At 46.2% G+C, this 72089-nt stretch overlaps 1 protein-coding gene across 1 annotated transcript; it reads right to left on the bottom strand.

Moving 5' to 3' along the window:
- Positions 1 to 43844: 43844 nt before the first annotated feature.
- LOC145356602 (E3 ubiquitin/ISG15 ligase TRIM25-like) lies at positions 43845 to 63392 on the bottom strand. Its single transcript, XM_080209410.1, has 7 exons — positions 62814 to 63392; positions 59707 to 59802; positions 57487 to 57720; positions 53360 to 53528; positions 51843 to 51881; positions 47923 to 47976; positions 43845 to 44933 (listed from the first exon to the last, which is right to left on the bottom strand). The coding sequence occupies exons 1-7, from the start codon at positions 63390 to 63392 to the stop codon at positions 44386 to 44388; spliced, it is 1719 nt and encodes a 572-aa protein (XP_080065536.1). The 3' UTR covers positions 43845 to 44385.
- Positions 63393 to 72089: the final 8697 nt, after the last annotated feature.

The raw sequence follows: 72089 nt of genomic DNA, 5'->3' as shown, positions 1-72089 counted from the left end.
AGGGGGCCCTTACACGCTGCACTGCCCAGGAAGTACAGGCAGCGGGGCTGGAAGGGTTAAAACACACCTGTGGGAAATGTTTGTGACTCCTCCCACAAGGTGTGACAGCTCCGCCAACGTTCCAGTGACTACATTCACCAGCCTCTATCCGAGAGATTGTGTAGCAAGCTGGACCCGACGACCCGAAGCTAACTTCCGACAAGCTTCTGTCTCGTCGCTGGCAAACGGCAAAGCAAGTCCCTTCTCTCCGACTCTGAGCTCCAGCATCTCTTTTGAAGAAGTCAGCTGTGGGTGACCCATAGCTGGGAAAGGTTCCTCTCGGTTGGTGTCGGGCGTGGGATCCAGGGCTAAATGGCCTACTCCTGCTCCTATTTCTTATGTTCTTATTGGGTGATTCTTTAACTGGACATCATTAGCTCAAATTCTGGAATACTTGGCCATTCACGCCCCACTACCAATGAGAACATAGAATTGGCCAAATCTCCCTTCACTGCAGCGGGACTGGAGAATCCCAGTGCGGGCGAGGTTGGAAAACCTCAGCCTGAAGTGTTTTATTTGCTTTAGCCAGCGTTGCTATATATTTATCGCTTTCTTCTGGTGGGATCTGGGTTTTCCACCTAGCGAAGCCAATTTACTTTTGATATTCGCTAATCGAGACTTTGTGATTGTACCAAATCTCTACATTTTCCGTTAATATCTTCAACTCAGCCCAGTGCTGGAGCCGTCAGGCTGGGCTTTCTATTTTGTGGATGAAGGTCATTGTTGGATTGTATCGGAAAATAACAATCTCAAAGCTACGGAAGAGGCTCAGAGGGTGAAAACCAGCCAACTGCGAGACTTCAAAGCTATGTTTTGCTTTGATGACAAGTTAGAACGTAACTATATTTTTCAACCAACCTCAACAGAAACGAAAACAGAAGCACAGAACAAGAAGCAGGGAGATTTATAAAGTTCAATTACATAGATTTAGCTCATTGGGTGGTGTAAAATTTATTTGGAAGCTGCAAGGATGTGTTAGTCATCCTTGGCAATACAAAGAAGGTGAGCTGTATGCACTCGTTGGTGTTCCTGAGTACTAGATAAACTTCTTTGTTTAAATTCACTACACAACTTGCAAGGAGCCAGCAGAAACCCTACAGTGCAGAAGGAGGCTATTTGGCCCAGCGAGTCTGCACTGGCCACAATCCCACCCAGGCCCCATCCCTATAATATTTACCCTGCCAATACCCCCAGTAGTAAAGGGCAATTTAGCATGGCCAATCTTTGGACTGGGGGAGGAAGGCTAAGCAGACATGGGGAGGATGTGCGAACTCCACACTAACAGTGACCCAAGGCTGGAATTGAACCCGGGTCCCTGGTGCTGCCAGACAGCAATGCTAACCACCGTGCCACCATGCCACCCCAAATAACTTGAGAAATGCTGACTGTTTAATTTTCCTGGTGTCCCTGAGAGCTGTGCGTCCAGGAAAAGAAGTTGCTTGATTGTGTACTCGAACAGACGCCAGAGTGTGGTGACGAAGGGATTTTCACAATAACTTCATTGCAGTGTTAGAACATAGAACATTCCAGCGCAGTACAGGCCCTTCGGCCCTCGATGTTGCGCCGACCAGTGGAACCAACCTAATGACCCTCTAACCTAAACTATTCCAATGTTATCCATATGCCTATCCACTGACCATTTGAACGCCCTCAAAGTTGGCGAGTCCACAACTGCTGTAGGCAGGGCCCTTACTACCCTCTGAGTAAAGAACCTACCTCTGACATCCGTCCTATAATTACCACCCCTCAATTTAAAGCTATGTCCCCTCGTGTTAATGTAAGTCTACTTGTGACACTGATAAATAAACTTTAAAACTTAGCAGAGGTAGGGGAAACTAGGAGCAAGCGATGGCTTAGATGTACTGTCACTGTCACTGAGCTAGGAATCCAGGGTTCCTGGCTGGAAACCCAGGTTCGAATCTCACCTCGGCATGCAATGAAATTTGAATTTGATAGAAATGTGGAAGTTGAATGGCAAACATGAAACCATTGTCATTTTTGGGTCACTCATGCCTTTTACCTAGTACATAAGAACACAAGAACATAAGAAATAGGAGCAGGAGTAGGCCACCTAGCCCTTCGAGCCTGCCCCACCATTCAATAAGATCATGGCTGATCTGTCGCTGCTCAGTTCCACTTTCCCGCCCTCTCCCCATAACCCTTAATCCCCTCTCTTATCAAAAACCCATCAACCCGTGTCTTAAAAATATTTAGCGAGGCAGCCTCCACCACTTCAACAGGCAGAGAATTCCAGAGATTCACCACCCTTTGAGTGAAGAAGTTCCTCCTCAACTCCGTTCTAAACAGCCCCCCTTTTATCTTGAGGCTGTGCCCCCTAGTCCTACTGTCCTTTCTGAGCGGGAAGAGTCTCTCCACCTCTATCCTGTCCATCCCATTCATCATCTTATACGTCTCAATGAGATCTCCCCTCATTCTTCTAAACTCTAACGAGTACAAGCCCAGTTTATTCAGCCTCTCCTCATAGCTCAACCCCCTCAACTCTGGTATCAGCCTAGTAAACCTCCTCTGCACTCCCTCCAAGGACAAAATATCTTTGCGCAGGTGCGGCGCCCAAAACTGCACACAGTACTCCAGCTGCGGCCTCACCAATGCCCTATACAGCTGCAGCAAGACCTCCCTACTTTTATATTCAATCCCCCTCGCTATGAAGGCCAGCATCCCATTCGCCTTCCTGACCACCTGCTGCACCTGCAAGCTGGGTTTTTGCGACTCATGCACAAGGACCCCGAGGTCCCTCTGCACCGTCGCCTGCTGCAGTTTTTCGCCCCGTAAGTAATAGTCCTTCCTACCATTCTTCCTACCAAAGTGGACCACCTCACACTTGCCAACATTAAATTCCATTTGCCATTTCCTGGCCCATTCGCCCAGCCTATCTAGATCCCTCTGCAGACTTTCCACACCCTCCGCACAATTTGCTTTTCCACTTATCTTTGTGTCATCAGCAAATGTGCGGGTTAGGTTGATTGGCCATGCTAAGAAATTGCCCCTTAGTGTCCAGGGATGCGAAGGTTACAGGGATTAGTGGGTATAATATGTAGGGATATGAGGGTAGGGCCTGGGTGGGATTGTGTTCGGTGCAGACTCGATGGGCCAAAGGGCCTCTTTCTGCTCTGTAGGGTTCTATGATGATCTATGAACAGTCTCCCTAAGAGCATTGTCGGTATATCAATTCAAGTTGTTTGAGAAGACAGCTGACCAACACTTTCTCCAACCACCTGGAGAAACAGACGATAAATGTCAGTCTGGCCAACCATATGCACATATCATAACAGACTGTCCAGGTTCTTAGGCAATGCTAGTTTGTTATTATATTAAGCTAGTTATCTAGAGGATAATCTGCGCCAGTATATTGTTAACAATATTGAAACTAACTATTGTCAACTCTTTGAAGATGTTTAATAGAAAAGTGTTGCGGGCTTTGATGTCCAGTTTTTTAATTGATCACAACTTTATCCTTCAAGTAACCAGACCAAGACACGGAGCTCCCTTAAGCAGTTGTTTAATCAAGTTACGTAGCTCAGAAACTGGCAGGTCACAGCCTGTAACTAACCAGAATGCAGAATTCAGAGATACATACGCAATTATAGTTTCAAATTTGATTACAATTAGCATCTACCAATCTCAATCACCTTACACTTGCTTCCTTATAATGTTGAATTAGTGTGAAGACTTGATACATTGTATTTACAAGCTATGTTCTGTATCTGTCTATTTCCAAATCAGGGTGGCATGTGGCTCAGGGGGGATCTTGCATTCCCATGAGGATCACTGTACCTCTCTCCCCTCCCACAGCTTAGAGGCGCACAGGCATCGCCCAGCCGCCCACTTACAAATTCAAACCCCGTCAGCGCCGCACTTGTGAGCGCTGGTCGTGAATGCAACTGTCCAAATTCCTTAAACTAAACGAGTCATCAATGGCCACTGGGTGTCGGAGTTACATTCTATCCAAAGGCATTCGATACAGGACTCTCAGTTGTAGAAACTAGTCTTTAGCAAAGTTGACAGAGTCTCAGGGCTGTTCCAGCTCCCATTCGAAAAGCAGGATAGGCTGTCTGTGTATTTATATTTGTAAATTTGTGGATTAGGGTCATTGTGTCTGTCACACTGTAAAACGACAAGCTCCGATTGTCCAGAAACATTCCAATCCTGTTGTAGCTCACGCTTGGTACGTCAGATTCGACTCCATTCTCAAAGATTAAGAAAGTATCGCGTGGTGTTAGGTGCAAATCTAAACACCAGGACTGGTTATACCTACCCAGCGCAGAGGAAAGGCTAATGCCTTTTCTTTCAATATCAGAGTGTGTGATGCCCACGCAAATATGGTCACTCCTCTGATTTTTGAACAATTCAAATTCAAAATATCTACGACTGAAGTTGCCGAACCAGACAGAGTCACACAGGATTTGTGGTTGCCTATCAAATCTGTCTGGGTGATCAGGGTAATTTATTGGTGTTGAATACCACACTGCCTGATACCTGTTAGAGAAGTGAAGACAGCCATTTGCAGAGTTTAAATTGAATCGGAGTCTTCCAGCATCTGTGAAGACAATGAAAGAAAGGAAATCCCTTTGTTACAACACGTGTTTGAAAAGACAGATTGGAGTCGCTATTCCTCTTAGGCTCCCCTCGCGAGGGGGCATGGGTTTAGGATAAGGGGCAGGAGGGGATTTGAGAAAAACTGTATCACTCAGATCAAAGAATCAAAGAACAACACAGCACGGGAAACAGGCCCTTCGGCCCAACGAGCCCGAGCCGCCATCTTAACAATGTGTTTTTCCTCCTCCACCCTTGACCCATGTCTATGCTTATGGTACCCCCATCGGAAACCAGATTGAGGGGAGACTAATTTAGGGACAATTTGTTACACCAGCCTAAGAGCACATCCTTGGGGTGTGGGAGGAAACCGGAGCACCCAGAGGAAACCCGCACAGACATGAGAAGAATGTGCAAACTCCACACAGACAGCGACCCGAGCCGGGAATCGAACCCGGGACCCGAGAGCTGTGAAGTAGCCGTGCTAACCCACTGTGCTACCGTGTCGCCCAACACTTAACACTCAGAGCATTCATAGCAAAGTGGATGAATTAGTTACACAAACAGTTGTAAACGGGAATGATATAACCGGGATTATGGATACGTGGTTGCAGGGTGACCAGGGATGGGAACTGAACTTCCAAGAGCATTCAGAATTTAGGAAGGATAGACAAAAAAGGTAAAGGCAGTGGAATTACATTGCTGGTTAAAGAGACAATTAACATCACACTGAGGAAGGATATTCACTCCAACAGTGTGGAATCTGTGTGGGTAGAGCTGAGAAATACCGAGGGGCAAAAAGCACGAGTAGGGGTTGTCTATGGACCCCTAAGCTGGTGATTTTGGAGATGGCATTTAACAGGAAATTAGAGATGCACGTGAAAAGGGAAGATCTGTACTTGTGGGCGATGTTAATCTGCGTACGGGTTGGGCAAATCAAATTAGCCGCAACATCGTCGAGGAGGAATTCCTGGATGGTTTTCTGGACCAGTACACTGGGGAAGCACCTAGCGAGCAAGCCATCCTAGACTGGGTATTGTGTAATGAGAAAGGAATAATTGGCAATGTCGTTGTGTGAGATCCCTGTACTCTCTGGAATGCATTAAAATGAGAAGCCATCTCATTGAAACCTATAAAATTTCCCGGCCAGAGATTCTAGAATGAATAGTCTCAGTTTAAGGGTTTGACGGTTGAAGACTGGGGTGAGGAAAAGGAAGACTTGTATTTATAATGCACTTTTCTTCAAGAGTCTAACAGCCGATGAAGTCACTTTTGAAGTGTAGTCAGTGTTGTAATGTAGGAAATGTTGAGGGATCTTGGGATAATTATTCACAGATCCTTGAAGACAGCCAAACAAGTGAATAGGATATTAAGAAGGCATATGGAGACACTTGCTTTTATCAGTTGTGGCATAGACTATATGAGTGAGGAAGTAATGTTGGAGCTGTATAGAACATTGGTTAGGTCACAGCTGGAGCACTGTGTACGGTTCCAGTTATCTCACTATAGGAAAAGTGTGAGCAACTAGAGGGTGTAAAGAGGGCATTCACCAGGATGTTGCCTGGGATGGAGTGTTTGAGCTTTAAAGGAGAGAATCGATAGGCTTGGATTGTTTTCTTTAGATGTGGAGATGCTGGCGTAAGACTGGGGTAAACACAGTAAGAATTCTCTCAACACCAGGTTGAAGTCGAACAGGTTTATTTGGTAGCAAACGCCACTAGCTTTCGGAGCGCTGCTCCTTCGTCAGGTGAGTGGAGAGCAGCGCTTTGAAAGCTGGTGGCATTTGCTACCAAGTAAACCTGTTGGACTTGAACCTGGTGTTGTGAGCCTTCTTATTATTTTCTTTAGAGCAGTGATGGCTGAGGGTGGGGAATGTGACTGAGGCGTATAAGACTAGGAGAGGTTTGGACAGGGTGAATAGGAAGCAGCCATTCCCCTCGGTTGAGAGGTCAATCATGAGGGGGATAGGGTGAGGGACAGGAGATTCAGAGGAGGTTTGAGAGAAAGGTTTTTCACTCAGAGGGTGATGGGAGTCTGGAATGTGCTCTCTGGGAAGGTAGTGGAGGCTGGAAAATTTACAACCTATGAAAAAATATTTGGATGAGCACTTGAAACATCATAACATTCAAGGATATGGGACAAGGGCTGGAAAATGGGATTAGTGTGACTTTAGTGGTAGTTATTGCTGGTGCTGACCAGATTTGAGAACATGGGGATGATTTGAGTGAGCTACCAAACATGGTATCAAATTCGATCCAAATCAGAACTATTGATGTCAGCTTCTCAAGCCTTTTGGCTAAGATCAAGTGTAGTGTTAGGTTATATTTCAACTTCATTTGAAGCAATTTTTAAAAGTGGCATCTCGGCCAAAGATGCAAATGAGATCAAGCCTTGGAGGAGGAGCTATGCCTGCTCCAATCAGCTTGGATCCTGTAGGTCAAGCCCAAGACAGGAGATGAGAGCCCTGTCTTGCCAACTTGGATTGGGAATGTCTCAACTTGTTGAACAAACAACAAAGAACAAAGAACAACCCAGCACGGGAAACAGGCCCAACGACTCTGAATTGGATTTGATTGGAATAAAAACAAAAAAAAAAATTAGTACTATTGATGTCAAGTTGAAATTGAGAGCACTGAGTGCACACAAAATCAAAAATGTTATCAAGATGTTCGGGTAGGGTAGTACCACAGGGCGGGCCTAACTGTTTGTGCTCGAGCCTGGAGTTTTGTACCTCCCACCACCAGGGAACGGTTGCTGTGTTTGCCATTCGAGGGACCATGCGATTTGGCCAGCAGGAAAATCTGGATCATTTTGGCCACTTAATTCCACAACAGCTTCTTCCAGTCGTTCCGACAGTCCGCAATTCAGACTGAGTTGAACCAGGAAGTGGAAGTGTTGCTCCAAAGCACTTCCTGTGAACTATTTGCGGATTTGGCAAATCGAACAGAATGTAAACCATCATTGAACAAAACACAGCACTGGTCAGGAACACTTACACTGTAAGTAATATGTTCTAGAGACGGTCTTGGGTATGTTCTTGATTTGAGTGGCTGTACAAAGTAAACACAATAAGACAAAAATCAGTGAGATCCTACAGGTAGCTGCAGGCACACATTTCTATTTTATTTAACATCTCATTAAACACATTAAATAGATCAATAAGGAGAGATATCAATAGAATAATTTGCTCTGAGGGTTGAAGTTACTCCCTGGGTAAAGACCAGGAGGTAGTGAGGGGAAATCTCTTTGGGTCCAGAATCGGAACTGCCCAGGACTGACCCAAAATTAGGCCCATTTCCAATTATTTAGCCAAGCTTCCAGATGCTTATTGTCGCTTGACCAGCTGTTCACCTATCCCTGAAAGCCAAAACTTCAAGTTGCTCGTCTCTCAGTGATGGGCAGGGGCAGACTTAGTAAAAACCGTAGAACCCTACAGTGCAGAAAGAGGCCCTTCGGCCCATTGAGTCTGCACTGACCACAATCCCACCCTGACCCTACCCATTTACCCACTAATCCCTCTAACCTACACATCCCAGGACACTAAGGGGCAATTTTAGCACGGCCAATCCACCTAACTCGCACATCTTTGGACTGTGAGAGGAAACCAGAGCACCCGGAGGGTACCCAGACAGACACAAGGAGAATGTGCAAACTCCACACAGACAGTGACCCAAACTGGGATTCGAACCCAGGTCCCTAGAGCTGTGAAGCAGCAGTGCTAACCCACTGTGCTACCGTGCCGTAGTAATTCAGCTTTGCCCAGTTTCCCATCACCAGAAGCCTTTTATTGGAAGCCAAAGGAAGCGCTGTGCCTGTGCCTTACAGCTGGTAAGACTGTACCCCGGGGCCTCCCAACAACGGTCTGGGTTTGAGCAACAGGTTTTAACACCCCCCCATTGATCCCATCCCATTGGGCAAGCCTCCACTCACTCGATAAGGGGGTTTGTACACCATGAAGCCCATGGGGAGATCTATCAATGAACCTCTCTTTGAGGTTCTACCCTAGACTTTAACCTTGTAAGAGACTGGCCCTGCTTGCTCCATAATGATCCCAGGGATCCGTTTGGGATCACGTCCGAAGAGCCAGACCACCCGTTTTAAATGTTCTTTCTGCCCTTGCAGAATCGGAATTTCTCTTCTAACTTTAGTGGCATTTTCTTTTAGTGCTGCGCCAGGATTTGTCTACAGTGAGAAGCCAAAGCAGAGAAAAGCGAAGGTGTTGAAGATAATCCCATCAATGTTACTGTACATCAAGTCTTTTGCTGGGATGCACAAACTCTGTGTAGAGAATCAGCCCAGGCAGCATGGTGGTTAGCACTGCTGCCTCACTCTGCCAGGGACCTGGGTTCAATTCCAGCCTTGGGTCACTGTCTACGTGGGGTTTTCACTTTCTCCCCGTGTCTGTGTGGACTCCCACAGTCCAAAGGTGTGCGAGTCGGGCTGATTGACCATGCTAAATTGAACTTGGTGTCAGGGGGATTAGCAAGTGTGAGGTTATGGGAATAGGGCCTGGATGGGACTGTTGTCAGTACAGGCCCGATGGGCCAAATGGCCTCCTTCTGCACTGTGGGGATTCTACAATAACACAGGCCAGACCACAGCTATCTTTTACAAACCAGATCTTATCCATGGAATTGTCACTTCCTGTCATAACATCCCTCCCCCCCCACTTCAGTCCACTTCCCCCTCAGTGTCCCCACGGTGAGAAGTTCCTTCCTGTTGTTTAGCGATTGGTCTGAGGTCTGTTGAAGGTGGGGCTGGGTCAGACAGTGCAAACCGAGAGGGGGACCCGTGTTTCCGGAGGGAGTGTCGCAGGGTCAGCGACGCGGGTTCCTCCTCAACCTCCACTTCAGTCTGGACGTCCACTTCCTCAGCTCCCATCTCCGAGTCTGTGTCTTCAAACTTCAGACTGTGCCTTCAGACAGGGAAGCACGGTAGCACAGTGGGTTAGCACTGCTGCTTCACAGCTCCAGGGTCCTGGGTTCGATTCCCGGCTCGGGTCACTGTCTGTGTGGAGTTTGCACATTCTCCTCGTGTCTGCGTGGGTTTCCTCCGGGCACTCTGGTTTCCTTCCAAAGGTGTGCGGGTTAGGTTGATTGGCCGTGCTAAGAAATTGCCCCTTAGTGTCCAGGGATGCGTAGGTTAGAGGGGATTAGTGGGTATAATATGTAGGGATATGGGGGTAGGGCCTGGGTGGGATTGTGTTCAGTGCAGACTCGATGGGCTGAAGGGCCTCTTTCTGCACTGTAGGGTTCTATGATTCTATCCAGAGGGACAATGTGGAGTCAGCTTCGAGCTGAGGACTGATACTGAAAGTGGCCATCTCCATGGCCACTTGTGAGACCTGCTCAGGTGTGGAATCCCTGCCCCTGAGATAGTCCAGGTGTTCCTTTACAGCGATCCACCTGCACCTCTCTGGAATATGTTTTCTCTTGCATTGTCATGGCCTTTCTTTGGCTACCTGGTGGTGATATTAGGGCTCCAATATCGTGAGGGCCCTTTAACATTTGGTTTACACAAGCTCTCTCATTGAGGACTGATTACAGGAGGTGCCTCCCCCCCCACCACCCTCGCTGGAGGATATTGTTGCCTGCCCCCCGCTCCCCCATAGCTCAGGGACCCCTTCTACAGCGATCTCCAGCAATAAAACTATTCCAATGGCTTCTTTAAAGTCCAAATTGGGCGCTGCCAACCGCCTCTTCTGAGTTGTTCAGGCCACATACCAATCACAGTCACTTCATTGCAGTGTTAATGTAAGCTTACTGTGACACTAATAAATAAACCTTACTTGAAGCTTTATAAATTTTAGGAACCTGATTGAGTTATTTGTTACAATAAATAGTACACAAATCAAAAGCTGACAAGTTGATTTGCAATTTGTGCTGTTAATATGACTGTATAACGTTCTGTTGGGGAAATCGGTCAGTATTGGTGTATTGGTGAATTACCTTCTCATACTGGTCGCCTTCTTGCCCTACCAGGATTCATATTTTTCTTTAGTTTCCAAAATCTCTATTAAGTTGTCATTAAACTGCGATCACCCAGTCTCCCATCCCGTCTCCCTTGTTAACTGATACTGTCTGGTTCTCCCTCAAAACTGCATCATCACCTCTCTCCTCCCTTGACCACTCCATTCTTGCCAACTACTGCTCCATCTCCAATTTCCCTTTCGTCCCTCAGGTGTACAAACATTGTCCTTTCCCAAATCCCAGAACTCCGCGCTTGGATCCCTCGTATCAGTGCCTGTTTCACCGTGCTGACGCAGCTCTTAACAAAGTAACACAGGGCATCCTATGTGATTGTGACAAAGGTAAACTTTCCCTTCTCGTACTTCTCAACCTGTCTGAAAGTTTTTGACTTGCCTGATTACACCATCACCCTCCAACACCTCTTGCCCTGTTGTCCAGTTGGCTTACCTGGCTCCATTCATGTCTTCCAATCATGTGCCTTCTTTAAATGGCTTCAGTCATTGCTGAGAACATTGCCATTTCTTCCTTCCGTCTCTTTGCCTTGATACCTTTCTCTCCTTTAAGACACTCTGCAAAATCTACCTTTCGTTCAAGATTTGGTATCTGACCTAATATCTGTTGATGATGTCTCAGAACCATATTTTCAGCCTCTCCGGGGCAGCTGCTGTCTGCAGCAGAGGGACACTGTTCATACCCAGAGTTTGCCTTAATGTGTTAGCAATACTGGGAGCAGCAGGGCCAATTTTAACCCAGTCTCACACTGAAGACAGCATGTGTGAGGTTGGCAAGGAGGATCTGTCTTGTGCCTCTGGTCTAATGAAGCCAGCAAGTAAAAGCCCCGTTTCAATAGAGTTTCAGTGAAGAACCTGTTGATTTGGAACATATAACAACTGACAAGTCACATCTGGACTTAGTGTAGAATCAAAAATACTTACAAAATATGAACTCTTCACTATTCTTCACCTTTGGATGTTCTACACAAAGCAAACATAGTGAGGAGAAATCATTGAAGGCTAATTTCCACAGTGATCTTCAGCAAGTTACATTGTTCCATTTACTTCATTTATCATTTCAATACTGAGAACATAAGAAATAGGAGCAGGAGTAGGCCATCTAGCCCTTCGAGCCTGCCCCGCCATTCAATAAGATCATGGCTGATCTGTCGTGGCTCAGTTCCACTTTCCCGCTTTCTCCCCATAACCCTTAATTCCCTTGTCTATCAAAAACCTATCTACCTGTGTCTTAAATATATTTAATGAGGTAGCCTCCACCACTTCAACGGGCAGAGAATTCCAGAGATTCACCACCCTTTGAGTGAAGAAGTTCCTCCTCAACTCTGTTCTAAACTGCGCCCCCACCTTATCTTGAGGCTGTGCCCCCTAGTCCATAATACACAATAGGTTCTATTACCTATAATATACATATTATATGTACATAATAGGGAGAGAAACCTATCGACCTATTGCTCCCAAGGGAAAACACACCCGTTTTAGCTGGCTGCCTAGGACATGTGAAAATTTTCCGTATCCAGTCTCGGGTCAGATGTTGATCAGGACTGTTTGCAACACAGGTTTTGGTCTCTGCATCTAGGCTTCAATGGCATAACGAAGTTCCAGATTTAGCCGCAGTTCTTCGACCTGCAGCCCGGGGACTGTACGCCACCCTAACATTTCATATGTGGTTCCCAAACCTTTTCAGATGGATTTAAGTTTCATGACTTAAATTCCTTTAGATTTTTTCTCAAATTAAGAGTGGTGATTTTATTGAGGCAATGAAAAGTTAATTCCTGTGCTGTCGGGGTTCTATAAATTGCACCTATCTCTTTAAAAGGTGACATAGTAATGAGCATTGCTGCCTCGCAGCGCCAGGGATCAAGGTTCAATTCCAGCCTCAGGTCATCAAAAGTCTGCACAGGAGCCTGTACATTCTCCCCGTGTCTGCGTGGGTTTCCTCCGTGTGCTCCAGTCTCCTCCCACAGTCCAATGATGTGCAGGTTAGGTTGATTGGCCACGCTAAACTGACCCGAGTGTCAGAGGGAATAGCAGGGTAAACGTGTGAGGTTATGGGGATAGAGCCTGGGTGGGATTGTGGTTGGTACAGACTTGATAGGCCAAATGGCCTCTTTCTGTACAGTATTCTATGATTATTCAGCCTCACAATGCCAGGGATTCGAGTACAAGTCTGGCCTTGGGTCTGTGGCCAATCCACCTAATCTTTGGACAGTGGGAGGAAACTGGAGCACCCGGAGGAAACCCACGCAGACACGGGGAGAATGCACAAACTCCACGCAGATGGTGACCAAAGCTGGGAATCAAAACCAGGGTCCCTGGCGCTGTGAGGCAGCGGTGCTGACCATCGTGCAAAGTCCCACCTACTCTTTAGATAATAGTCACTTGCCTTATCCATATTGCTGAAACAGTAATAGGTTGAAACAGTGTATGAAATCACTAACCGCTGTTCCGTTTTTCGAGGATTTGCTTGGAGAACAGCTGCATTCGCTGTTCGACCCATGTGGCAAGTTCTGTGACAGCTACGTTGATCTGAGCCATTGTGGACTTGACATCTGTCTTCTGTTGTGGGAAATCCAGAGGTTGCACGCTTGCTTTTAAACAACTGGATTCCTATCAGGGATAAACATAAGAACGTAAGAAATAGGAGCAGGAGTAGGCCATCTAGCCCTTCGAGCCTGCCCCGCCATTCAATAAGATCATGGCTGATCTGAAGTGGATCAGTTCCATTTTCCCGCTTTCTCCCCATAACCCTTAATCCCCCTGTCTATCAGAAACCTATCTACCTGTGACTTAAACATATTCAACGAGGTAGCCTCCACCACTTCAATGGGCAGAGAATTCCAGAGATTCACCACCCTCTGTGGTGAACAAAGCACAATGGATAACACGACAGCTCAGTGACTATCGCTGTTTGCTGTGCCGTTAGAGGGAGCCGGGTCGGATCTCCGATTTGGGTCGGTGTCTGTGGGAGTTTGCACATTCTCCCCGTGCTTGCGTGGGTTTTCTCCGGGTGCTCCGGTTTCCTCCCACAGCCCAAAAACGTGCTCTTAGGCTGATTGGTGTTAACAAATTGTCCCTAAATTAGACCTCCCTTAATCTGGCGCACATATAATGCTCTAAATTTACACCCCTTTATTGTGGAGTCCAAGAGGCGTAGACAAAAGACATAGATAGAAGAAGGATTGGAATGAGGCACCTACGGAGTGTTAAAATGGGCGGCGTGGGCTTGTCGGGCCGAAGGGCCTGTTTCCTGTGCTGTGTTGTTCTTTGTTCTTTGTAAATCACACCATCAGCTTAAATTCAATTTCAGGACTAACACTGACTGCACTGCCCTTTCTCCCGATTTCTTCCTGGAGTTTGAGTAACACTGCCCCATCCTCAATAGCCCCAAGAAAACTGACCTATCCATCTAGTGTGGGACTGGTCTTACTTTTCAGGCTGGACAGGTGGAGGTGCCAGGAACCCTTACCCCAGAATAAACCGTTCGATGTGATCAGGGTACGTGGGAAACAAAATACGAAACATCTCTATTAAACATTCTCGTGACAGCTTCTCAAATCTATAGAGTTGCAGAGATTTAACAAGACAGAAACAAGCATTTCGAGTTAAGTGCTGTGCGCTGATACTTAGGCTCCACCCAGTCATTTCACTCTCACGAGAACAGTTGAGCTCATTGAGTGGAATTATCAGTAAACACTTGAGGGACTGACTCATTCACATCAAATATAAATACAGGAATGACTAGCCGACTCAGTCCAGCAAGAATCTGTTCACACAGCTGCAAAGGGAGCGGGTTAGCTTTGTTTGACTGACAGCTTTAATACCTTGCGATAACTGGATCTTTATCTTTAAAGTGGTCTTGCCATGCCTCTGTGTTTGTTTGGAGAAGATTAAGAGGTGTGAAATAGACTAAAAGGTGTTTACAATGGGATTTCCCTACTTATTACTCATTGACAGGTTTCTGGAGAAGGGACAATTCTGAATGGCTATTTTCTTTCTATTACATGAGAACTTATAGCAAACTGTGTAGACTCTGGTTTATTGGTTATGCACCGAGTGCAAATTAGGTGAGTGAAATGGTAAATAATCGCACAAGTTTAAAAATCACATGAGCTGCAAGCTGTATTTCAGTCACACAGGGAAAGCCATGCAAAAACCACAAGTCTTGATTAAACCCAGATGAGAGTCAAGGACCATTGAATTAAATGATGTGCAGCTGTAGCTCATGTTTGCTCATAAGAACAAGCAACAATGGAAAGGGAGGTTGATATCCCTTTGGTCAGAGAAAGACCTGTGATTGCTTGATGATATAACATGCACAACTTTTCATTGGACATTATACCCTTGTGCATGCATGATGTAACCTTAATCAATAATTGTGAGTGGACAGAGATAACTCCTATGCTTTTATTGGTATATGCCAATTACTTGTAATCAAATTTGAAACTGTAATTGTTTGTATATTTCTGAATTCTGCACTCTGGTCTTCAAGATTTAGTCAGGGTCTTTTAGCTATAGTAATAAATCATCTTAAATCACTCTATGACTTTGTCTGGCTACTTAAGGGAAACGATAGTTTGAACTACAGTAGGAGAAACATCATGACAGCCCCATAACAGATTGGCGATGGGTTGGGATTTATTCAGGCCAGGAAAAACTGTGGCAGAATTACAGCGCGCGAGTATTTGCCAACTGATTTAAAGAGTGAAATCCCAGCCCAAAGTAAAGTGGACCAGACAAGGTGAGCAAGAAGCTGAAGGGAGATGCCTCCGAGCCTCCGATTTTTGTAATCGAAAATGGGTCAATAAGACGACGGGGCCATGGTGCAAACCAACAAGGCGAGAGCTCAAAAGACAGACCTTGAATTTGTTACTGAGAGGGAAGTAAAAATACCAGAAGCTTTTTTAAAAAATATCTGAGAAAGGCAAGCTCTCTCTTAAATCAAGATTCCTAATGTGGTGCAGGTCACTGCAGCTGTATAGTCAGCAAAAGTTAAAATGTAATCAAAGGATGTCTTTTGAAACATAAGATTGGGTTCTAGGTTTGAATTACAGCCATGGAAGTAAGGTGAAACTTTGTGTTTTGGTTAAAATAGTTTAACCCTCTTGCTGACTGAAGAACTCCCAAAGAATTGAACTTCTGATAGAGCCAAACTGAGAGTGGGCGAGAAGGAGAGACAGACAAAGTTTTAGATACAACTATTCACTTGAGAGTGAACATCAAAGGTAATGAATGTTTAAACCAGGAAGGTGGACATGCTGAAAATGCTGTGAGGTCTGTGTTAACATAGAACATAGAACACTACAGCACAAACAGGCCCTTCGGCCCACAAGTTGCGCCGGTCACATCCATACCTACCAGGCCATAGAACTATCTGTAACTCCCAATCTCATTAAATCCCATGTACTCATCCAGAAGTCTTTTAAAAGACCCCAGCGAGTTCGCCTCCACCACCACCGACGGCAGCCGATTCCACTCACTCACCACCCTCTGAGTGAAAAACTTACCCCTAAGAAAAGTGTTGAATAAGAGTATAACATTGTAGGATGGTTAGAGGAGATGTGAAGGGACAGCCTTACAAAAGCAAATGGAAAATCCAAGAAACCACAGCCAGTACGTGAATATATAGATGGCAACTGGAGTTAAAAATTAGTTTAGATTGTAAGTAACTGAGTGCATTGTACTTTTATTATCTGTAATTTCACTATTTAAGATAGAATGTATGTATTAGCATTCATGATTTTTATGTAGTAAGCTTGTATCTTTATTCTTTAAATAAATATGAGCACCCAGATTCTAAAGAAAACAATGCTGATCTCTATCAGGATCATAGCAAGGCTCTTCCAAAATCAAGATGGAATCCTTGATCCTACAAAATTTCCCAATCCCACTTTTCCTTGATGAATATCTGGCCCTCAATGAGATAGCTGTTTGATGGAAATAACTTATGGAAAATTAACAAATGGAAAAGCAAAGGCTGATCGCCGGAAATCTCTGATCTCGCCGGTGACTGGGAGTGAAAGGAGTTTTGGTTGGAATACAAAATTCTCCGTTCTTGCTGGCAGCAGGGGAGTGGGGTGAACAAGATCAGAGAATCCCGCCCGGCAAACATGAAACAGATTCCCAACCTTCAGCCCTCAGTGGAAGAACATGATGTCCTGAACAAATGGACATTTTTCTCTGGACATCTGGACATGTCTGGACATCCTTCTCTTAGCATCTCTGGACAACTGGACATCCTTCTCTTAGCATCTCTAGACAACTGGACATCCTTCTCTTAGCATCTCTAGACAACTGGACATCCTTCTCTTAGCATCTCTGGACAACTGGACATCCTTCTCTTAGCATCTCTGGACAACTGGACATCCTTCTCTTAGCATCTCTGGACAACTGGACATCCTTCTCTTAGCATCCCTGGACAACTGGACATCCTTCTCTTAGCATCTCTGGACAACTGGACATCCCGCTCTTGGCATCCCTGGACAACTGGACATCCCGCTCTTAGCATCCCTGGACAACTGGACATCTCCCTCGGGACACCAGCCCCAGCAACAAATGTGAAATGATGTCCTTACCTGCAGAAAGATGAGTTGGTGATCGATCTTCAGCAGGGAGCTCAGCTGATTCTCATTCCTGCTGAGTTCAGCACCCCTCTGTTGGAGTTGGCTCCTGATGCTGTCGACCTGGCACAGTGCCACCTGCTCGTCATCATTAACCAGCCCAATCGCTTCCCTGTGGACTGCTTCCACGGCTTGGATCATGGCAGCGAGTTTCTCGGTGATTTCAGTTCTCACCCCCTCTGCGGAATTCTATTAACAACAGAGGAAAATTGGCAACATTCCCGAATGAGGACAGGCCGCATTGATTAGATTCACGCTGCCTTAACTATTAAAGATCATCTGACTGAGAGGTTCAGCAACAACTTGTGATTATGAGGTATCATTAACATAGCCAAACATGACAAATCACTCCACGGTGGATTAACAAATAAAATTTCACACCAAACACAGGAGAAAGAGAGATAAAAAGGAGTTTAGGGAGCAAATCCAGTTGTGGGACTCAGCAGCTCAAGACACAGCCAACACTGATAGAGTGATGGAAATTGGCGATGTGCAAAATAATTTGGAAGATTTGATAGATTCCATAGAATTGTAGAATACCTACTGAGCAGAAAGAGGCCATTCAGCCCATTGAGTCTGCACTGACTCTCCGACAGAACATTTCATCCAGGTCTTAACCCCCTCCCCACCCTAACCCCGCAACCCTATCCCTATAACCCTGTGCATTTAGCATGGCCAATCCGCCTAACCGGCGCATCTTTGGACTGTGGGAGGAAACCAGAGCACCCGGAGGAAACCCACGCAGACACGGGGAGAAGGTGCAGGCTCCGCGCAGTGACCCAAGGCAAGATTTGAACCTGGGTCCCTGGAGCTGTGATGCAGCAGTGCTAAGCACTGTGTCAGCCAGATAAAGAGAAACTATTTACTTTGGTGGGGGAGACCAGGATAAGCATAAACTTCAAGTTTTGGTCTGGGCATTTAAGATGATGATGTGGAGATGCTGGCGTTGGACTGGGGTAAACACAGTAAGAAGTCTGACAACACCAGGTTAAAGTCCAACCTATTTATTTGATAGTAAACTCACAAGCTTTCAGAGTTTGCCCTTCATCAGGTGAATGGAGAGTTCTGGCCTCAGACAGAGCATATAACAGCACACTCGGTTTAGATCATAGAACCGTACAGTGCAGAAAAAGGCCCTTCGGCCCATCGAGTCTACACAGACCATAATCCTACCCAGGACCTAACCCCACATCCCTACACGGTTACCTGCTAATCCCTCTAACCTACACATCCCTGGACTCTAACAGGTAATTTTAGCATGGCCAATCAACCTAACCCGCACATCTTTGGACTGTGGGAGGAAACCAGAGCACCCAGAGGAAACCCACGCAGACACAAGGAGAATGTGCAAACTCCACACAGACAGCGACCCAGGCCAGGAATCGAACCCAGGTCCCTGGAGCTGTGAAGCAGCGGTGCTAACCACTGTGCTACCGTGCCGCTCTACAGATTACTGATTAGAATGCGAGTCTTTACACCTAACCTGCTGTTCAAGTCTTAAAGATGCCGACAATGTGAGTGGAAGGAGCATTAGGCACAGGTTAAAGAGATGTGTATTGTCTCCAGACAGGACAGTAAGTGAGGTTTTACAAACCCAGGCAAGTCACGGGGGTTACAGATAGTGCGACATGAACCCAAGATCGGCATTTAGGATGGTGTCAGGAGACATTTCTTCACACAAAGTGGGAATCGGGAACTCCACGCTCCAAAACATTTTGAGATGAAGTAAAAGTTCAGATGCATAGATTTTTGTTAGCCAATGCTCTTAAAGAATGTGGAACCAAAGCAGATGAAACCATCTAACTGAGTAGCAGAACAGCCTCAAGGGACTGAATGGCCTTGTCCTACTCCTATGGTCTATCTGGAGAAAATCTCATTGTTTTAGAAGAACCTAAGAACTAGGAGCTGAAACAGGCCATCCAGCCCCTCGAGCCTGCTCTTCCATTCAAGGGCTGTTCTCATCTCAGCCTCATCTCCATCTCCCTGCCCACTCCCCATCACGCTTCATCCCGTTACTAATTAAAAGCCCATCTATCCATCTCCTTAAATTTGTTTAGTGTTCCGGTGTCCACTGCACTCTGGGGTAGGGTATTCATCAGATGCGTGGCCCTGTGAGTGCAGAAATTCCCCCCTCATTTGTGTTTTTATGAAGTCCAGAATTACCAATGTGCTTACCTTAATTGAGTCAGCTTTTAGCTGAAGATTATTGGTCTCTGCTAATGCGTTTTGTAGCTGTTGTTTGTGACGAGATAACTCCTGGAGAATCAGTTTCTAGAAGGGGAAAAAAAAACCCCACATGCGATTAATAACCTACCGTGAGGTTGCCTGAATTACACCCAAATGTTTCAAACTCCCCCATCTCCATACAATCCTCAAACTCTACTACACTCCAGGATCTTTCAGTTCTCCAATTCTGGCCTCTTGCGGATCTTAGATTGTTATTGCCCCACCTTTGCCATCAGCTTCCTGAGCCCCAGGATCTGGAATTCCCTTCCCAAGCCATCTTTTTAAAGTCTCTCCTTAATCCTAACATTTTGACACAGGTCCTAATTCCTCCTCTTCATTTGTGTCAACCCTGAGTCAGCCCCCTCGATCCAGTGTCGGGAAGATTGTGAGTTCTTGTTCCACTCCAGATAGAACATTCCAGCGCAGTACAGGCCCTTCGGCCCTCGATGTTGCGCCGACCAGTGGAACCAATCTAATGACCCTCTAACCTAAACTATTCCAATGTTATCCATATGCCTATCCACTGACCATTTGAACGCCCTTAAAGTTGGCGAGTCCATAACTGCTGCAGGCAGGACATTCCACACCCTTACTACCCTCTGAGTAAAGAACCTACCTCTGACATCCGTCCTATAATTACCACCCCTCAATTTAAAGCTATGTCCCCTCATTTTAGCCATCACCATCCGAGGGAAAAGGCTCTCACTGTCCACCCTATCTAATCATCTTGTATGCCTCAATTAGGTCACCTCTTAACCTTCTTCTGTCTAACAAAAACCACTTTGATACTTTGACACAAAAGCCTCAGCTGACACTCTAGTTTGAAACTGCACTGTTAAAGGTGCGATCTTTCAAGCAACATAAGAACATAAGAAATAGGAGCAGGAGTAGGCCATCTAGCCCTTTGAGCCTGCCCCGCCATTCAATAAGATCATGGCTGATCTGAAGTGGCTCAGTTCCACTTTCCCACTTTCTCCCCATAACCCTTAATTCCCTTGTCTATCAGAAACCTATCTACCCGTGACTTAAATATATTTAGCGAGGTAGCCTCCACCACTTCAACGGGCAGAGAATTCCAGAGGTTCACCACCCTTTGAGTGAAGTTCCTCCTCAACTCCGTTCTAAACTGCCCCCCCCTTATCTTGAGGCTGTGCCCCCTAGTCCTGCTATCCTTTCTAAGCGGGAAGAATCTCTCTACCTCTACCCTATCCATCCCCTTCATTATCTTATACGTCTCTATAAGATCCCCCCTCATCCTTCTAAACTCCAACGAGTAAAGACCCAGTCTATTTAATCTCTCTTCATAGGCTAACCCCCTCATCTCTGATACAACCCCTTTGGCGTATATATAAGATCCTTTGGCACTGGAGAACAGTGTCTCGGCCAATATTTATCCCTCAGTCAACCTCACAAAAACATATTACCTAATCATTATCACATCGCTGTTTGTGTGAGGTGACTGTGTTTCTTAGATCACGATAGTGACCAAACTTTAAAAGTATCTCAAAGAGCTTTGGGATGTGTGGTGAAAACTTAGAAATTACGCTTGCTGACCTACACCTCGCAGGCAGCGCTGAGGATGACTGGGATGCTATCCATTCATCTGCGCTGAAGATGCTCAGGCCCTCTACCCGATGAGAATGATGAGGGGACACAGGTTCTACTTGTTGAAAAGCAAGAATTAGTTTCGATAATGTCAAATTTATTGGGTAATGTGCTTTCAGAGCAAAGATCATAGAATCATAGAACCCTACAGTGCAGAAAGAGGCCATTTGGCCCATCAAGTCTGCACTGACCACAATCCCTCCCAGGCCCTACCCCCAAACCCCTACATATTTTACCCACTAATCCCTCTAACCTAAGCATCCCTGGACACTAAGGGGCAATTTCTTAGCATGACCAATCAACCTAACCCGCACATCTTTGGGTTGTGGGAGGAAACCAGAGCACCCGGAGGAAACCCACGCAGACACGAAGAGAATGTGCAAACTCCACACAGACGGTGACCCGAGCCAGGAATCGAACCCAGGACCCTGGAGCTGTGAAGCAGCAGTGCTAACCCACTGTGCTGTAAAAAAAAACTGTAAAAAGGTATTAAATACTCAGTAAGCGTTCCCTCGGATAAGACAAGTACCCTGTTTACTGGTTTCTGGGTATGTACTATTCACTGTCTACACACAACTATTCAAGAACATTACTGTGGAACGATCTGGATTTTAACTCTCAATATTGATAGCTTCCACCCTGAAACTGGGTCTCTGTCTCAGGCCTACAAAGAACAAAAATCAGCCGGGGAAACAGGCCCATGCGCCGCCATCTCAACACCACCAGTCCCCCCTCTCCACCCACGATCCCTGTCTAATGTTTTATGGTAAAAAGTCTGACAACACCAGGTTTTAGTCCAACCTATTTATTTGAGAATAGACTCACAAGCTTTCGGGGTTAGTCCCTTCGTCAGGTGAATGGAGAGTTCTGGCCTCAGACAGAGCATATAAAGTACAGACAGTTTATCATTCTAATCAGTAATCTCTAAACTATCTGTGCTTTATATGCTCTGAGCACAGACAGTTTATCATTCTAATCAGTAATCTCTAAACTGTCTGTGCTTTATATGCTCTATCTGAGGCCAGAACTCTCCATTCACCTGATGAAGGGACTAACCCCGATAAACTGTCTGTGCTCAGAGCATATAAAGCACAGACAGTTTAGAGATTACAGATTAGAATGATGAACTGTCTGTGCTCAGAGCATATAAAGCACAGACAGTTTAGAGATTACTGATTAGAATGATAAACTGTCTGTGCTTTATATGCTCTGAGCACAGACAGTTTATCATTCTAATCAGTAATCTCTAAACTGTCTGTGCTTTATATGCTCTGTCTGAGGCCAGAACTCTCCATTCACCTGATGAAGGGACTAACCCCGAAAGCTTGTGAGTCTATTCTCAAATAAATCGGTTGGACTAAAACCTGGTGTTGTCAGACTTTTTACTGTGTTTACCCCAGTCCAACGCCGGCATACCCACATCATGTTTTATGGCCTAGATTCCCTTACCTGTCGTTTGTCCACTTCCTCTGGCACAGTTACAGTTTCGTGAATAAGATGTTGCTCGCCGACACACAGCTCACAAATACACCTTCTGTCCGTCCTACAGAACCGATCCAGAGGTTTCCCGTGCGCCGCACACTGTTGCTGGACTTTCAGCTGGCTGACTGGGTCGACCAGGGTGTGGTCCCCGAAAGCTGGGCTCTTCTCGTGGGCTGCCAGGTGGCCCTGGCAGAGGGTGACCAGGCAATCCAAGCAAGACTTCCTGCCTTTCAGCTTGGTGCGGGCGCAGAGATCGCAGGCCACCTCCTCCGGGCCGGCCTCAGCCCCAGCTGAGAGCTTGCCGCTGGACCTGAGCTCCTCCAGGATTTCACACAGGATGAGGTTCTTGTGCAGGCTGGGCCTGGGGCTGAAGGTTTGGAGGCAGTGCGGACAGCTGGATCTGTCTGGGCTGGAGTTCAGCTCCCAGTAACACTGCGCACACTGCAGGCAGAAGCTGTGGCCACACGGGAGAGTGGCTGGATTGCTGAAGATGTCTCGGCAGATGGCACAGACAAACTTATCCTGAGAGCCCAGCGGCGAAGCCATGGCGATGGGGACCCAACGCAGTAAGAAGTCAGGTTAAAGTCCAACAGGAAACCAAGGCAGGATTCTCGCCTGGGAAATCAGCAAGTCTGCTCTTGCACAGCAAGGAGAACAAGTTCTTATCGAGACAATTTGTCGATTCATAGACACAGCCACACTATGTGAACCCCTCTCTTGTTTACTGTTGGTTTGGTTCCTGTTTTCCCTGCTTCCCGTGGAGATCGGATTCCCTCCTCCTCCCCAATTCATTGACAGCTGATAACCCCAGGTCAAAATTTACAGCCAAATCTTCCAACAGCCAGCTCTCTCTCCCTCTCTCTCTCTCTCTCCACTCCACACTGCCCTGCGTTCTCCAAAATAGTTCCAGGAACCTCCCAGGCAAAGTTTCGCTTTCATTCCCAACACTTCCTCCTTTTCCTAATAAGGGGGAAGGGGGTGGGGATGGGAAGCACACAGGGTGAGATTTTACAAGCCCAGGCAATTTACTGGGGCTACGTGTCAACGCTGGAAATTGAAAACAAAATGAATAAAGGAACGGTAGCACAGTGGTTATTAGCTGTGAACAGCAGGTAAAGATGCTGTTAACACATATACCTGTACACCATAGAAAAATAGCTTAAAGTCAGGTAAGATGGATATAGTCAGACACATGGCCAAACCACATTATGGGAACAATAATTGGTTTTAATCACAAACACAGAGTATAAAATTCGCTGATGCTAGCAGAACTGTGGTCAAGGACAGTGAAGAAACCACCTATTGGGTAGGGATAACACCAGATGGGCAGTGGGAGGAACGTATGGGGGCCCAGATTAGGAGACAAATGGTAAGCAGGATGTGTTGTTTTTGCAACTGAGCATACCTCTTAACTACAGGGGGATGACAGTCACTGAGATAGTCGGGACGTCGGTAATTAAGTTAGCAGAAGATTGATTACAGCCGGTATGAACTGGACATGTTAAATAGTTTTAGATAAGACAGATGGGAGAACTAATCAAGTAAGAAGATTGAATAAACACTATAATATGTACTCTCGCGATAACAAGAAACGTGGTTGGAAGGGGAGTAGAGGGGACGGGAATGTGGGGCACCGTGAGCCAATAGGGGAACGACAACTCACTGATAGGACAGGAACCACCAATTAGGGGAGAACAAGATATTGTGTAATTGATTAATATGCTTGTAAAATAGTATAAAATGCTTGCTTAAACTCGATGTAGGGTGTGCCTGTCTTTTGGACACCCGGTCTTGCAAGAACGTTAAATAAAATACCTTGCTCCTTCGGAACTTGACTCGACTAAATTATTTGACTGTGAGCGGTGTTTCTCACATTAGCACTGCTGCTTCACAGCTCCAGGGTCCTGGGTTCGATTCCCGGCTGGGGTCACTGTCTACGTGGAGTTTGCACATTCTCCTCATGTCTGCGTGGGTTTCCTCCCACAGTCCAAAGATGTGCGGGTTAGGTTGATTGGCCATGCTAAGAAATTGACCCTTAGTGTCCAGGGATGTGTAGGTTAGAGGGGGTTAGTGGGTATAATATATGGGGGTAGGGCTTGGATGGGATTGTGTTCGGTGCAGACTCGATGGGCAGAAGGGCCTCTTTCTGCACTGTAGGGTTCTATGGTTCAGCAGGTCTGGCACAAAAGAGAGATGCACTCAAAGTGTGGGACTCCTCTCTCTAGATCTGCTGAGTTTGTCCAGCAATTTCCCTTCTTTTGTTTGATTTAGGAAATAAATATATTTGCTTTGGCTACTGGTCAACTTTTCTCTCTGGTTTGAATTATTTGTCAATTTGTATTTATATTTTAGTCAATTTTATGGACAATGACACTTAATTTATTCTTCCATGTAATACATAAAATTGCGTTTTACTCACCAAGTTATCATTTGTATTTAACCGAGTTTCATTTTCAAATCGTATTTCCATTGTAGCAACTTATGAATGTTTTGTTCTAATTCCCTTAGCTGCTTTTCTATCATCAAAAAGAATGCAACCATTTTTAAAATGCCGCTTTGATTTGATAAATTATAAACAAGGGATCAAAGTGCCAGATTCCTACAGAGCACCAATTCTAATCTTCTTTTGTCTATAAACTGGACCAGATGCTGGGCAAGACGACAGCTCAGTGACTATCACTGTTTGCTGTGCAGATACGTGGATTTGGGTCGGTGTCTGTGGGAGTTTGCGCATTCTCCCCGTGCTGGCGTGGGTTTTCTCCGGGTGCTCCGGTTTCCTCCCACACCCCAAAGATGTGCTATTAGGCTGATTGGGTGTAACAAATTGTCCCTAAATTAGTCTCCCCTCAATCTGGTTTCCAATGTGGAGTGGCATAAGCGTAGACAAGGGTCACGGGTGGAAGAGGGAACTCACAATGTTAAAATGGCGACGCGGGCTCGTTGGGCCGAAGGGCCTGTTTCCCGGGCTGTGTTGTTCTTTGTTCTTTATTTATATAAATACATTCTATCCCTTGATTTGATACTTTTATTGCAGTAAAAAGTCTGACAACACCAGGTTTAAGTCCAACCGATTTATTTGATAGTAAACTCATGAGCTTTCGCAGTTTCCCTCTCACTATCTGTAACCTACTATCGACACCGTAAACTGCCAGTTTTATTGCAGCCAGACCATACTTTTTTTTTCAGTGATTGCATACAAATGAAATAAAGAATTGTGTAGGCTGTTCGCCGCCAGCAGGTTTCAAACACTTCACAGCTAAAGAAATACTTCTGAAATATCTGCTGCAGTCCATCTATTCAACATTAAATTCCAGAGCAGATCCTTTCAATGACCTGATGAAAATGTCTTTAGTTACAATAGCTCACACACTGCATGCAAATCGCAGATTCTTAAGTCTTTTCGCCGCCCATCTTAGAGGACTTGAATGTATCCTGTGTCCTACACCTATCAATCAAATCTGTCTGATCTTTGTTGGCTCTGAGTCACAAAAACATCATTCCCTGTATTTAAATTACGTCACCTCCTTAAGCTGTCTAACTTTATCCAGCTTGACAATCGACAAGCCTATTTTGAATTTGATTTGATTTATTAGTATACAGTGAAAAGTATTGTTTCTTGCGCACCGTACAGACAAAGCATGCCATCACAAAGAAGGAAAGGAGAGAGTGCAGAATGTAGCGTTACAGTCATAGCTAGGGTGTAGAGAAAGATCAACTGAACGTGAGGTAGGTCCATTCAAAGCATGGTACACCGGGGAGACCATGCAGACGCTACGGCAACGGATGAATGAACATCGCTCGACAATCCCCAGGCAAGACTGTTCCCTTCCTGTGGGCAAACACTTCAGTGGTCACGGGCATTCAGCCTCTGATCTTCGGGTAAGCGTTCTCCAAGGCAGCCTTCACGACACACGACAGCGCAGAGTCGCTGAGCAGAGACTGATAGCCAAGTTCCGTACGCATGAGGATGGTCTCAACCGGGATCTGGGGTTCATGTCGCACTACTTCACTTACTGTCCTGTCTGGAGACAATACACATCTCTTTAACCTATGCAAATGCTACCTCCACTCACATTGTCTGCATCTTTAAGACTTGAATAGCAGGTTAGCTGCAAAGACTTACATTCTAATCAGTATTCTGTAAACTGTGTGTGTCTTTATATCCCCTTCTCTGATCAGAACCTTCCACACACCTGACGATGGAACACCATTTCCAAAAGCTTGTGAGTTTATTATCAAATAAACTGGTTGGACTTAAACCTGGTGTTGTTAGACTTCTTACTGTATTTATTCCAGTCCAACGTCAGCATCTCCTGATCATAGAGAGGTACACCAGGATTATATCGCTGAATGTGGTGAGCCGGAGGTTGCTGTCTTCTCCTGCTCATACCTTTTCCAGGTATGAGCATCTTTAATGAAGGCCTGTCACGGGGACTGTTAAACACCCAAACATGGAGTGTACAACCTGCCACAACACATGCATAAATGATGAGGCAGGGAGCACATGATTGTATATACCAGCCCTCTCTATTCCGCAGTAAGAGTCACTCCTACTTTCTGGTCCCAGCACAGAACCAAGGACGGGAGGGGACAATTTCACCAACAGTTTATCACCACACTTGTACAGCTTGACTGCATAATCCTCTTTATTTGAACCCACAGAAGCTTGCTGCTGATATTTAAATTGTCCATGCACTTCAGGGCTCTCAGAAACATCTCGCTCCTCAAAAACCACGCTGATTACGGACAGAAGGGAAAAGTTACAAATGTTCCGGTTCTCTCTCAATCCTGTCCATTACATTCACGACTTCTTCCTTTCCTCGGAATATAGTGATGTCTGGGAGATATCTAATTGTGGGGATGAAGCAGCAGTTTGCAATCATTAGCAATCACACAAGGGACATTGTGATTTCATGGTCTCTCACTGAGTAATCAATATCTTATACATTTCCAAGTTGCTGCCTGTAATGTGCAATATTTCTGTTGGCGGAGAGTCAGAGAAACAAGAGATCAATATGAGGCAGACTTTCCAATTACTGATGTGGAACGCAACACCCCACCACCGTCAAAAACATTTATCGAAGGATGCTTCACCTTCAGTAAGATCGCTAAGGTGGTATCTCATGGCTTCCTCTTACATATCTCAACTATGATGTCAGATAGAGAAACTGTAATGTGAAAAGACAGGAAAAGTAGGAGAGAAGGACACATGAACAACATATGGGATTCCTTGTGATGCACAGGGCAGACTATTGTTTGTTCTGGGCGTGTTAATCTCTCCAAGAGGCTTCCACTCTCATCTCAGCTTTGAAGTTACCTAGATCAACGCCATAAATGTCATTGGCCCATCATTGAACCAATGATCTCAGCTCATAGTATCGTAGAATCCCTACAGTGCAGAAGGAGGCCATTCTGCCCATCAAGCCTCCACCAACTACAATCCCCCCCCCAAGCCCTATCCTTGTAACCACATCTATTGACTTCAGTAATCCCACTGCACTAAGGGGAAATTTTAGCGTGGCCAATCAATCCAACCTGCACATCTTTGGACTGTGGGAGGAAACCAGAGTACCCGGAGGAAACCCACGCAGACACGGAGAGAATGTGCAAACTCCACACAACCAGTCACCGGAGGCTGAAATTGAACCTGGGTCCCTGGTGCTGGCAGGCTGCAGTGCTAAGCACTGTGCCACCCCAATCCCAGGACGGCACTGCAGGAGTTCCTTAGGCTACTGTCCTGGGCCCAACCGTCTTCAGCTACTTCATCAACATCCCTCAGAAGTGAAAATGTTCATTGATGGTTGCACAATGTTCAGAACCATTCACGACTGTTCAGATACTGAAGCAATCCATTTCCAAATGCAACAAAACCAGGATAAAATATAGCCTTGGACTGTTCAATTCCAAGTAACATTCACACCACACAAGTGTCAAACAATGACTATCTCAATCAAGGTAGAATGTAGCCATCTCTCCTTGACATCTAATGGCATTACCATCGCTCAATCCCCCATTAGCTACATCCCGGGGGGGGGGTTGCATTGTTACCAGCAGGTGAGGAAGGGTTGGGTGGCTCTGTCTCTTCCTACTTCCTGTTCCACTGCAACAGTTTGTTTTTTTATAAAGTATAGATTTGCCAAGTAGTTGATTGGTTGTACAGAGCATGAAAATTGCAAGCACACACACACACACTCACACACCTTCACACAGACACACACACACACACTCACACTCACACACACACTCACACACACACACACACACACACTCACACACTCACACACCTTCACACAGACACACACACACACACTCACACACACACTCACACACCTTCACACAGACACACACACACACACTCACACACACTCACACACCTTCACACAGACACACACACACACACACACTCACACTCACACACGCACACACACACGCACATTCACATTCACGCACGTACTCACACTCACTCACATGTACTCACGCATACACACTCATCCACACACACACACACACACACCCATACGCACACACACATGCATGCACGTACATACACAAACTCATGCACTCACACACACATGCATACTCACACACGCACACATGCATGGACACACATGCATTGCACACTCACACACACACATTCACACAGACACACACACACACTCACACCTTCACACAGACAGACACACACACACACACACACACACACACACACATTCACACACACACACACACTCACACAGACACACACTCACACATTCACACAGACACACACACACACTCACACCTTCACACAGACAGACACACACACACTCACACACACACATTCACACACACACACACACACCCACACCCATACCCAAACACACACACACGCACACATACAAACACTTGAATTTCACACATACACAAATAGATTGCAGAGTAGGTGAGGATAGATTGTGTTGGAGTGCAAAAAATGAAAAGGTTATATAGTTCATGAAGTTTGGAGATAGCACATGCTTCAGGTTGGATTTGGTGGCACTCTCCCTCAATGTCCTGAATGCTTCCAGCTTCACAGCGTGGTAAAGGTAGAGACAGCTGTTAATCTGCTGAGTTTTACTGTCAGGAGATACCAGTGCTGAGTTGAATCCTCTTCAGAAAGCTCTATCTGGGACACTTGTTAGTGACAATCAGTGTACAGGGTTCAAAAGCTTGTATATTGAGTGGAGAGAGAGAGAGAGAGAGAGAGAGAAAACACCCACTCAGGGCTTGTTCCCTCAGCATCTCAGTTGACCTGAGCTGCAGGGAGGGCAGATGCTGACACACACAAACACTAGGCTTGTCAGAGAATTATATTTAAATATGATCGGGGCTAATGTACTCCAGTTGTAATTTGAGTAGATCATGTCAAGGAATTCCTCCTCAGTCAGTGTCCCTTTGTTCCAGTGATTTGGATAAATATTCATCTCCACAGCATTGAGTCCATAAGGCACGTTGATGCTTTGTTCATGGAACAGAATATGTAGGTCATTCATATTCCCCTGATGTCCATGTCTTTGATGGGTTTCTGCAGGTATGTGGTCACCATCTCAATGGTTTGGAATGTGGAAGGTACAGTGATGCAAATTGTGCAGCCGTATTGGACTGTGAGCTCAAGTCACTGCAATGTGTGTTAGATACAGAGTAAAGCTCCCTCTACACTGTCCCCCATCAAACACTCCCAGGACAGGTACAGCATGGGGTTAGATACAGAGTAAAGCTCCCTCTACACTGTCCCCCATCAAACACTTCCAGGACAGGTACAGCACGGGGTTAGATACAGAGTAAAGCTCCCTCTACACTGTCCCCCATCAAACACTCCCAGGACAGGTACAGCACGGGGTTAGATACAGAGTAAAGCTCCCTCTACACTGTCCCCCATCAAACACTCCCAGGACAGGTACAGCACGGAGTTAGATACAGAGTAAAGCTCCCTCTACACTGTCCCCCATCAAACACTCCCAGGACAGGTACAGCACGGGGTTAGATACAGAGTAAAGCTCCCTCTACACTGTCCCCATCAAACACTCCCAGGACAGGTACAGCACGGGGTTAGATACAGAGTAAAGCTCCCTCTACACTGTCCCCCCATCAAACACTCCCAGGACAGGTACAGCATGGGGTTAGATACTGTGTGAGAAGTAGGAGGTACCCAACCCGAGGCCAGTCAGTTTGTATGGATTACACCCGAGCAACTGACTCAATCCTTGGGGGGGAACTCGATCGGCTTAGTTGTCACCGTTAGGTTTCAACCGTCGAGCCCATCCAAAGAGACACCTCTGGGGACACCGATCACGCTTCCCTTTCCCCCCCTGCTCTTGAAATCAAAGACACGGCGGAGTCATTCTACGTCAGTTTATTCAATCTTGCAAGAAAGGGTGCAGTCCCGCAGGTACACACACACACACACAATACATGATTCTGCCTTATATGCCTATGCAGTTTATCATACATCTCCCTTCCCTTGTTAATTGGCTCCCGCGCCGCGCTTCCTTATCGTGAACTGCTCAGCTCGCTCTGTCCTTGGTTTCCACGCTCCCTTATCGTGAACTGCTCAGCTAGCTCTGTCCTTGGTTTCCACGCTCCCTTATCGTAAACTGCTCAGCTAGCTCTGTCCTTGGTTTCCACGCTCCCTTATCGTGAACTGCACAGCTAGCTCTGTCCTTGGTTTCCACGCTCCCTTATCGTGAACTGCTCAGCTAGCTCTGTCCTTGGTTTCCACGCTCCCTTATCGTGAACTGCTCAGCTAGCTTCACCCTCCTACATCTCTCTTCCCTTGTTCTATCTTTGGCGCCTATTCCTCCTTTTTATGGTTCGCAGTAACTGCTTCTTTATCATACCCAACCCATGACTACTTTGACTGCGAGCAACTGACTTCATACTTGTTTTTAAGCACCTGCCCCTGCAAAGCGTTTATACAGCATATTTCACTTCTCGATTTCCCGCTCTGTCAGCCCGCTTTCTCAAAAATTGCATCAGCTTCCCCTTACAATCCCCCCTGCTTTTCCTTACGCGCTGCAATTTTTGACTTCCACCTCCTGTTTCCATCCCTCAAGCATTATGCGGGCTCGTTCGTCCCAGGCGCCATCTCCACCTTTGGTGTCTAGGAGGCCCTGTCCCTCCTCTGTTTCTAAGTGTATGCCCACTACCCGTCCATCCGGGATATCGTGTTTAGTCAGAGCTGTTTCAATGAGCCTCTGTGTCAGACCCCGTATGCAAGGGATAACACAGCACCCTAAGGCGGTCAACACCCCTGCTACCACTATAAAGGAGATGAGGACGGATACTACGACTCCTTTCCATTTCCCGAACCATGTCTCCCACCACCCAGCAAGGTCAGTATCCACTCCTGAATTTTCAGCCAACTCCTCAGCCAGAGTCGTTAGTCCTTCTAAAGCTCTAGTGATTGACCCATCAGGGGCGGTGTTGTTCGGGATGAAGGTACAACACTGTGTCCCTATCATGACACAGACCCCGCCTTTCTCTGCCAGGATCATGTCTCAGGCTAGCCTGTTTTCCCATGCCATTCTGCTGGTGGCATCAAGCTGCGCCGCGATTCCCTTCACTGCATCGCGGGTGTAATTAATAAATCGCTGCTGGTTATAGTAGATGTAGTTGATCCAATCCACATTCTTATTGATGGTCACCCACCAGAACAGAGACTCAAACCCCGCCGCTATCTGGTTCCTAGCTTTATATTCATCGGGAACCCCCCCTGGGGACTCCTATATTGTCTAAATAGACCCGGTCGTCAAAAGAGGTGGGTAAGCTCCTCTCTGTTCGCCGATCCCTACGGGGTTCCTGGTGTTCAAATGCCAGGGTGAATGGGACAACTAATTGGACTATCGCGCAGGTCCCTGTCCATCTCCGGGGTAACGTTGGTGGCAAAGTCCTTCCTCCACAGTACCACCAGAGGTCAGCTCGGGGGACCTGGATTTGGGAATAATTCCCTTCCCCCGTGTCGTCACTTTTTGATCGTACCGCATCTGTCAAAGGTGCCCACCTGCCTGTCCAGTCTGTTCCCAGTCCGGGAAACACAAGTGTGACGTGTCCCTAATACCCCAGAGAACACTGGGGGCTGCGATTCCCTGTTGGATCTTACAGGGGGAAACGTCAGGCCCAGGGATTGGCAGGTGGGATCATCCCAGGCCGTCCGGTGTTGAAGTAATCTCACCAGGCATTCCATCTGTTGTGGCTCCTTATCCCATCCTAACGGGAAGGGAACTACCTGTGGAGTCGGCCTACTGCCCGTGCAGGCATAACAGTTGCCTTTTTCGAGGCTTTTGACCGTATACCTGACCCATTCTACCCAGGCATTGGTCTCCTCATACCCAGTCTCTATTTCAAGGGTTTGTTTTAGGTTGTTTACTTCTACCACTCTTACTGCCCTTGGGTCATTTTGGGGAACCTTATCATTTCGGTCGGGTGTTTTTAAATTTTTATCTACGTAGATTCGGAAACAACATTTCAATTTGCTATCTTTTCCTTCTTCCTTTATCCTAATTCCAAATACTGCCTGATGTAATTGATAGTCCCTGGTCCAGTTAAAAAAAAGGCCCATCAGCTATGGAATATTGAGAGAGGTTCTTAGGATCTAAGACTGGACTGCTTATTCTTCTGGTCCATTTGGTCCCTTTTATTGTTATATATATAGGATTGCATTTCTTGTCTAAGCATTCCAATCTGGACTGCATATATTTCTGATGAAGGGATATTATGGAAGGGAGTTTACCCCAAGGATACTTTCCATCAGCATAAAATTGTAAGGATTCCACCAAATATTTTCGCTGGCTCACCAGATCTCCACATACTACCAAAGAACATAGGTCAGTCTCTACCACCTGTGTTGTAGGGAGATCCAGAACCGTAATTGAGCTCATAGTGTTTCCCTTGTCCTCTTCTAACTTATCTGAATTATATCCCGTACTTGTGAGTACTCCCTGGGACAAGAGGAAGGAAAGCATTATCCAGATTACCCCTTCCATTCTATCCCTTTCTCATTACCTTTTAGGAGAGAACTTAATTCAAAACAGTTCCTTTCCCGCGCTCACGCCGCTACTAAAAATTGATGATTTAGAGTCTTTTAAATTTCAGCTTTGTGATCAGAGTTCATTTTCAGAATATTGTCCACTTAGTCCTCTGTAATATGCTCCGCCTCTGTAACGTGATCGCTAAGAGTTGACGTCTCCTCTGCTGGAGCCGGTACTGGTCCCTTAACTCTGGTGTAATGCGTCCAGCCTCTCTCAGCCGTCCGTATAGCAGTCTCTGTAATCAGTAGTACCAAGAAGGGGCCGGCCCAGATCGGCTCCAATGTTCGTAGTTTCCAGTTCTTAATTAGGACCCACTGTCCCGCCTTGATAGTGTGAACCGCGAATTCCAGAGGCGGCGTCTGTGCCAGGAGTCCCTGTTGACGTAAACGAGACAGGACAGATTCCGAGGCCTCAACATATTTTCGTATAAATACGTCTCTAGACTCGAAGAGGGGTAACTCCCCCTTCAGTCCATTAAAGGGGAGACCGAACAGCATTTCATACGGGGAGACGCCTAAATCACGCCGCGGTTGTGTTCATATTTGTAGGAGAGCTAGGGGAAGGCACTTAGTCCAGGGCAGCCCCGTTTCAGTAGTGAGTTTCGTGAGCTGTTTTTTAAGGGTCTGGTTCATCCGCTCGACCTTGCCCGAGGACGGGGGATGCCAGGGGGTGTGGAAGTCCCATGATATTCCTAATCCTTTCATTATCCCTTGTAGCACTTTTGATGTAAAATGTCTTCCCTGATCAGAATCTACATTCTCTACCAAACCATATCTAGGCACTATTTGTTCGAGTACTTCCCTGATGTAAGTGGGCCATGATTTCCCCCATTACTTGTTTATTTATCATTTCTCTTCCATCTGGCAGTACCCATTTCCCTTCCTCAGTTTCCCTAGCTCCCATCTCAGTCAGCTCCTCTTTTTCCTTTTCTGTAAAGATTGGATTCGCTCCCCGGGGCATTAGGGAAATAAGGGCCTGCATCCTAATTGGTTGTGGGTTTAGGGCTGCTGCTTTTTTAGCTATTTCATCGGCTAGCTTGTCCACAGGCCTCTCCTTGATCCCTTGGGATATTAAAATGTCCCAAATATAACATCCGTGCTTATCGTCTACTATAAAGAAAAACTTATCCTGTGAGTTCAAGTTCAGGGGATGGACGAGAACTCGTTAGTTATATCTAATACTATAAATACTTTGTGGGACAATGATAATACCAAAATTTGGCATTTGAACTCCAGGGCTGGAGTTTTCTCAGTGACACCAGGATCTGATGTCTTTCCCTGGTGTGAAATATTTAAATTGGTCAATGGATTATTCACTGTTCCTCCCCTCGTTACCGGAGCAAGGTTACAGGCCTTCTCCTCAGTATTAAAGTCGCCCCCAGGTGCTGTAAGTTTCATGGTCATACTGCCGGGGTAGGGAGGTGATGTCCCCCCGCAGTAGTCTTCTAACACTTAGTTTTGTTTCTCCAGTTCCCTTACTCTGAATTCTAATTCCTTAATCTTTTTATCCCCACTCCACTTCTTAGTGGAAGTGTCTACTTGTTCAATTAGTCCAGCTAACTGATGTATTAACAATACTGCTATTTTCTTTGTTTGGTTTCTCTTTTCTAACTCTCTAATCTGTGATTCTGTTGTTTTAATTTTCTCCTTGTCGTCAGCCCAATTTTTTTTTTACCCAAGACTGAGATGTGTTCAATTAATCCGGTTTAAACCTGTTTAATTAATTCAAACTAAGAGAATTCCAATTATCTTAGTTCTGTCCTTTTTTTCCAATCATTTCCATTGTTGATGTAGTGGGTGAAATGGATCCCACCCCTAGGTCGCTCTTCTCAGAGTCTGGTGATACCTGTTAGGGGTGTTTAGTGCCCTCCGTACCACCGCTTACACTCGTGAGCTTACACCCTTAAGCTCACACTATTAAGCCGGCTTTCCCTTCTACTCCGGCGATCTCTCAGACAGATTCTTTCTTACTCACGTCTGAACATCACATCCCAGGCATCCTTCTCTAGCCTTTACATTCACTTCAAACTCCTGAACTTCGCGTAGGGGGCCACCCCTCTTAACAACTGGTCTAAGGCTGGGTGTAAAGACAGATGCCTCCTTGTCTGTACATGTTCAGTTCAGACTTCTCACACACTCTCACACTTTTTCATCACAGGTGAGCCCCTACTGCACTTTGATTCACTCCCTTAAATTTGGTAATCTATTCCGGAGCTCCGGTTGTGGCCATTCAACCGGACCCGTAAACAGATCCCGGGTTTCGGCACCAATTCTTGTAGGTAAAGATACCTCTGAGACTAATTGTGAGTCAAAGTACAGCAGTTTATTTAACAAAAGCCTGATTCAGAAAATCCAAAATAAGATTTATTTTTATCACCTTTAAATATCCTCACTAAATCAAGACCCTTGCACATTCTTACAATTCTGGTACAATAAAACAAAACATCACTTGGAGCACAGATGCACGAAGAAATACTGAAAGCATTCTAATGTGCAATCTACATGTTTAATTATTTCTGCAGCTCTGCCTTTGTAACCAACACAGGCAAGTACAAAATCAAATCTACTGTTTGCCTAAATGGTTAACTCTCCTTACAACTTTAAGATGCAATGTAATGCCACCTTTCCCACTTGGCAGAACTCAAATCTCTGTCCGATCCCTACATAATTTATGAAACTTAAAGCAATTCACTTTGATCGGCTATACCTATTACATCACATGAGGGTCTCAATGACACAGTTACACCCTCTCTCTCTCTGTACCATACAGAGTCAGCCTGCTTGTCTCTTTTTAACCCTTTACTGATGGGAGCTCACTGGCCTCTAATAAATTTGACCATGTTTGATTCGGGTGCCTCATGTCGTGACAAATCCCTTTCTCTCTCAAACAGAGATATGATAAACTGCATATATGCCTATGCAGTTTATCATACATCTCCCTTCTCTTGTTAATTGGCTCCCGCGCCGCGCTTCCTTATCGTAAACTGCTCAGCTAGCTCTGTCCTTGGTTTCCACGCTCCCTTATCGTGAACTGCTCAGCTAGTTTCACCCTCCTACATCTCTCTTCCCTTGTTCTATCTTTGGCACCTATTCCTCCTTTTTATGGTTCGCAGTAACTGCTTCTTTATCATACCCAACCCATGACTACTTTGACTGCGAGCAACTGACTTCATACTTGTTTTTAAGCACCTGCCCCTGCAAAGCGTTTATACAGCATATTTCACTTCTCGATTTCCCGCTCTGTCAGCCCGCTTTCTCAAAAATTGCATCAGCTTCCCCTTACAATACAGAGTAAAGCTCCCTCTACGCTGTCAGCCATCAAACAGTCCCAGGACAGGTACAGCATGGGGTTAGATACAGAGTAAAGCTCCGTCTATGCTGTCCCCCATCAAACACTCCCAGGACAGGTACAGCACAGGGTTAGATACAGAGTAAAGCTCCCTCTACACTGTCCCCATCAAACACTCCCAGGACAGGTACAGCACAGGGTTAGATACAGAGTAAAGCTCCCTCTACACTGTCCCCCCATCAAACACTCCCAGGACAGGTACAGCACGGGGTTAGATAAAAAGTTCAATTCAGGCAGTAGATCGAAAAGTCATTATCTGTATAAAGCAAGTCATTATGACACCATTGACCAGAAACATAGCTGACTGCTCATAAATGCTATGGTTACAAGAGTAGGTTAGAGGTTAGGAGTTTTGCAGCAAGTAACTCACCTCCTGAATTCCATAAGCCACAAGTCAGGAATGTGATGGGATTGTCCGGATGAGGGCAATTCTAACAACATTCAAGAAGCTCAGGACCGTGTGGGATAAAGCAGCCCAGTTTCAATATTCACTCCCTCCACCATGGACACACAGTGACAGCCATGTGTAACATCTACTGAAGGGACTGCAGCAACTCACTAAGGCATCTTCGAGAGCACCTTCCAAACACACAACCTCCACTATCTAGAACAACAGGAGCAGCAGGTACATGGGAACACCCATCCAAACCACTTACCTTCCTAACAGGATTTTGGGTGTACCTGTACCACATCAACTGCAGTGGTTTAAGAAAATGGCTCAGCATCACCTTCTCAAAGACAATTAACGATGGGTAACAGAAGGTGACCTTGGCATCAACAGCTACATATCATGAAGGAATAAAATAAACAATGGCCATGTACCTGTCCTGGGAGTGTTTGATGGACATGATGTGGAGATGCCGGCGTTGGACTGGGGTAAACACAGTAAAAAGTCTGACAACACCAGGTTTAAGTCCAACCAATTTATTTGATAGTAAACTCACAAGCTTTCGGGTTAGCCTCTTCGTCAGGTGAATGGAGAGTTCTGGCCTCAGACAGAGCATATAAAGCACAGACAGTTTACAGGTTACTGATTAGAATGCGAATCTTTACACCTAACCTGCTGTTCAAGTCCTAAAGTGGCCGACAATGTGAGTGGAAGGAGCACTGATCACAGGTTACAGAGATGTGTATTGTCTCCAGACAGTACAGTAGGTGAGGTTTTGCAAACCCAGGCAAGTCACGGGGGTTACAGATAGTGCGACATGAACCCAAGTTCCCTGTTGAGACCGTCCTCATGTGTGCGGAACTTGGCTATCAGTCTCTGCTCAGCGACTCTGCGCTGTCGTGTGTCGTGAAGGCCGCCTTGGAGAACGCTTACCCGAAGATCAGAGGCCGAATGCCCGTGACCGCTGAAGTGTTCGCCAACAGGAAGGGAACAGTCTTGCCTGGTGATTGTCGAGCGATGTTCATTCATCCATTGTCATAGCATCTGCATGGTCTCCCCAGTGTACCATGCTTCGGGACATCCTTTCTTGCAACGTATCAGGTAGACAACATTGGCCCATACACGGAATAGAGAGAGGGTGACATTAAAATAGAGACAATGAAAAGGCTTTTTAGCTGTACGGAGTCACTTTCTGTTCATGTTGTGAGATCACTTTCCAACATGGGAGGAGTTTAGAAGCAGAGTCATTGTCTCACCCCGCGGTCTCTGCCAGCCACTACCCTGCCCAGCCCCCTCAGCTGCACACTATTTAAAAGTCACCCTTGTCTTTCCAGGATGTTCTGAACTTGCATCTTGGCACCTTAAAGCCCCAGACTATTGGCTGAAGGGTGGTGACTTCTTTATTTCCTGAGTCAGGTGTCATCAGTCCAAGCCCAACTTCAAAACTCCACTCATTATATTACAAGATGACTCAGGCATGAAGAAGGCCATTTGGCCCATTATAATCCTTCCTTCCAGAGAGCTGGTAAAGTCCAGCTGTTGTAGCATACAGCCTCTCCTTCCTCTGTTGCTTTCATGAGTCACTCATTGCCAGCTGTCCTGGACAGGATACTGCAATGACTTCAACCATTGAGATGGGTCTATTGGAATACGATTAAGGAGTTTTCTGCTTTCTCTTTTGCTTCGGGTGGTTCTCCTCCTTATAGAGAGCTGTCCCTTTTGAGTTTGATGGGCCAAGCAGGGAGTCTTTTCCTTGTATTTGAGCGGGCGTGTCAGTTCCTCTGGCACTCCCGAAGGTAGACTGCCGACTGCGAGCACTCTGTGTACTGCTGTTAGAATTGTAAATCTTGAAAGGATATATTGGCCTTGGAGGGATTGCTGCTTACTGTGCTCACGTTACTTACAACAGTGACTGCTCTTTGAAAACATTTTATTACATATAAAGTGCTTTGAAACATCCTGAAGATGCGAAGGTGCTATAGAAATGCAAGTTCTTTCTTTGTGGCCACGATTCTGGCTTTGGGCGACTGTATAAAGTGAGTGATATCTGATTCTCTGATCTTCATTTCATTGGAAATGAATATTAGGAAAAGCGCGCAGTCCGATAGCTCCCATTTCACATCTTGCCCGATATCTGTCGCAAAATGACCTTTCGCTTGTCCAACCTTCCAGGAATGAATGGTTATTAAAGAGGAGGCTCTGAGAGCAAAGAACAAGGAACAACACAGCACGGGAAACAGGCCGTTCGGCCCAACGAGCCCGCGCCACCATTTTAACATTGTGAGTCCCCTCTTCCACCCATGATGACCCTTGTCTACGCTTATGGCACTCCACATTGGAAACCAGATTGAGGGGAGACTAATTTAGGGACAATTTGTTACACCCAATCAGCCCAAGAGCACATCTTTTCGGGTGTGGGAGGAAACCAGAGCACCCGGAGAAAACCCACGCAAGCACGGGGAGAATGCGCAAACTCCCACAGACACCGGCCCAAATCCATGTATCTGCACAGCAAACAGTGATAGTCACTGAGCTGTCGTCTTGCCTGTCCAGTTTAAGCGTACACTAACGATGTGAAGCACTAGGCTACTCTCGAAACATCCAAGAGCAGCCCTCGCACGACCCACCGCGTGTATGTCCCTCGTTGGACAACAAGGAGGACTGAAACACCTGTGGATTAAAAGAGAAAAACATCAATAACATCCACATCTTATGCAAACATTCATGGATTTTGTCAAGAGAGGGGGCCCTTACACGCTGCACTGCCCAGGAAGTACAGGCAGCGGGGCTGGAAGGGTTAAAACACACCTGTGGGAAATGTTTGTGACTCCTCCCACAAGGTGTGACAGCTCCGCCAACGTTCCAGTGACTACATTCACCAGCCTCTATCCGAGAGATTGTGTAGCAAGCTGGACCCGACGACCCGAAGCTAACTTCCGACAAGCTTCTGTCTCGTCGCTGGCAAACGGCAAAGCAAGTCCCTTCTCTCCGACTCTGAGCTCCAGCATCTCTTTTGAAGAAGTCAGCTGTGGGTGACCCATTGCTGGGAAAGGTTCCTCTCGGTTGGTGTCGGGCGCGGGATCCAGGGGACGAGATGCCGGGACCCTTCGGGCAAGGCCGGAGACTGACCACCCTGAACTGGCTGAGTCGGCCGGTCTCGGAGCCGCAGAACGAGGAAGGGTTGGATCCAGAGGCGTACGAGCTGCACGTACTTCAGCAGAGGAGGTGAGCGCAGCACATGTGTGAGAAAGACCCCCCCCACCCTCCGCATGTGAGACTCATCACAGACCCCCCCCCCCCGCATGTGAGACTCATCACAGACCCCCCCCCACTGTGTGAGACACTGATCACAGACCCCCCCCCCCACTGTGTGAGACACTGATCACAGACCCCCCCCCCACTGTGTGAGACACTGATCACAGACCCCCCCCCCACTGTGTGAGACACTGATCACAGACCCCCCCCACTGTGTGAGACACTGATCACAGACCCCCCCCCCACTGTGTGAGACACTGATCACAGACCCCCCCCCCCCCCGTGTGAGACACTGATCACAGACCCCCCCCCCCACTGTGTGAGACACTGATCACAGACCCCCCCCCCCCCCACTGTGTGAGACACTGATCACAGACCCCCCCCCCCCACCTACGGGACATACTGGAGTCAGCGAGATTACAGCAGCACTGTTTGGCCAAGGAAGTGTCATGCCATCATGCCATGATCATGTGGATGGGTCAAGCCATGGTCATGTGGATGTGTCATGCCATGGCCATGTGGATGGGTCATGCCATGATCATGTGGATGGGTCATACCATGATCATGTGGATGGGTCATGCCACGATCATGTGGATGGGTCATACCATGATCATGTGGATGGGTCATACCATGGTCATGCAGATGGATCATAGAACATAGAAAAACTACAGCACAAACAGACCCTTCGGCCCACAAGTTGCACTGATCATATCTCTACCTACTAGGCTTACCTATAACCCTCAATCCTATTAAGTCTGATGAACTCATCCAGAAGTCTCTTAAAATACCCTATTGAATCTGCCTCCATGGCAGCCGATTCCACGCACTATGGTCATGAGGATGGGTCATGCCATGGTCATGCGGATGGGTCATGCCACGATCATGTGGATGGGCCACGCCATGGTCATGTCGATGGGTCATGGAGCCAAAGTAGGCCATTCAGCCCATCAAATCTGCTCTGTCATTCAATGAGGTCATGACAAATCTGATCTGATCCTCAACTCCACTTTCCCGCCTTATCCCCGCAATCCTTGGTTCCCTTACTGATTAAAAATCTGTCTAGATTAGCCACCCAGCCCCGACAGCTCTCTGCGGTAAAGAATTCCAGAGATTCACTCTGAGAGAAGAAATTCCTCTTCATCTCTGTCTCAAATGGGTGACCCCTTTGAGATTACGTCCTCTGAGTTCTAGACTCTCCTACAAGGAGAAACAACTTCTCAACATCTACCCTGTCAAGCCCCTGACAATCCTATATGTTTCAATAAGGTTGCCTCTCATTCTTCTAAACTCCAATGAGTACAGACCCAACCTACTGGGCCTTTCCTCGTAAGAAAAGCCCTCACCCTGTGAATCTCAGGAAGGTACAGAATGATACGGGCATTCAGGCAGCATGGCAGATGCTGATACTCACCTTTCCTTTATTCATTTTTGGGATGTGGGCATCACTGTCTAGGCCAGCATTTATTGCCCATCCCTAATTGCCTTGAGAAGCTGGCGGTGAGCTGCCTTCTTGAACCTCTGCATAGGTGCGCCCACAGTGCTGTTAGCGAGGGAGTTCCAGGATTTTGCCCAGTGACAGTGAAGGAACGGCAATATATTTCCAAGTCAGGATAATGAGTGACTTGGAGGGGAACCTGTAGATGGTGGTGATTTTTTGAGTATGTAGCCTACTGTGTGGATGAGGGTTGAAGTAGCTTACATGGATTTCAGTATTTGACACAGTCCGACATAGGAGACTTATTAAATAGGCTAATACACATGGGATACAGGGTGGATTTATAATTGGTTTAGCAGGAAGAGTCAGAGGGTGGCGATAGTTGGCTGCTTTAGTGATTGGAGGCCAGTGATCAGTGGCGTACTACAGCGATCTGTGTTGGGCCCCCTATTGTTCGTCATTTATATAGATGACTTTGTTGGGGGGGTTGGATCGGTAAGTTTGCCAATGACATCCCATTCATCATCTTATACGTCTCAATGAGATCTCCCCTCATTCTTCTAAACTCTAACCCTTAATTCCCCTGTCTGTCAAAAACCTATCTACCCATGACTTAAATATATTCAGCGAGGTAGCCTCCACCACTTCAATGGGCAGAGAATTCCAGGGATTCACCACCCTTTGAGTGAAGAAGTTCCTCCTCAACTCCGTTCTAAACTGCACCCCCCCGTTATCTTGAGGCTGCCCTTTCTAAGCAGGAAGAATCTCTCTACCTCTACCCTATCCATCCCTTTTGTGATCTTATACGTCTCTATAAGATCCCCCCTCATCCTTCTAAACTCCAACGAGTACAGACCCAGTCTATTTAGTCTCTCTTCGTAGTCCAACCCCCTCATCTCCGGTATCAGCCTAGTGAACCTCCTCTGCACTCCGTCCAAGGCCAATATATCCTTGCGTAAGTGCGGCAACCAAAACTGCACACAGTACTCCAGCTGCGGCCTCACCAATGCCCTATACAGCTGCAGCAAGACCTCCCTGCTTTTATATTCAATCCCCCTCGCTATAAAGGCCAGCATCCCATTCACCTTCCTGATCGCCTGCTGCACCTGCAGGCTGGGTTTTTGCGACTCATGCACAAGGACCCCCAGGACCCTCTGCACCGTAGCATGCTGCAGCTTTTCGCCCTTTAAATAGTAATCCCTCCTACTATTATTCCTGCCAAAGTGGATAACCTCACACTTGCTAACATTGTACTCCATTTGCCAGGTCCTCGCCCACTCACTCAGCCTATCTAGATCCCTCTGCAGACTTTCCACACCCTCCGCACAATTTGCTTTTCCACTTATCTTTGTGTCATCAGCAAATGTGCGGGTTAGGTTGATTGGCCATGCTAAGAAATTGCCCCTTAGTGTCCAGGGAGGCGTAGGTTACAGGGGATTAGTGGGTATAATATGTAGGGATATGAGGGTAGGGCCTGGGTGGGATTGTGTTCGGTGCAGACTCGATGGGCCGAAGGGCCTCTTTCTGCTCTGTAGGGTTCTATGATGATCTATGAACAGTCTCCCTAAGAGCATTGTCGGTATATCAATTCAAGTGGTTTGAGAAGACAGCTGACCAACACTTTCTCCCGCCACCTGGAGGAACAGACGATAAATGTCAGTCTGGCCAACCATATGCACATATCATAACAGACTGTCCAGGTTCTTAGGCAATGCTAGTTTGTTATTATATTAAGCTAGTTATCTAGAGGATAATCTGCGCCAGTATATTGTTAACAATATTGAAACTAACTATTGTCAACTCTTTGAAGATGTTTAATAGAAAAGTGTTGCGGGCTTTGATGTCCAGTTTTTTAATTGATCACAACTTTATCCTTCAAGTAACCAGACCAAGACACGGAGCTCTCTTAAGCAGTTGTTTAATCAAGTTACGTAGCTCAGAAACTGGCAGGTCACAGCCTGTAACTAACCAGAATGCAGAATTCAGAGATACATACGCAATTATAGTTTCAAATTTGATTACAATTAGCATCTACCAATCTCAATCACCTTACACTTGCTTCATTATAATGTTGAATTAGTGTGAACACTTGATACAGAACATAGCTTGTAAATACAATGTATCTGTCTATTTCCAAATCAGGGTGGCATGTGGCTCAGGGGGGATCTTGCATTCCCATGAGGATCACTGTACCTCTCTCCCCTCCCACAGCTTAGAGGCGCACAGGCATCGCCCAGCCGCCCACTTACAAATTCAAACCCCGTCAGCGCCGCACTTGTGAGCGCTGGTCGTGAATGCAACTGTCCAAATTCCTTAAACTAAACGAGTCATCAATGGCCACTGGGTGTCGGAGTTACATTCTATCCAAAGGCATTCGATACAGGACTCTCAGTTGTAGAAACTAGTCTTTAGCAAAGTTGACAGAGTCTCAGGGCTGTTCCAGCTCCCATTCGAAAAGCAGGATAGGCTGTCTGTGTATTTATATTTGTAAATTTGTGGATTAGGGTCAGTGTGTCTGTCACACTGTAAAACGACAAGCTCCGATTGTCCAGAAACATTCCAATCCTGTTGTAGCTCACACTTGGTACGTCAGATTCGACTCCATTCTCAAAGATTAAGAAAGTATCGCGTGGTGTTAGGTGCAAATCTAAACACCAGGACTGGTTATACCTACCCAGCACAGAGGAAAGGCTAATGCCTTTTCTTTCAATATCAGAGTGTGTGATGCCCACGCAAATATGGTCACTCCTCTGATTTTTGAACAATTCAAATTCAAAATATCTACGACTGAAGTTGCCGATCCAGACAGAGTCACACAGGATTTGTGGTTGCTGATCAAATCTGTCTGGGTGATCAGGGTAATTTATTGGTGTTGAATACCACACTGCCTGATACCTGTTAGAGAAGTGAAGACAGCCGTTTGCAGAGTTTAAATTGAATCGGAGTCTTCCAGCATCTGTGAAGACAATGAAAGAAAGGAAATCCCTTTGTTACAACACGTGTTTGAAAAGACAGATCGGAGTCGCGATTCCTCTTAGGCTCCCCTCGCGAGGGGGCATGGATTTAGGATAAGGGGCAGGAGGGGATTTGAGAAAAACTGTATCACTCACATCAAAGAACAACACAGCACGGGAAACAGGCCCTTCGGTCCAACGAGCCCGGGCCGCCATCTTAACAATGTGTTTTTCCTCCTCCACCCTTGACCCATGTCTATGCTTATGGTACCCCCATCGGAAACCAGATTGAGGGGAGACTAATTTAGGGACAATTTGTTACACCAATCACCCTAAGAGCACATCCTTGGGGTGTGGGAGGAAACCGGAGCACCCAGAGGAAACCCGCACAGACACGAGGAGAATGTGCAAACTCCACACAGACAGCGACCCGAGCCGGGAATCGAACCCGGGACCCTAGAGCTGTGAAGTAGCAGTGCTAACCCACTGTGCTACCGTGTCGCCCAACACTTAACACTCAGAGCATTCATAGCAAAGTGGATGAATTAGTTACACAAACAGTTGTAAACGGGAATGATATAACCGGGATTATGGATACGTGGTTGCAGGGTGACCAGGGATGGGAACTGAACTTCCAAGAGTATTCAGAATTTAGGAAGGATAGACAAAAAAGGTAAAGGCAGTGGAATTACATTGCTGGTTAAAGAGACAATTAACATCACACTGAGGAAGGATATTCACTCCAACAGTGTGGAATCTGTGTGGGTAGAGCTGAGAAATACCGAGGGGCAAAAAGCATGAGTAGGGGTTGTCTATGGACCCCTAAGCTGGTGATTTTGGAGATGGCATTTAACAGGAAATTAGAGATGCACGTGAAAAGGGAAGATCTGTACTTGTGGGCGATGTTAATCTGCGTACGGGTTGGGCAAATCAAATTAGCCGCAATATCGTCGAGGAGGAATTCCTGGATGGTTTTCTGGACCAGTACACTGGGGAAGCACCTAGCGAGCAAGCCATCCTAGACTGGGTATTGTGTAATGAGAAAGGAATAATTGGCAATGTCGTTGTGTGAGATCCCTGTACTCTCTGGAATGCATTAAAATGAGAAGACATCTCATTGAAACCTATAAAATTTCCCGGCCAGAGATTCTAGAATGAATAGTCTCAGGTTAAGGGTTTGACCGTTTAAGACTGGGGTGAGGAAAAGGAAGACTTGTATTTATCATGCACTTTTCTTCAAGAGTCTAACAGCCGATGAAGTCACTTTTGAAGTGTAGTCAGTGTTGTAATGTAGGAAATGTTGAGGGATCTTGGGATAATTATTCACAGATCCTTGAAGACAGCCAAACAAGTGAATAGGATATTAAGAAGGCATATGGAGACACTTGCTTTTATCAGTTGTGGCATAGACTATATGAGCGAGGAAGTAATGTTGGAGCTGTATAGAACATTGGTTAGGTCACAGCTGGAGCACTGTGTACAGTTCCAGTTATCTCACTATAGGAAAAGTGTGAGCAACTAGAGGGTGTAAAGAGGACATTCACCAGGATGTTGCCTGGGATGGAGTGTTTGAGCTATAAAGGAGAGAATAGATAGGCTTGGATTGTTTTCTTTAGATGTGGAGATGCTGGTGTAAGACTGGGGTAAACACAGTAAGAATTCTCTCAACACCAGGTTGAAGTCGAACAGGTTTATTTGGTAGCAAACGCCACTAGCTTTCGGAGCGCTGCTCCTTCGTCAGGTGAGTGGAGAGCAGCGCTTTGAAAGCTGGTGGCATTTGCTACCAAGTAAACCTGTTGGACTTGAACCTGGTGTTGTGAGCCTTCTTATTATTTTCTTTAGAGCAGTGATGGCTGAGGGTGGGGAATGTGACTGAGGCGTATAAGACTAGGAGAGGTTTGGACAGGGTGAATAGGAAGCAGCCATTCCCCTCGGTTGAGAGGTCAATCATGAGGGGGCATAGGGTGAGGGACAGGAGATTCAGAGGAGGTTTGAGAGAAAGGTTTTTCACTCAGAGGGTGGTGGGAGTCTGGAATTTGCTCTCTGGGAAGGTAGTGGAGGCTGGAAAATTTACAACCTATGAAAAAATATTTGGATGAGCACTTGAAACATCATAACATTCAAGGATATGGGACAAGGGCTGGAAAATGGGATTAGTGTGACTTTAGTGGTAGTTATTGCTGGTGCTGACCAGATTTGAGAACATGGGGATGATTTGAGTGAGCTACCAAACATGGTATCAAATTCGATCCAAATCAGAACTATTGATGTCAGCTTCTCAAGCCTTTTGGCTAAGATCAAGTGTAGTGTTAGGTTATATTTCAACTTCATTTGAAGCAATTTTTAAAAGTGGCATCTCGGCCTAAGATGCAAATGAGATCAAGCCTTGGAGGAGGAGCTATGCCTGCTCCAATCAGCTTGGATCCTGTAGGTCAAGCCCAAGACAGGAGGTGAGAGCCCTGTCTTGCCAACTTGGATTGGGAATGTCTCAACTTGTTGAACAAACAACAAAGAACAAAGAACAACCCAGCACGGGAAACAGGCCCAACGACTCTGAATTGGATTTGATTGGAATAAAAACAAAAAAAAAAATTAGTACTATTGATGTCAAGTTGAAATTGAGAGCACTGGGTGCACACAAAATCAAAAATGTTATCAAGATGTTCGGGTAGGGTAGTACCGCAGGGCGGGCCTAACTGTTTGTGCTCGAGCCTGGAGTTTTGTACCTCCCACCACCAGGGAACGGTTGCTGTGTTTGCCATTCGAGGGACCATGCGATTTGGCCAGCAGGAAAATCTGGATCATTTTGGCCACTTAATTCCACAACAGCTTCTTCCAGTCGTTCCGACAGTCCACATTTCAGACTGAGTTGAACCAGGAAGTGGAAGTGTTGCTCCAAAGCACTTCCTGTGAACTATTTGCGGATTTGGCAAATCGAACAGAATGTAAACCATCATTGAACAAAACACAGCACTGGTCAGGAACACTTACACTGTAAGTAATATGTTCTAGAGACGGTCTTGGGTATGTTCTTGATTTGAGTGGCTGTACAAAGTAAACACAATAAGACAAAAATCAGTGAGATCCTACAGGTAGCTGCAGGCACACATTTCTATTTTATTTAACATCTCATTAAACACATTAAATAGATCAATAAGGAGAGATATCAATAGAATAATTTGCTCTGAGGGTTGAAGTTACTCCCTGGGTAAAGACCAGGAGGTGGTGAGGGGAAATCTCTTTGGGTCCAGAATCGGAACTGCCCAGGACTGACCCAAAATTAGGCCCATTTCCAATTATTTAGCCAAGCTTCCAGATGCTTATTGTCGCTTGACCGGCTGTTCACCTATCCCTGAAAGCCAAAAATTCAAGTTGCTCGTCTCTCAGTGATGGACAGGGGCAGACTTAGTAAAAACCGTAGAACCCTACAATGCACAAAGAGGCCCTTCGGCCCATTGAGTCTGCACTGACCACAATCCCACCCTGACCCTACCCCCATATCCCTACACATTTACCCACTAATCCCTCTAACCTACACATCCCAGGACACTAAGGGGCAATTTTAGCACAGCCAATCCACCTAACTCGCACATCTTTGGACTGTGGGAGGAAACCAGAGCACCCGGAGGAAACCCACACAGACACAAGGAGAATGTGCAAACTCCACACAGATAGTGACCCGAGCATGGAATTCGAACCCAGGTCCCTAGAGCTGTGAAGCAGCAGTGCTACCCACTGTGCTACCGTGCCGTAGTAATTCAGCCTTGCCCAGTTTCCCATCACCAGAAGCCTTTTGTTGGAAGCCAAAGAAAGTGCTGTGCCTGTGCCTTACAGCTGGTAAGACTGTACCCCGGGGCCTCCCAACAACAGTCTGGGTTACAGCAACAGGTTTTAACACCCCCCCATTGATCACATCGCAATGGGCAAACCTCCACTCACTCGATAAGGGGGTTTGTACACCATGAAGCCCATGGGGAGATCTATCAATGAACCTTTCTTTGAGGTTCTACCCTCGACTTTAACCTTGTAAGATACTGGCCCTGCTTGCTCCATAATGATCCCAGGGATCTGTTTGGGATCACGTCCGAAGAGCCAGACCACCCGTTTTAAATGTTCTTTCTGCCCTTGCAGAATCGGAATTTCTCTTCTAACTTTAGTGGCATTTTCTTTTAGTGCTGCGCCAGGATTTGTCTACAGTGAGAAGCCAAAGCAGAGAAAAGCGAAGGTGTTGAAGATAATCCCATCAATGTTACTGTACATCAAGTCTTTTGCTGGGATGCACAAACTCTGTGTAGAGAATCAGCCCAGGCGGCATGGTGGTTAGCACTGCTGCCTCACTCTGCCAGGGACCCGGGTTCAATTCCAGCCTTGGGTCACTGTCTACGTGGGGTTTGCACTTTCTCCCCGTGTCTGTGTGGACTCCCACAGTCCAAAGGTGTGCGAGTCGGGCTGATTGACCATGCTAAATTGAACTTGGTGTCAGGGGGATTAGCAAGTGTGAGGTTATGGGAATAGGGCCTGGATGGGACTGTTGTCGGTACAGGCCCGATGGGCCAAATGGCCTCCTTCTGCACTGTGGGGATTCTACAATAACACAGGCCAGACCACAGCTATCTTTTACAAACCAGATCCTATCCATGGAATTGTCACTTCCTGTCATAACATCCCTCCCCCCCCCCCACTTCAGTCCACTCCCCCCTCAGTGTCCCCACGGTGAGAAGTTCCTTCCTGTTGTTTAGCGATTGGTCTGAGGTCTGTTGAAGGTGGGGCTGGGTCAGACAGTGCAAACCGAGAGGGGGACCCGTGTTTCCAGAGGGAGTGTCGCAGGGTCAGCGACGCGGGTTCCTCCTCAACCTCCATTTCAGTCTGGACGTCCACTTCCTCAGCTCCCATCTCCGAGTCTGTGCCTTCAAACTTCAGACTGTGCCTTCAGACAGGGCGGCACAGTAGCACAGTGGGTTAGCACTGCTGCTTCACAGCTCCAGGGTCCTGGGTTCGATTCCCGGCTTGGGTCACAGTCCGTGTGGAGTTTGCACATTCTCCTCGTGTCTGCGTGGGTTTCCTCCGGGTACCCTCGTTTCCTTCCAAAGATGTGCGGGTTAGGTTGATTGGCCATGCTAAGAAATTGCCCCTTAGTGTCCAGGGATGTGTAGGTTAGAGGGGATTAGTGGGTATAATGTGTAGGGATGTGGGGGTAGGGCCTGGGTGGGATTGTGTTCGGTGCAGACTCGATGGGCTGAAGGGCCTCTTTCCGCACTGTAGGGTTCTATGATTCTATCCAGAGGGACAACGTGGAGTCAGCTTCAAGCTGAGGACTGATACTGAAAGTGACCATCTCCATGGCCACTTGTGAGACCTGCTCAGGTGTGGAATCCCTGCCCCTGAGATAGTCCAGGTGTTCCTTTACAGCGATCCACCTGCACCTCTCTGGAATATGTTTTCTCTTGCATTGTCATGGCCTTTCTTTGGCTACCTGGTGGTGATATTAGGGCTCCAATATCGTGAGGGCCCTTTAACATTTGGTTTACACAAGCTCTCTCATTGAGGACTGATTACAGGAGGTGCCTCCCCCGCCCCTCGCTGGAGGATATTGTTGCCTGCCCCCCGCACCCCCATAGCTCAGGGACCCCTTCTACAGCGATCTCCAGCAATAAAACTATTCCAATGGCTTCTTTAAAGTCCAAATTGGGCACTGCCAACTGCCTCTTCTGAGTTATTCAGGCCACATACCAATCACAGTCACTTCATTGCAGTGTTAATGTAAGCTTACTGTGACACTAATAAATAAACCTTACTTGAAGCTTTATAAATTTTAGGAACCTGATTGAGTTATTTGTTACAATAAATAGTACACAAATCAAAAGCTGACAAGTTGATTTGCAATTTGTGCTGTTAATATGACTATATAATGTTCTATTGGGGAAATCGGTCAGTATTGGAGTATTGGTGAATTACCTTCTCATCCTGGTCGCCTTCTTGCCCTACCAGGATTCATATTTTTCTTTAGTTTCCAAAATCTCTATTAAGTTGTCATTAAACTGCAATCACCCAGTCTCCCATCCTGTCTCCCTTGTTAACTGATACTGTCTGGTTCTCCCTCAAAACTGCATCATCACCTCTCTCCTCCCTTGACCACTCCATTCTTGCCAACTACTGCTCCATCTCCAATTTCCCTTTCGTCCCTCAGGTGTACAAACATTGTCCTTTCCCAAATCCCAGAACTCCGCGCTTGGATCCCTCGTATCAGTGCCTGTTTCACCGTGCTGACGCAGCTCTTAACAAAGTAACACAGGGCATCCTATGTGATTGTGACAAAGGTAAACTTTCCCTTCTCGTACTTCTCAACCTGTCTGAAAGTTTTTGACTTGCCTGATTACACAACCACCCTCCAACACCTCTTGCCCTGTTGTCCAGTTGGCTTACCTGGCTCCATTCATGTCTTCCAATCATGCGCCTTCTTTAAATGGCTTCAGTCATTGCTGAGAACATTGCCATTTCTTCCTTCCGTCTCTTTGCCTTGATACCTTTCTCTCCTTTAAGACACTCTGCAAAATCTACCTTTCGTTCAAGATTTGGTATCTGACCTAATATCTGTTGATGATGTCTCAGAACCATATTTTCAGCCTCTCCGGGGCAGCTGCTGTCTGCAGCAGAGGGACACTGTTCATACCCAGAGCTTGCCTTAATGTGTTAGCAATACTGGGAGCAGCAGGGCCAATTTTAACCCAGTCTCACACTGAAGACAGCATGTGTGAGGTTGGCAAGGAGGATCTGTCTTGTGTCTCTGGTCTAATGAAGCCAGCAAGTAAAAGCCCCGTTTCAATAGAGTTTCAGTGAAGAACCTGTTGATTTGGAACATATAACAACTGACAAGTCACATCTGGACTTAGTGTAGAATCAAAAATACTTACAAAATATGAACTCTTCACTATTCTTCACCTTTGGATGTTCTACACAAAGCAAACATAGTGAGGAGAAATCATTGAAGGCTAATTTCCACAGTGATCTTCAGCAAGTTACATTGTTCCATTTACTTCATTTATCATTTCAATACTGAGAACATAAGAAATAGGAGCAGGAGTTGGCCATCTAGCCCTTGGAGCCTGCCCCGCCATTCAATAAGATCATGGCTGATCTGAAGTGGATCAGTTCCACTTTCCCGCTTTCTCCCCGTAACCCTTAATTCCCTTGCCTACCAAAAACCTATCTACCCGTGTCTTCAATATATTTAATGAGGTAGCCTCCACCACTTCAACGGGCAGAGAATTCCAGAGATTCACCACCCTTTGAGTGAAGAAGTTCCTCCTCAACTCTGTTCTAAACTGCACCCCCCCCTTATCTTGAGGCTGTGTCCTCTAGTCCATAATACACAATAGGTTCTATTACCTATAATATACATATTATATGTACATAATAGGGAGAGAAACCTATCGACCTATTGCTCCCAAGGGAAAACACACCCGTTTTAGCTGGCTGCCTAGGACGTGTGAAAATTTTCCGTATCCAGTCTCGGGTCAGATGTTGATCAGGACTGTTTGCAACACAGGTTTTGGTCTCTGCATCTAGGCTTCAATGGCATAACGAAGTTCCAGATTTAGCCGCAGTTCTTCGACCTGCAGCCCGGGGACTGTATGCCACCCTAACATTTCATATGTGGTTCCCAAACCTTTTCAGATGGATTTAAGTTTCATGACTTAAATTCCTTTAGATTTTTTCTCAAATTAAGAGTGGTGATTTTATTGAGGCAATGAAAAGTTAATTCCTGTGCTGTCGGAGTTCTATAAATTACACCTATCTCTTTAAAAGGTGACATAGTAATGAGCATTGCTGCCTCGCAGCGCCAGGGACCAAGGTTCAATTCCAGCCTCAGGTCATCAAAAGTCTGCACAGGAGCCTGTACATTCTCCCCGTGTCTGCGTGGGTTTCCTCCGTGTGCTCCAGTCTCCTCCCACAGTCCAATGATGTGCAGGTTAGGTTGATTGGCCACGCTAAACTGACCCGAGTGTCAGAGGGAATAGCAGGGTAAATGTGTGAGGTTATGGGGATAGAGCCTGGGTGGGATTGTGGTTGGTACAGACTTGATAGGCCAAATGGCCTCTTTCTGTACGGTATTCTATGATTATTCAGCCTCACAATGCCAGGGATTCGAGTACAAGTCTGGCCTTGGGTCTGTGGCCAATCCACCTAATCTTTGGACAGTGGGAGGAAACTGGAGCACCCGGAGGAAACCCACGCAGACACGGGGAGAATGCACAAACTCCACGCAGATGGTGACCGAAACTGGGAATCAAAACCAGGGTCCCTGGTGCTGTGAGGCAGCGGTGCTGACCATTGTGCAAAGTCCCACCTACTCTTTAGATAATAGTCACTTGCCTTATCCATATTGCTGAAACAGTAATACGTTGAAACAGTGTATGAAATCACTAACCGCTGTTCCGTTTTTTGAGGATTTGCTTGGAGAACAGCTGCGTTCGCTGTTCGACCCATGTGGCAAGTTCTGTGACAGCTGCGTTGATCTGAGCCATTGTGGACTTGACATCTGTCTTCAGTTGTGGGAAATCCAGAGGTTGCACGCTTGCTTTTAAACAACTGGATTCCTATCAGGGATAAACATAAGAACGTAAGAAATAGGAGCAGGAGTAGGCCATCTAGCCCTTCGAGCCTGCCCCGCCATTCAATAAGATCATGGCTGATCTGAAGTGGATCAGTTCCACTTTCCCGCTTTCTCCCCATAACCCTTAATTCCCTTGTCTATCAGAAACCTATCTACCTGTGACTTAAACATATTCAACGAGGTAGCCTCCACCACTTCAACGGGCAGAGAATTCCAGAGATTCACCACCCTCTGTGGTGAACAAAGCACAATGGATAACACGACAGCTCAGTGACTATCACTGTTTGCTGTGCCGTTGGAGGGAGCCGGGTCGGATCTCCGATTTGGGTCGGTGTCTGTGGGAGTTTGCACATTCTCCCTGTGTCTGCGTGGGTTTTCTCCGGGTGCTCCGGTTTCCTCCCACAGCCCAAAAACGTGCTCTTAGGCTGATTGGTGTTAACAAACTGTCCCTAAATTAGACTTCCCTTAATCTGGCGCACATATAATGCTCTAAATTTACACCCCTTTATTATGGAGTCCAAGAGGCGTAGACAAAAGTCATAGATAGAAGAAGGATTGGAATGAGGCACCTACGGAGTGTTAAAATGGGCGGCGTGGGCTTGTCGGGCCGAAGGGCCTGTTTCCTGTGCTGTGTTGTTCTTTGTTCTTTGTAAATCACACCATCAGCTTAAATTCAATTTCAGGACTAACACTGACTGCACTGCCCTTTCTCCCTATTTCTTCCTGGAGTTTGAGTAACACTGCCCCATCCTCAATAGCCCCAAGAACACTGACCTATCCATCTAGTGTGGGACTGGTCTTACTTTTCAGGCTGGACAGGTGGAGATGCCAGGAACCCTTACCCCAGAATAAACCGTTCGATTTGATCAGGGTACGTGGGAAACAAAATACGAAACATCTCTATTAAACATTCTCGTGACAGCTTCTCAAATCTATAGAGTTGCAGAGATTTAACAAGACAGAAACAAGCGTTTCGAGTTAAGTGCTGTGCGCTGATACTTATGCTCCACCCAGTCATTTCACTCTCACGAGAATAGTTGAGCTCATTGAGTGGAATTATCAGTAAACACTTGAGGGACTGACTCATTCACATCAAATATAAATACAGGAATGACTAGCCGACTCAGTCCAGCAAGAATCTGTTCACACAGCTGCAAAGGGAGCGGGTTAGCTTTGTTTGACTGACAGCTTTAATACCTTGCGATAACTGGATCTTTATCTTTAAAGTGGTCTTGCCATGCCTCTGTGTTTGTTTGGAGAAGATTAAGAGGTGTGAAATAGACTAAAAGGTGTTTACAATGGGATTTCCCTACTTATTACTCATTGACAGGTTTCTGGAGAAGGGACAATTCTGAATGGCTATTTTCTTTCTATTACATGAGAACTTATAGCAAACTGTGTAGACTCTGGTTTATTGGTTATGCACCGAGTGCAAATTAGGTGAGTGAAATGGTAAATAATCACACAAGTTTAAAAATCACATGAGCTGCAAGCTGTATTTCAGTCACACAGGGAAAGCCATGCAAAAACCACAAGTCTTGATTAAACCCAGATGAGAGTCAAGGACCATTGAATTAAATGATGTGCAGCTGTAGCTCATGTTTGCTCATAAGAACAAGCAACAATGGAAAGGGAGGTTGATATCCCTTTGGTCAGAGAAAGACCTATGATTGCTTGATGATATAACATGCACAACTTTTCATTGGACATTATACCCTTGTGCATGCATGATGTAACCTTAATCAATAATTGTGAGTGGACAGAGATAACTCCTATGCTTTTATTGGTATATGCCAATTACTTGTAATCAAATTTGAAACTGTAATTGTTTGTATATTTCTGAATTCTGCACTCTGGTCTTCAAGATTTAGTCAGGGTCTTTTAGCTATAGTAATAAATCACCTTAAATCACTGTATGACTTTGTCTGGCTACTTAAGGGAAACGATAGTTTGAACTACAGTAGGAGAAACATCATGACAGCCCCATAACAGATTGGCGATGGGTTGGGATTTATTCAGGCCAGGAAAAACTGTGGCAGAATTACAGTGCGCGAGTATTTGCCAACTGATTTAAAGAGTGAAATCCCAGCCCAAAGTAAAGTGGACCAGACAAGGTGAGCGAGAAGCTGAAGGGAGATGCCTCCGAGCCTCTGATTTTTGTAATCGAAAATGGGTCAATAAGACGACGGGGCCATGGTGCAAACCAACAAGGCGAGAGCTCAAAAGACAGACCTTGAATTTGTTACTGAGAGGGAAGTAAAAATACCAGAAGCTTTTTTAAAAAATATCTGAGAAAGGCAAGCTCTCTCTTAAATCAAGATTCCTAATGTGGTGCAGGTCACTGCAGCTGTATACTCAGCAAAATTTGAAATGTAATCAAAGGATGTCTTTTGAAACATAAGATTGGGTTCTAGGTTTGAATTACAGCCATGGAAGTAAGGTGAAACTTTGTGTTTTGGTTAAAATAGTTTAACCCTCTTGCTGACTGAAGAACTCCCAAAGAATTGAACTTCTGATAGAGCCAAACTGAGAGTGGGCGAGAAGGAGAGACAGAAAAAGTTTTAGATACAACTATTCACTTGAGAGTGAACATCAAAGGTAAAGAATGTTTAAACCAGGAAGGTGGACATGCTGAAGATGCTGTGCGGTCTGTGTTAACATAGAACACTACAGCACAACCAGGCCCTTCGGCCCACAAGTTGCGCCGGTCACATCCATACCTACCAGGCCATAGAACTATCTGTAACTCCCAATCCCATTAAATCCCACATACTCATCCAGAAGTCTTTTAAAAGACCCCAGCGAGTTCGCCTCCACCACCACCGACGGCAGCCGATTCCACTCACTCACCACCCTCTGAGTGAAAAACTTACCCCTAAGAAAAGTGTTGAATAAGAGTATAACATTGTAGGATGGTTAGAGGAGATGTGAAGGGACAGCCTTACAAAAGCAAATGGAAAATCCAAGAAACCACAGCCAGTACGTGAATATATAGATGGCAACTGGAGTTAAAAATTAGTTTAGATTGTAAGTAACTGAGTGCATTGTACTTTTATTATCTGTAATTTCACTATTTAAGATAGAATGTATGTATTAGCATTCATGATTTTTATGTAGTAAGCTTGTATCTTTATTCTTTAAATAAATATGAGCACCCAGATTCTAAAGAAAACAATGCTGATCTCTATCAGGATCATAGCAAGGCTCTTCCAAAATCAAGATGGAATCCTTGATCCTACAAAATTTCCCAATCCCACTTTTCCTTGATGAATATCTGGCCCTCAATGAGATAGCTGTTTGATGGAAATAACTTATGGAAAATTAACAAATGGAAAAGCAAAGGCTGATCGCCGGAAATCTCTGATCTCGCCGGTGACTGGGAGTGAAAGGAGTTTTGGTTGGAATACAAAATTCTCCGTTCTTGCTGGCAGCAGGGGAGTGGGGTGAACAAGATCAGAGAATCCCGCCCGGCAAACATGAAACAGATTCCCAACCTTCAGCCCTCAGTGGAAGAACATGATGTCCTGAACAAATGGACATTTTTCTCTGGACATCTGGACATGTCTGGACATCCTTCTCTTAGCATCTCTGGACAACTGGACATCCTTCTCTTAGCATCTCTAGACAACTGGACATCCTTCTCTTAGCATCTCTAGACAACTGGACATCCTTCTCTTAGCATCTCTGGACAACTGGACATCCTTCTCTTAGCATCTCTGGACAACTGGACATCCTTCTCTTAGCATCTCTGGACAACTGGACATCCTTCTCTTAGCATCCCTGGACAACTGGACATCCTTCTCTTAGCATCTCTGGACAACTGGACATCCCGCTCTTGGCATCCCTGGACAACTGGACATCCCGCTCTTAGCATCCCTGGACAACTGGACATCTCCCTCGGGACACCAGCCCCAGCAACAAATGTGAAATGATGTCCTTACCTGCAGAAAGATGAGTTGGTGATCGATCTTCAGCAGGGAGCTCAGCTGATTCTCATTCCTGCTGAGTTCAGCACCCCTCTGTTGGAGTTGGCTCCTGATGCTGTCGACCTGGCGCAGTGCCACCTGCTCGTCATTATTAACCAGCCCAATCGCTTCCCTGTGGACTGCTTCCACGGCTTGGATCATGGCAGCGAGTTTCTCGGTGATTTCAGTTCTCACCCCCTCTGCGGAATTCTATTAACAACAGAGGAAAATTGGCAACATTCCCGAATGAGGACAGGCCGCATTGATTAGATTCACGCTGCCTTAACTATTAAAGATCATCGGACTGAGAGGTTCAGCAACAACTTGTGATTATGAGGTATCATTAACATAGCCAAACATGACAAATCACTCCACGGTGGATTAACAAATAAAATTTCACACCAAACACAGGAGAAAGAGAGATAAAAAGGAGTTTAGGGAGCAAATCCAGTTGTGGGACTCAGCAGCTCAAGACACAGCCAACACTGATAGAGTGATGGAAATTGGCGATGTGCAAAATAATTTGGAAGATTTGATAGATTCCATAGAATTGTAGAATACCTACTGAGCAGAAAGAGGCCATTCAGCCCATTGAGTCTGCACTGACTCTCCGACAGAACATTTCATCCAGGTCTTAACCCCCTCCCCACCCTAACCCCGCAACCCTATCCCTATAACCCTGTGCATTTAGCATGGCCAATCCGCCTAACCGGCGCATCTTTGGACTGTGGGAGGAAACCAGAGCACCCGGAGGAAACCCACGCAGACACGGGGAGAAGGTGCAGGCTCCGCGCAGTGACCCAAGGCAAGATTTGAACCTGGGTCCCTGGAGCTGTGATGCAGCAGTGCTAAGCACTGTGTCAGCCAGATAAAGAGAAACTATTTACTTTGGTGGGGGAGACCAGGATAAGCATAAACTTCAAGTTTTGGTCTGGGCATTTAAGATGATGATGTGGAGATGCTGGCGTTGGACTGGGGTAAACACAGTAAGAAGTCTGACAACACCAGGTTAAAGTCCAACCTATTTATTTGATAGTAAACTCACAAGCTTTCAGAGTTTGCCCTTCATCAGGTGAATGGAGAGTTCTGGCCTCAGACAGAGCATATAACAGCACACTCGGTTTAGATCATAGAACCGTACAGTGCAGAAAAAGGCCCTTCGGCCCATCGAGTCTACACAGACCATAATCCTACCCAGGACCTAACCCCACATCCCTACACGGTTACCTGCTAATCCCTCTAACCTACACATCCCTGGACTCTAACAGGTAATTTTAGCATGGCCAATCAACCTAACCCGCACATCTTTGGACTGTGGGAGGAAACCAGAGCACCCAGAGGAAACCCACGCAGACACAAGGAGAATGTGCAAACTCCACACAGACAGCGACCCAGGCCAGGAATCGAACCCAGGTCCCTGGAGCTGTGAAGCAGCGGTGCTAACCACTGTGCTACCGTGCCGCTCTACAGATTACTGATTAGAATGCGAGTCTTTACACTTAACCTGCTATTCAAGTCTTAAAGATGCCGACAATGTGAGTGGAAGGAGCATTAGGCACAGGTTAAAGAGATGTGTATTGTCTCCAGACAGGACAGTAAGTGAGGTTTTACAAACCCAGGCAAGTCACGGGGGTTACAGATAGTGCGACATGAACCCAAGATCGGCATCTAGGATGGTGTCAGGAGACATTTCTTCACACAAAGTGGGAATCGGGAACTCCACGCTCCAAAACATTTTGAGATGAAGTAAAAGTTCAGATGCATAGATTTTTGTTAGCCAATGCTCTTAAAGAATGTGGAACCAAAGCAGATGAAACCATCTAACTGAGTAGCAGAACAGCCTCAAGGGACTGAATGGCCTTGTCCTACTCCTATGGTCTATCTGGAGAAAATCTCATTGTTTTAGAAGAACCTAAGAACTAGGAGCTGAAACAGGCCATCCAGCCCCTCGAGCCTGCTCTTCCATTCAAGGGCTGTTCTCATCTCAGCCTCATCTCCATCTCCCTGCCCACTCCCCATCACGCTTCATCCCGTTACTAATTAAAAGCCCATCTATCCATCTCCTTAAATTTGTTTAGTGTTCCGGTGTCCACTGCACTCTGGGGTAGGGTATTCATCAGATGCGTGGCCCTGTGAGTGCAGAAATTCCCCCCTCATTTGTGTTTTTATGAAGTCCAGAATTACCAATGTGCTTACCTTAATTGAGTCAGCTTTTAGCTGAAGATTATTGGTCTCTGCTAATGCGTTTTGTAGCTGTTGTTTGTGACGAGATAACTCCTGGAGAATCAGTTTCTAGAAGGGGAAAAAAAAACCCCACATGCGATTAATAACCTACCGTGAGGTTGCCTGAATTACACCCAAATGTTTCAAACTCCCCCATCTCCATACAATCCTCAAACTCTACTACACTCCAGGATCTTTCAGTTCTCCAATTCTGGCCTCTTGCGGATCTTAGATTGTTATTGCCCCACCTTTGCCATCAGCTTCCTGAGCCCCAGGATCTGGAATTCCCTTCCCAAGCCATCTTTTTAAAGTCTCTCCTTAATCCTAACATTTTGACACAGGTCCTAATTCCTCCTCTTCATTTGTGTCAACCCTGAGTCAGCCCCCTCGATCCAGTGTCGGGAAGATTGTGAGTTCTTGTTCCACTCCAGATAGAACATTCCAGCGCAGTACAGGCCCTTCGGCCCTCGATGTTGCGCCGACCAGTGGAACCAATCTAATGACCCTCTAACCTAAACTATTCCAATGTTATCCATATGCCTATCCACTGACCATTTGAACGCCCTTAAAGTTGGCGAGTCCATAACTGCTGCAGGCAGGACATTCCACACCCTTACTACTCTCTGAGTAAAGAACCTACCTCTGACATCCGTCCTATAATTACCACCCCTCAATTTAAAGCTATGTCCCCTCATTTTAGCCATCACCATCCGAGGGAAAAGGCTCTCACTGTCCACCCTATCTAATCATCTTGTATGCCTCAATTAGGTCACCTCTTAACCTTCTTCTGTCTAACAAAAACCACTTTGATACTTTGACACAAAAGCCTCAGCTGACACTCTAGTCTGAAACTGCACTGTTAAAGGTGCGATCTTTCAAGCAACATAAGAACATAAGAAATAGGAGCAGGAGTAGGCCATCTAGCCCTTTGAGCCTGCCCCGCCATTCAATAAGATCATGGCTGATCTGAAGTGGCTCAGTTCCACTTTCCCACTTTCTCCCCATAACCCTTAATTCCCTTGTCTATCAGAAACCTATCTACCCGTGACTTAAATATATTTAGCGAGGCAGCCTCCACCACTTCAACGGGCAGAGAATTCCAGAGGTTCACCACCCTTTGAGTGAAGTTCCTCCTCAACTCCGTTCTAAACTGCCCCCCCCCCTTATCTTGAGGCTGTGCCCCCTAGTCCTGCTATCCTTTCTAAGCGGGAAGAATCTCTCTACCTCTACCCTATCCATCCCCTTCATTATCTTATACGTCTCTATAAGATCCCCCCTCATCCTTCTAAACTCCAACGAGTAAAGACCCAGTCTATTTAATCTCTCTTCATAGGCTAACCCCCTCATCTCTGATACAACCCCTTTGGCGTATATATAAGATCCTTTGGCACTGGAGAACAGTGTCTCGGCCAATATTTATCCCTCAGTCAACCTCACAAAAACATATTACCTAATCATTATCACATCGCTGTTTGTGTGAGGTGACTGTGTTTCTTAGATCACGATAGTGACCAAACTTTAAAAGTATCTCAAAGAGCTTTGGGATGTGTGGTGAAAACTTAGAAATTACGCTTGCTGACCTACACCTCGCAGGCAGCGCTGAGGATGACTGGGATGCTATCCATTCATCTGCGCTGAAGATGCTCAGGCCCTCTACCCGATGAGAATGATGAGGGGACACAGGTTCTACTTGTTGAAAAGCAAGAATTAGTTTCGATAATGTCAAATTTATTGGGTAATGTGCTTTCAGAGCAAAGATCATAGAATCATAGAACCCTACAGTGCAGAAAGAGGCCATTTGGCCCATCAAGTCTGCACTGACCACAATCCCTCCCAGGCCCTACCCCCAAACCCCTACATATTTTACCCACTAATCCCTCTAACCTAAGCATCCCTGGACACTAAGGGGCAATTTCTTAGCATGACCAATCAACCTAACCCGCACATCTTTGGGTTGTGGGAGGAAACCAGAGCACCCGGAGGAAACCCACGCAGACACGAAGAGAATGTGCAAACTCCACACAGACGGTGACCCGAGCCAGGAATCAAACCCAGGACCCTGGAGCTGTGAAGCAGCAGTGCTAACCCACTGTGCTGTAAAAAAAAACTGTAAAAAGGTATTAAATACTCAGTAAGCGTTCCCTCGGATAAGACAAGTACCCTGTTTACTGGTTTCTGGGTATGTACTATTCACTGTCTACACACAACTATTCAAGAACATTACTGTGGAACGATCTGGATTTTAACTCTCAATATTGATAGCTTCCACCCTGAAACTGGGTCTCTGTCTCAGGCCTACAAAGAACAAAAATCAGCCGGGGAAACAGGCCCATGCGCCGCCATCTCAACACCACCAGTCCCCCCTCTCCACCCACGATCCCTGTCTAATGTTTTATGGTAAAAAGTCTGACAACACCAGGTTTTAGTCCAACCTATTTATTTGAGAATAGACTCACAAGCTTTCGGGGTTAGTCCCTTCGTCAGGTGAATGGAGAGTTCTGGCCTCAGACAGAGCATATAAAGTACAGACAGTTTATCATTCTAATCAGTAATCTCTAAACTATCTGTGCTTTATATGCTCTGAGCACAGACAGTTTATCATTCTAATCAGTAATCTCTAAACTGTCTGTGCTTTATATGCTCTATCTGAGGCCAGAACTCTCCATTCACCTGATGAAGGGACTAACCCCGATAAACTGTCTGTGCTCAGAGCATATAAAGCACAGACAGTTTAGAGATTACAGATTAGAATGATGAACTGTCTGTGCTCAGAGCATATAAAGCACAGACAGTTTAGAGATTACTGATTAGAATGATAAACTGTCTGTGCTTTATATGCTCTGAGCACAGACAGTTTATCATTCTAATCAGTAATCTCTAAACTGTCTGTGCTTTATATGCTCTGTCTGAGGCCAGAACTCTCCATTCACCTGATGAAGGGACTAACCCCGAAAGCTTGTGAGTCTATTCTCAAATAAATCGGTTGGACTAAAACCTGGTGTTGTCAGACTTTTTACTGTGTTTACCCCAGTCCAACGCCGGCATACCCACATCATGTTTTATGGCCTAGATTCCCTTACCTGTCGTTTGTCCACTTCCTCTGGCACAGTTACAGTTTCGTGAATAAGATGTTGCTCGCCGACACACAGCTCACAAATACACCTTCTGTCCGTCCTACAGAACCGATCCAGAGGTTTCCCGTGCGCCGCACACTGTTGCTGGACTTTCAGCTGGCTGACTGGCTCGACCAGGGTGTGGTCCCCGAAAGCTGGGCTCTTCTCATGGGCTGCCAGGTGGCCCTGGCAGAGGGTGACCAGGCAATCCAAGCAAGACTTCCTGCCTTTCAGCTTGGTGCGGGCGCAGAGATCGCAGGCCACGTCCTCCGGGCCGGCCTCAGCCCCAGCTGAGAGCTTGCCGCTGGACCTGAGCTCCTCCAGGATTTCACACAGGATGAGGTTCTTGTGCAGGCTGGGCCTGGGGCTGAAGGTTTGGAGGCAGTGCGGACAGCTGGATCTGTCTGGGCTGGAGTTCAGCTCCCAGTAACACTGCGCACACTGCAGGCAGAAGCTGTGGCCACACGGGAGAGTGGCTGGATTGCTGAAGATGTCTCGGCAGATGGCACAGACAAACTTATCCTGAGAGCCCAGCGGCGAAGCCATGGCGATGGGGACCCAACGCAGTAAGAAGTCAGGTTAAAGTCCAACAGGAAACCAAGGCAGGATTCTCGCCTGGGAAATCAGCAAGTCTGCTCTTGCACAGCAAGGAGAACAAGTTCTTATCGAGACAATTTGTCGATTCATAGACACAGCCACACTATGTGAACCCCTCCCTTGTTTACTGTTGGTTTGGTTCCTGTTTTCCCTGCTTCCCGTGGAGATCGGATTCCCTCCTCCTCCCCAATTCATTGACAGCTGATAACCCCAGGTCAAAATTTACAGCCAAATCTTCCAACAGCCAGCTCTCTCTCCCTCTCCCTCTCTCTCCACTCCACACTGCCCTGCGTTCTCCAAAATAGTTCCAGGAACCTCCCAGGCAAAGTTTCGCTTTCATTCCCAACACTTCCTCCTTTTCCTAATAAGGGGGAAGGGGGTGGGGATGGGAAGCACACAGGGTGAGATTTTACAAGCCCAGGCAATTTACTGGGGCTACGTGTCAACGCTGGAAATTGAAAACAAAATGAATAAAGGAACGGTAGCACAGTGGTTATTAGCTGTGAACAGCAGGTAAAGATGCTGTTAACACATATACCTGTACACCATAGAAAAATAGCTTAAAGTCAGGTAAGATGGATATAGTCAGACACATGGCCAAACCACATTATGGGAACAATAATTGGTTTTAATCACAAACACAGAGTATAAAATTCGCTGATGCTAGCAGAACTGTGGTCAAGGACAGTGAAGAAACCACCTATTGGGTAGGGATAACACCAGATGGGCAGTGGGAGGAACGTATGGGGGCCCAGATTAGGAGACAAATGGTAAGCAGGATGTGTTGCTTTTGCAACTGAGCATACCTCTTAACTACAGGGGGATGACAGTCACTGAGATAGTCGGGACGTCGGTAATTAAGTTAGCAGAAGATTGATTACAGCCGGTATGAACTGGACATGTTAAATAGTTTTAGATAAGACAGATGGGAGAACTAATCAAGTAAGAAGATTGAATAAACACTATAATATGTACTCTCGCGATAACAAGAAACGTGGTTGGAAGGGGAGTAGAGGGGACGGGAATGTGGGGCACCGTGAGCCAATAGGGGAACGACAACTCACTGATAGGACAGGAACCACCAATTAGGGGAGAACAAGATATTGTGTAATTGATTAATATGCTTGTAAAATAGTATAAAATGCTTGCTTAAACTCGATGTAGGGTGTGCCTATCTTTTGGACACCCGGTCTTGCAAGAACGTTAAATAAAATACCTTGCTCCTTCGGAACTTGACTCGACTAAATTATTTGACTGTGAGCGGTGTTTCTCACATTAGCACTGCTGCTTCACAGCTCCAGGGTCCTGGGTTTGATCCCCGGCTGGGGTCACTGTCTACGTGGAGTTTGCACATTCTCCTCATGTCTGCGTGGGTTTCCTCCCACAGTCCAAAGATGTGCGGGTTAGGTTGATTGGCCATGCTAAGAAATTGCCCCTTAGTGTCCAGGGATGTGTAGGTTAGAGGGGATTAGTGGGTATAATATATGGGGGTAGGGCTTAGATGGGATTGTGTTCGGTGCAGACTCGATGGGCCGAAGGGCCTCTTTCTGCACTGTAGGGTTCTATGGTTCAGCAGGTCTGGCACAAAAGAGACATGCACTCAAAGTGTGGGACTCCTCTCTCTAGATCTGCTGAGTTTGCCCAGCAATTTCCCTTCTTTTGTTTGATTTAGGAAATAAATTTCTTTGCGTTGGCTACTGGTCAACTTTTCTCTCTGGTTTGAATTATTTGTCAATTTGTATTTATATTTTAGTCAATTTTATGGACAATGACACTTAATTTATTCTTCCATGTAATACATAAAATTGCGTTTTACTCACCAAGTTATCATTTGTATTTAACCGAGTTTCATTTTCAAATCGTATTTCCATTGTAGCAACTTATGAATGTTTTGTTCTAATTCCCTTAGCTGCTTTTCTATCATCAAAAAGAATGCAACTATTTTTAAAATGCCGCTTTGATTTGATAAATTATAAACCAGGGGTCAAAGTGCCAGATTCCTACGGAGCACCAATTCTAATCTTCTTTTGTCTATAAACTGGACCAGATGCTGGGCAAGACGACAGCTCAGTGACTATCACTGTTTGCTGTGCAGATACATGGATTTGGGTCGGTGTCTGTGGGAGTTTGCACATTCTCCCCGTGCTGGCGTGGGTTTTCTCCGGGTGCTCCAGTTTCCTCCCACACCCCAAAAGACGTGCTCTTAGGCTGATTGGGTGTAACAAATTGTCCCTAAATTAGTCTCCCCTCAATCTGGTTTCCAATGTGGAGTGCCATAAGCGTAGACAAGGGTCACGGGTGGAAGAGGGAACTCACAATGTTAAAATGGCGGCGCGGGCTCGTTGGGCCGAAGGGCCTGTTTCCCGTGCTGTGTTGTTCTTTGTTCTTTATTTATATCAATACATTCTATCCCTCGATTTGATACTTTTATTGCAGTAAAAAGTCTGACAACACCAGGTTTAAGTCCAACCGATTTATTTGATAGTAAACTCATGAGCTTTCGCAGTTTCCCTCTCACTATCTGTAACCTACTATCGACACTGTAAACTGCCAGTTTTATTGCAGCCAGACGATACTTTTTTTTTCAGTGATTGCATACAAATGAAATAAAGAATTGTGTAGGCTGTTCGCCGCCAGCAGGTTTCAAACACTGCACAGCTAAAGAAATACTTCTGAAATATCGGCTGTTATTCAACATTAAATTCCAGAGCAGATCCTTTCAATGACCTGATGAAAATGTCTTTAGTTACAATAGCTCACACACTGCATGCAAATCGCAGATTCTTAAGTCTTTTCGCCGCCCATCTTAGAGGACTTGAATGTATCCTGTGTCCTACGCCTATCAATCAAATCTGTCTGATCTTTGTTGGCTCTGAGTCACAAAAACATCATTCCCTGTATTTAAATTACGTCACCTCCTTAAGCTGTCTAACTTTATCCAGCTTGACAATCGACAAGCCTATTTTGAATTTGATTTGATTTATTAGTATACAGTGAAAAGTATTGTTTCTTGCGCACCGCACAGACAAAGCATGCCATCACAAAGAAGGAAAGGAGAGAGTGCAGAATGTAGCGTTACAGTCATAGCTAGGGTGTAGAGAAAGATCAACTGAACGTGAGGTAGGTCCATTCAAAGCATGGTACACCGGGGAGACCATGCAGACGCTACGGCAACGGATGAATGAACATCGCTCGACAATCCCCAGGCAAGACTGTTCCCTTCCTGTGGGCGAACACTTCAGCGGTCATGGGCATTCGGCCTCTGATCTTCGGGTAAGCGTTCTCCAAGGCGGCCTTCACGACACACGACAGCGCAGAGTCGCTGAACAGAGACTGATAGCCAAGTTCCGTACGCATGAGGATGGTCTCAACCGGGATCTGGGGTTCATGTCACACTACTTCACTTATTGTCCTGTCTGGAGACAATACACATCTCTTTAACCTATGCAAATGCTATCTCCACTCACATTGTCTGCATCTTTAAGACTTGAATAGCAGGTTAGCTGCAAAGACTCGCATTCTAATCAGTATTCTGTAAACTGTGTGTGTCTTTATATCCCCTTCTCTGACCAGAACCTTCCACACACCTGACGAAGGAACACCGTTTCCAAAAGCTTGTGAGTTTACTATCAAATAAACTGGTTGGACTTAAACCTGGTGTTGTTAGACTTCTTACTGTATTTATTCCAGTCCAACGCCAGCATCTCCTGATCATAGAGAGGTACACCAGGATTGTATCGCTGAATGTGGTGAGCCAGAGGTTGCTGTCTTCTCCTGCTCAAACCTTTTCCAGGTATGAGCATCTTTAATGAAGGCCTGTCACGGGGACTGTTAAACACCCAAACATGGAGTGTACAACCTGCCACAACACATGCATAAATGATGAGGCAGGGAGCACATGATTGTATATACCAGCCCTCTCTATTCCGCAGTAAGAGTCACTCCTACTTTCTGGTCCCAGCACAGAACCAAGGACAGGAGGGGACAATTTCACCAACAGTTTATCACCACACTTGTACAGCTTGACTGCATAATCCTCTTTATTTGAACCCACAGAAGCTTGCTGCTGATATTTAAATTGTCCATGCACTTCAGGGCTCTCAGAAACATCTCACTCCTCAAAAACCACGCTGATTACGGACAGAAGGGAAAACTTACAAATGTTCCAGTTCTCTCTCAATCCTGTCCATTACATTCACGACTTCCTCCTTTCCTCGGAATATAGTGATGTCTGGGAGATATCTAATTGTGGGGATGAAGCAGCAGTTTGCAATCATTAGCAATCACACAAGGGACATTGTGATTTCATGGTCTCTCACTGAGTAATCAATATCTTATACATTTCCAAGTTGCTGCCTGTAATGTGCAATATTTCTGTTGGCGGAGAGTCAGAGAAACAAGAGATCAATATGAGGCAGACTTTCCAATTACTGATGTGGAACGCAACACCCCACCACCGTCAAAAACATTTATCGAAGGATGCTTCACCTTCAGTAAGATCGCTAAGGTGGTATCTCATGGCTTCCTCTTACATATCTCAACTATGATGTGAGATAGAGAAACTGTAATGTGAAAAGACAGGAAAAGTAGGAGAGAAGGACACATGAACAACATATGGGATTCCTTGTGATGCACAGGGCAGACTATTGTTTGTTCTGGGCGTGTTAATCTCTCCAAGAGGCTTCCACTCTCATCTCAGCTTTGAAGTTACCTAGATCAACGCCATAAATGTCATTGGCCCATCATTGAACCAATGATCTCAGCTCATAGTATCGTAGAATCCCTACAGTGCAGAAGGAGGCCATTCTGCCCATCAAGCCTCCACCAACTACAATCCCCCCCCCAAGCCCTATCCTTGTAACCACATCTATTGACTTCAGTAATCCCACTGCACTAAGGGGAAATTTCAGTGTGGCCAATCAATCCAACCTGCACATCTTTGGACTGTGGGAGGAAACCAGAGTACCTGGAGGAAACCCACGCAGACACGAAGAGAATGTGCAAACTCCACACAGACAGTGACCGGAGGCTGGAATTGAACCTGGGTCCCTGGCGCTGGCAGGCTGCAGTGCTAAGCACTGTGCCACTGTGCCACCCCAATCCCAGGACGGCACTGCAGGAGTTCCTTAGGCTACTGTCCTGGGCCCAACCGTCTTCAGCTACTTCATCAATATCCCTCAGAAGTGAAAATGTTCATTGATGGTTGCACAATGTTCAGAACCATTCACGACTGTTCAGATACTGAAGCAATCCATTTCCAAATGCAACAAAACCAGGATAAAATATAGCCTTGGACTGTTCAATTCCAAGTAACATTCATACCACACAAGTGTCAAACAATGACTATCTCAATCAAGGTAGAATGTAGCCATCTCTCCTTGACATCTAATGGCATTACCATCGCTCAATCCCCCATTAGCTACATCCCGGGGGGGGGGTTGCATTGTTACCAGCAGGTGAGGAAGGCTTGGGTGGCTCTGTCTCTTCCTACTTCCTGTTCCACTGCAACAGTTTGTTTTTTTATAAAGTATAGATTTGCCAAGTAGTTGATTGTTTGTACAGAGCATGAAAATTGCAAGCACACACACAGACACTCACACACTCACACACACTCACACACTCACACACCTTCACACAGACACACACACACACACTCACACACACACACTCACACACACACACACACACGCACGCACATTCACATTCACGCACGTACTCACACTCACTCACATGTACTCACGCATACACACTCATCCACACACACACACACACACACACCCATACGCACACACACATGCATGCACATACATACACAAACTCATGCACTCACACACACATGCATACTCACACACGCACACATGCATGGACACACATGCATTGCACACTCACACACACACATTCACACAGACACACACACACACTCACACCTTCACACAGACAGACACACACACACACTCACACCTTCACACAGACAGACAGACACACACACACACACATTCACACACACACACACACTCACACAGACACACACTCACACATTCACACAGACACACACACTCACACATTCACACAGACACACACACACACTCACACCTTCACACAGACAGACACACACACACTCACACACACACATTCACACACACACACACCCATACCCAAACACACACACACGCACACATACAAACACTTGAATTTCACGCATACACAAATAGATTGCAGAGTAGGTGAGGATAGATTGTGTTGGAGTGCAAAAAATGAAAAGGTTATATAGTTCATGAAGTTTGGAGATAGCACATGCTTCAGGTTGGATTTGGTGGCACTCTCCCTCAATGTCCTGAATGCTTCCAGCTTCACAGCGTGGTAAAGGTAGAGACAGCTGTTAATCTGCTGAGTTTTACTGTCAGGAGATACCAGTGCTGAGTTGAATCCTTTTCAGAAAGCTCTATCTGGGACACTTGTTAGTGACAATCAGTGTATAGGGTTCAAAAGCTTGTATATTGAGTGGAGAGAGAGAGAGAGAGAGAGAGAGAAAACACCCACTCAGGGCTTGTTCCCTCAGCATCTCAGTTGACCTGAGCTGCAGGGAGGGCAGATGCTGACACACACAAACACTAGGCTTGTCAGAGAACTATATTTAAATATGATCGGGGCTAATGTACTCCAGTTGTAATTTGAGTAGATCATGTCAAGGAATTCCTCCTCAGTCAGTGTCCCTTTGTTCCAGTGATTTGGATAAATATTCATCTCCACAGCATTGAGTACATAAGGCACGTTGATGCTTTGTTCATGGAACAGAATATGTAGTTCATTCATATTCCCCTGATGTCCATGTCTTTGATGGGTTTCTGCAGGTATGCGGTCACCATCTCAATGGTTTGGAATGTGGAAGGTACAGTGATGCAAATTGTGCAGCCGTATTGGACTGTGAGCTCAAGTCACTGCAATGTGTGTTAGATACAGAGTAAAGCTCCCTCTACACTGTCCCCCCATCAAACACTCCCAGGACAGGTACAGCACGGGGTTAGATACAGAGTAAAGCTCCCTCTACACTGTACCCCATCAAACACTCCCAGGACAGGTACAGCACGGAGTTAGATACAGAGTAAAGCTCCCTCTACACTGTCCCCATCAAACACTCCCAGGACAGGTACAGCATGGGGTTAGATACGGAGTAAAGCTCCCTCTACACTGTCCCCATCAAACACTCCCAGGACAGGTACAGCACGGGGTTAGATACAGAGTAAAGCTCCCTCTACACTGTCCCCCCCATCAAACACTCCCAGGACAGGTGCAGCATGGGGTTAGATACTCTGTGAGAAGTAGGAGGTACCCAACCCGAGGCCAGTCAGTTTGTATGGATTACACCCGAGCAACTGACTCAATCCTTGGGGGGGAACTCGATCGGCTTAGTTGCCACCATTAGGTTTCAACCGTCGAGCCCATCCAAAGAGACACCTCTGGGGACACCGATCCCACTTCCCTTTCCCCCCCTGCTCTTGAAATCAAAGACACGGCGGAGTCATTCTACGTCAGTTTATTCAATCTTGCAAGAAATGGTGCAGTCCCGCAGGTACACACACACACACAATACATGATTCTGCCTTATATGCCTATGCAGTTTATCATACATCTCCCTTCCCTTGTTAATTGGCTCCCGCGCCGCGCTTCCTTATCGTGAACTGCTCAGCTAGCTCTGTCCTTGGTTTCCACGCTCCCTTATCGTGAACTGCTCAGCTAGCTCTGTCCTTGGTTTCCACGCTCCCTTATTGTAAGCTGCTCAGCTAGCTTCACCCTCCTACATCTCTCTTCCCTTGTTCTATCTTTGGCGCCTATTCCTCCTTTTTATGGTTCGCAGTAACTGCTTCTTTATCATAGCCAACCCATGACTACTTTGACTGCGAGCAACTGACTTCATACTTGTTTTTAAGCACCTGCCCCTGCAAAGCGTTTATACAGCATATTTCACTTCTCGATTTCCCACTCTGTCAGCCTGCTTTCTCAAAAATTGCATCAGCTTCCCCTTACAATACAGAGTAAAGCTCCCTCTACGCTGTCAGCCATCAAACATTCCCAGGACAGGTACAGCACGGGGTTAGATACAGAGTAAAGCTCCGTCTACGCTGTCCCCCATCAAACACTCCCAGGACAGGTACAGCACGGGGTTAGATACAGAGTAAAGCTCCCTCTACACTGTCCCCATCAAACACTCCCAGGACAGGTACAGCACGGGGTTAGATACAGAGTAAAGCTCCCTCTACACTGTCCCCCCATCAAACACTCCCAGGACAGGTACAGCACAGGGTTAGATACAGAGTAAAGCTCCCTCTACACTGTCCCCCCATCAAACACTCCCAGGACAGGTACAGCACAGGGTTAGATACAGAGTAAAGCTCCCTCTACACTGTCCCCATCAAACACTCCCAGGACAGGTACAGCACGGGGTTAGATACAGAGTAAAGCTCCCTCTACACTGTCCCCATCAAACACTCCCAGGACAGGTACAGCACGGGGTTAGATAAAGAGTAAAGCTCCCTCTACACTGTCCCCCATCAAACACTCCCAGGACAGGTACAGCACGGGGTTAGATAAAGAGTAAAGCTCCCTCTACACTGTCCCCCATCAAACACTCCCAGGACAGGTACAGCA

The sequence above is a fragment of the Carcharhinus amblyrhynchos genome, chromosome 21 (assembly GCF_965287045.1).
Source record: "Carcharhinus amblyrhynchos chromosome 21, sCarAmb.v2.hapA, whole genome shotgun sequence".
Classification (NCBI taxonomy): Eukaryota; Metazoa; Chordata; class Chondrichthyes; order Carcharhiniformes; family Carcharhinidae; genus Carcharhinus; species Carcharhinus amblyrhynchos.
Note: the sequence above shows the minus strand (reverse complement) of the source record. Positions and strands in the feature narration are given on the sequence as shown.

What these genes read in the sequence shown, in the direction of transcription:
- LOC145356602 (XM_080209410.1), bottom strand. Translation starts at nt 63,392, where the DNA reads ATGGCTTCGCCGCTGGGCTCTCAGGATAAGTTTGTCTGTGCCATCTGC. An exon ending in AGGAAGTGGACAAACGACAG is followed by an intron (nt 59,803 to 62,813) that starts GTAAGGGAATCT and finishes TTCCCCTTCTAG; the next exon opens with AAACTGATTCTCCAGGAGTT. An exon ending in CCTCAAAAAACGGAACAGCG is followed by an intron (nt 51,882 to 53,359) that starts GTTAGTGATTTC and finishes TGCTTTGTGTAG; the next exon opens with AACATCCAAAGGTGAAGAAT.